We start from the raw sequence: 72,089 nt of genomic DNA on the forward strand, positions 1-72,089 counted from the left end.
CCTTGTGCACTGAAAAGTACCAGAGAATGTTTTATTATTTTGTAGAAAACTGGCTTTACCAACTTGATGTACTTTATATTCAGCATTAATAATAATAACTAAAAAAATTACTAACATCTTCGAGCACTTATTATTTCACATGCTTTTCTAAGAGCTTTGCAAGTACGAACTCGTTTTTCACAACAAATGTCTAAGTGTGTACTAGTGTTGTTCCTTTCATAGATGAAGATGCCCAGGTACAGAGAAGTTAAGTAACTTGTCTAACATCACCCACTTATAGTACTGGTGATGGTGCCACACGTTGCCACACAGTCTGCTAGGCTCTCTGCCAGTTGATAGGAGAGTGTCTCTAAATGCTCTTTTCAACTGCTCTAAGAGTAGCTGAAAAACGGATGGAAACTTTCTGAGATACTGATGGGGACTTTCTGTGCTTTGTAGTGGCAGAAAGTTTTGTTTTGTTTTGTTTTTTAAATTGTTAACTCAGGTTTTGCCTTTAATTTTTGTAAGTTTTCCAAAGTTTCTATTTTAATTTCTCTTTAAAATCATGCCTCCCCATGGCCACCAATGTACCTTAGAAGTCCTAGGAAGTAAAGCACAAAATTACAAACGTATAAGAAGGGAGTAGCTGACTCTGAAACTGGCAAGGTCTATTTTCATTCTGCGTCAGCTCCAGCAAATGCCTTTAGAATTGACGCACGCAAATTAACCTGAATCACAGAATCTCAACATTTCAGAGCTGGAAGGGACCAGTGTTCTTTCACAACTAGTCAATCAAGTGAAAAAGGCAATTTGCATCGAGAAAGAGCATAAAATTAGAAATGGAATTTTAAAAAAGCAGGTGAGATTCCCTAATATGAGTTTTGAGCTTGAGCATGGAGCCTTCAGGATGGTGAGGTGTTGGAGGGTACAGCTATGGGAATGGGGCAGCTTTCCTTCTTTCCTCCTCTATCTGCTTTTTGATTTGGCTCTGTGGCCTTGGAGTGATCATTTATTTTCTCTGAGATAGACTGTTCAAATCTGTAAAGTGAAATAAATGTAATAGATGACCTTTAAAACTCTTTGTCTCTCTATTATTTCCAATCAGTTTGTGTGTGTGTGTGTGTGTGTGTGTGTGTGTGTGTGTGTGTGTTTTGGGGATTGTTAGAAATGGAAGCGGAAATGGGAGAAGCTTTAGTTAGTTGGGAAGAAATGCTTTTTATAATCTCTTTAGCTTGAAGAAGACTCACAAAAAAAGATGCTTCCTTACGTACTACCCAGTTCAAAAACAAAGAGGGATGCAAGCTCACAGCTCATTCTTGAAATGATTCTATTTCTGAACTTCCCTGCCCACATTTGTATGACATTTCATGTTTTTGCCACTTATAGGCATATGCACTTGAAAATGATGTTCTGAGATGCTTCAGTGACTTCTAGTAGAAAAATGCAAATAAATGTAAATTTCTGTTATTATCAGCTTCATCAAAGCAAACAGGCAAAAGCAAGAACAATATTAGAGTTTGATAAGAGTGTATATTTGAATGATTTCCCCAGAGGACTGGGGAAAATCTCATTTCATTTGGTTTCCTATTGTAGAGGAGCATCAATTGTCTCAGGTGGAATTACCTGCATACACCACTTGTCAGCCCCACACTAACCCCCTACTCTCACTTTTTTATCCCATGGACAAGCTACTCTTTTGATTTCTCAATTGTAATTTCAATAAATGGTTGACTTGAATCAAGATATTCGGGCATAAACAGGTGAGAGCAGGCATGAATAACACAATCGAGCATTGGGAGAATAATAGTTTCAGAAGATAGCATTTATATCATACAAAAAAATAAAGGAGAACTCAGATTGCTAGTTCTCCAATTAGAATCAAATGAAAATAAGGAATCTTGGCACCTCCTATGGAATTTCCAGGCTGTACTACATCAGCTACCTTTGAATATAGTTTGGTATATTTTCTGACATTTTCATATATTTTCTGACAGATTTATCCTTATGTAAATCTAAATTTATTTGAGGGTAGTGGCTTTGTATTTAATTCAGTATACTCAGAAGACCAGTACATTCTTGGGTTAAAAAAAAAAAAAAAAAAAAAAAAAGCTCTTAATAAACTAGCCCTGATTGAGTGAGTGCTCATCTACAACACAGTCAAAATTAGAAGTAGTCATTTGATAGCAGGCCAGTATATGTGACCAGTCTTGTTCTAAAGATATAATTATCTAGAAAAATACATCCTTTACTTTGCCGAAATGCAAAAAATCAATCAGATGACAAAGCATGTCTTCAAAAATGCATAAAAGACCACAAGATTCTTAAGTGCCTATTACTATAGAACAAAATGCCTAAAATAGAATAAAATCTTGGACTGAATTTCAAAATGCAGTAGAATTTAGGAGCAATTGCATAACCAGATAGGAAGTTTTAGCATGAGTTTTCTAATTATTCCTGTCAACAACCTTTGGAAGTTTTGAAACAGTGTCATTCTAATGCTGATTTGCATTAGTACTGGATTAGACTCATCAAACCATTATAAAAAGATCACTGGACAGAAATGAAAAGCCTAGAATTCTGACTTCAGTTCTGTAATACACTAAGTTAAATCTCATAGGTTCCTAGCACCAAAAGGAAAATATCTGGGGGCTGAGTTTATTCCCTAGGGCAGTAGTTCTTGAGCTTAGAGGGTTTGTTAAACCTAGTTTATGGGCTCCAGTTTCAGAGTTCCTGATTCAGTAGGTCAGGTCGGGCGCAGAGGTGAGGTGAGATTTTGCATTGGTAATAGGTTCCCAGGTGATGCTAATGCTGACATGAGAATCTCACTTTGAGAACTAGCACCTTAGGGCAAAAGACAAAATGGGAACCTGCTGGCCTACAAATTCTTTCACTGACTACTTCTCTTATTCTGTTGAATCACAGATTTTTCATGGGCTTGCCCAGTTTGCAGTTAGGTTCTCTCTCAGGACTAGTTCTCTGTAGTAGGCCCCAGTGTTAACAACAACCACAAGCATGGCTTCTTTCTTCCACTCCTGATGAAGCCTCAAGTCTCTGGAGCCACCTTATGTTGCTCTCAACCTTTGTGGAATCAGTGCTCAAAGTTAACTATCAGATCTCAGCCATCAAAGACTGAGTGCTAAGCAGGTGCTTCACACCATTTATGGGGGTGGCAGGCAGCGGGGTGGTGGGGAGGGGGATTCACGGGGGAGCTCCTGTGGAAGGCTCTTTGCTCAGACCTTACTGCCTGGGGGGTGGATGGAGAGTAACAGGGCTTATTAGTTGTGTAACACATTCACTTTCAGTGCCATTTCACCAATTTGCTCTTATGGGCTTTTGAAAAGCACATTTTCTCAAGCTCTCTAGGAAGAGAACAAGAAGTTTAATGGTGTCCAGCAAAGACAAGGGTAAATCTTAGTACAGGGGAAAATAGAAAAGAAAATAATAGAAAAGAAAGGAACAATGGTTCTTGCAAGAAGAGACCTAGCTTGCCTGTTAAATAATTCAAGCTAATCATTGGACCCATAACATATATCTACAAAGACAAGGGTTTGTCAGTGAATGCCTGTGGATACTCCTCTTTGGAAATGAAATGGAATAATTAAAGATAGACCCACAGACCTGGCTCTTGGCATCCCTCTCATCCTGTTCGCCCAGTTCCCTCCCAGACATTTTCTCTTCTCTAACCACCACCTTGGGTAGTCCCATGTGGTATTTGCTAGAATCTTCACTACAGTGAAAAAACTAATAACCATGATTTATGGTGACTCCAGACTCTGTTTCCTTAATTTAGGGACTGCTGTAGCTCTGGAATTTATGTGGCTACAAGCCCAAGCCTAGCTGTCTTGCTTTCTTCCTACTAGGGCCTAAATAAAACCTCTTCTTCAGCTGAGATGCCTACTTCCCCAGACCCCAAATGTGCTGCTATATACTTTTTGACTCAATGCTTTAGTTCATGTTCTTCATCCTGTCTGAAACACTTTTTTGAACCTTTGTTTTCTTTCTATCTTTCCCTCCCTCAAGTGTCATCATTTTTGTGAAGTCATGCTTGACTGCCTCTATCCAGAGATCTAGTGCTCTTTGCTAGATACTGAAGATGTATGCCAGCAATATTTATTTGTCTGCGATGTTCTTGAGAGGATTAGACTTGCTTCCTCCTTTTTTAAAGAATCCTAAAGTGCAGTACTTTATCCCATACATCTTTTGTGGTTTTACAAAGTTTCATAGAGGCTGGGTGCAGTGGCTCATGCCTATAAACACAGCACTTTGGGAGGCCGAGGCAGGTGTATCACCTGAGGTCAAGAGTTCAAGACCAGTCTGATCAACATGGAGAAACCCCGTTTTTACTAAAAACACAAAAAATTAGTTGGGCGTGGTGGCATGCACCTGTAATCCCAGCTACTCAGGAGGGGAGGCAGGAGAACCTTTTGAACCTTGGAGGTGGAGGTAGCGTTGAGCCGAGATCACACCATTGTACTCCAGCTTGGGCAACAAGAGTGAAACTCCGTTTCAAAAAAAAAAAAAAAAAAAAGAAAAAAATGTTTCATAGAGTGTTTTTCTTTTGGTAGGTGCTTGATATACGATTACACTTAGTTGACATCTTGGAATCCATATTCCTATAATATGTCTGTCAAGGTATATGACATATATAAATGTTACAATAATAGCTACTCAACCTGACGCTATATGTTAATATTTATTATCTCCTTAATATTTATTAGGCACCGGTTATCATCCTACTCTACTCACCTACCCTCTTATCTAAACCTTAAAAGAAAGAGGTCCAGAGAAGTTATGTAAACAGCATAAAGTAACAGACCTACTAATTGGTGGAAGTGGGGTTACAACCTTGCGAATCTAACTTCAAAGACTGTTCCTTCCTACCAACTCCATTCCAGTCCTAAATTATTGGGGAAAGAGAGACATTAGAAAATATATAAGACTTGCCTAAAGTCACATTGCAAGCTACTTATTGAAGAGATACATTTAAAATGAATTAAATTAATCATTATTCTTTTATATGTTATATATAGATGATAAAAACTAGAAAATCACTCTCTCCAGCATTAGTGTTGGTTAATTCCAAAACAAAATGAGAGCCCAACATTTCTTTTGGCATTTGTAGTTTTTTCACCCGGAAACAAAGTCTATCATGTAAGACATACAAAGTGACGATAGTTTCGATCTTTTCAGTGGCTGATATAAATCTATTTTAAATGATCAAGGATTTTTATAATGCCCAATACTTTCCAGGTCTCCTTGGGAAAAATTGCCTGAAACATCCTTCCTGATGCTCTCATGGGAGCCATGGCTTCATGTTTATGCATAAGAAATTCTTACAACTGCTTCAACTAATAACATTTTAATTTAATGCATTTCATATTTCCATATTTATTGTGCTCCAATCATGTTTTATGAGGAACGTGAACATGGGAACTGATGTAACTGATATTTAGTATGTATGTACAGTGTACTTTCCTCAAGAGGTTCCCCTGCTGGCACAAATGTAAAATAAATACAAATAAATCCAACTCTTTGATAGGTCCAACCTAGCTGATCAAGTCATCCCCTTCCCTCCACTTAAAGATTTCTCTGCAGAAACAGACTGATTAGAACCAAATCTGCTTAGAAAATGGAGTTTCCTTTTTCAACCTTCCTAATCTGGCTTCTCAAAGTCTTATTATCATCCAAACAGAACCTGAAAGAGTTCAATTTCTGTTTCTCTCCAGCCAATGAAGAAACTTTGGAAAAGGAAATGAGGACAACATTGTTGTATCAGCCAATCTGTTCACCTTACAATTGGCATTAAGCAGAATCTGATATGCAAAGAGGAGGCTCAGCCTCTTGTACTGCATCCAGGTAGGGACCATTAGAGAGACTGGAAAGAGAAGATGCTCAGGCTCCAGAGACTTTCAATGACTGGAGAATGCACTAAGGTATCCCACACTAAGGTAAACTATCTGCCCAGATTTCACTTTGCCATTAACTAAGACAGTGGTAAGAAATGAATACTTCATGCCAATTAAACTGTAGTATGATGCTTTCTAGTCATTGTACATGTAATAACTTTATATACAATCTACATTGTGATTTTTTTCTCCTTCAGAATTAAAATTTATGTTTCCCATTTTCAGAATACAGACACTTTTAAAAGAAAAAAATCCACAAAATTATCTCTTCTTTCCCTTCATTGAAAATTCTTCCTTGTTATGATCCAAGGAGAAAGAAATAAACAACTTTTTCAAGTTAAAATATATTTAAAATATTTTTTTAGACATCAAAAGCAAAACATTTAGAAGTTGAAACTGTTCACTTTGGACTAAAGTAAATGTAATTTGGAAGCAAGTATAATGACCCCAATTAGCTAAAACTGATACCTGTATTAAAAATATCAGTATCAGTATCTTAAAGGTATCTGTCTTAAAGAATAAACACTTCAAAAACAATATTTTTAGTTTATCAGAATCTTCCATATTTGAGACAGAATTAGATGATCCATTTGTAGCAGGGATAAGAAGGAAAAGGATGTTCATCTTCCAGTGGTTCCTATGATGAGACAAGAATAAATTTCAGTATCTAACTCCTTTAGGAGCCTCTTGGAGATGAGTCCGTAATAAAATCTTTACAGGGGCATTTTAGAAGAGAATAGCTGTTCTTGTGGAATAGCCTGGAATGACCTAAGGAGAGTGCTAATCAAGGGTTCCATGACCTCCAAGATTTCTGTTGGTCCTGGTACTCTATTAATTTTCTTCCTTATCAGTATGCTCTTATCAATTTATATTAACTCATCAGATCTTACGATGGCATATTCTGCATATCAAACAAAAGGAAGGGAAAGGAAAACAGAAACTAATGTAAATTGTCTGCTGTGTGCCAGGAACTCTGCTATTACATCTTGTTTTATTTCCTCCAAATCTGTAGGCATCACCTTGTCATCCATATTTCATAGTTGAGGAACCTAAAGCTCTGAAAAGTTAAGTAACAAAGTTTGTAAGTGGCAGTGGTGGGACTGAAACCAAGAATGTCTGGCTCCATGCATTCTCTGCCTCAGAATACAGTACTCAGAATGATAGTAGTTCAAAGGGAGGTAAAAATTAGAGAAGGCAGAAGGAATGCCCCAGGATTTCATGGAGGGAGCAGAATTTCAGTTGGAATTGAGGAAAAATATGTTACCCTGACAAACAAGAGGTTGCAGGAGGCAATCTGATAAGGGAAAGGATGTTTGCCAATACATGCATGTGGAATGGTCTGGGGAAGTGAATAACCTAGTTTGCTTGGAGCAGAAACTCCACAAGGAAAATAAAGTAAGAGAGAATTGAGACCAGAATGTGCTCATGTCATTCATTTTTGTGGGGTTCAGAATTACATCCTTCAAAGTCACTCATGCTTTTTTTCTCAAGGGTGGTATCCGTGGAGGAAGTAAAATCTGTGCCTAGCCTGATAGGCCAACATTGAATAAGGTCAGGAAGAAGGGTGTCCTGCAGTGGTAATATTCAGCTAAAATCTAAAGAAAACCAAGAATGCAGTGTATACAAATGGGTTAACAAGGAAGGAAAGAAACTGAACTAAGATTAAAGATAACAGGTGCAGAAACCAAGTGAGCTGGGGTGGGTGGGTGGACAGCACAAGGTAACAATGGAGAGATGGGCAAGAGCTGGCTCATATTCAGTCTTGTAGGCTGTAGTAAGGAGTTTGATTTTGTATGGATTTGCAGGGAACCAACTAAAGGTTTATATGCTGGGGGAAAAATGGTCCACTCTGGATGTGTGGTGAGGGAAGGACTGAAGTTCACTTTGGTCAACTGGATTAATCCAGTCCTGGGATTAGGTGACCTCAGTATAGATGACGAAGTGGGGATGGAAAGAAACGTATGGTGTTTCAGATATATCTTGAAGGCAGATTTGTCAGCATTTGCTGATGAATTATATATTGGCAGTAAGGTAGAAGAAGACATCAAGGAAGGGCTTCTGACTTGAGTAATTCAAGATGTCATTTCATTCTTTATAAAGATGGGGTCTTGCTTTGTTGCCTGGGCTGCTCTCAAACTCTGAACCTCAAACAATCCTCCCACCTCAGGCTCCCAAAGTGCTGGAATTACAGGCATGAGCCACTGTGCATAGCCTAGGAGTTTGTTTTTTAATATAATGTGTTGGGAAGTCTGTGAGTCATTACTAGCCATTAAGATATCCTGTAGATAAATATTTCTCAGACTAAAGCTGCAAGTTTTCATAGCTGATCTTGCTCTTAGATCAATAATAAGGACACAGCATGAGTAGGATTGCCAGATAGCACGCAGGATGTCCAGTTACGTTTGAATTTAAACAATGAATACCTTTTTGTGTACAGTATATCCCAATATTGTTTGAGATATACTTTCACTAAAAAAATTACTAATTTAACTGGGTATTTCATGATATAAATCTTACTGGATGGAATACGAATTTAACTGGATATCTTATATTTTTATTGGTTAAATCTAGTAATGCTATATATAATCTTCACTACTTTATCATCTTCTATTCCCCTGTCTAACTCTGATTCCAAGTCAGTCTTCTTATCTTTCCTTCTTCTCAGAGGAATAGAAGGCTTCTGTTCTCCTTGGCAAACCTGACCCTATTAACTTTGCCACCTGCTCCAGGACCTTGTCACAGTTATTCTTTTTTCCCTTTGAGATTGTCAGAGGCATTTTACCTCTGTGTGTGTGTTTGTGTGTGTGTGTCTTTTGGCCCCTTTTGCCCTATATTGGTTGACCTGTATTTTAGATATTTCCTACTTTTGTCTTACTTTCATAGTCAAAATAATTTTATAATGCCTTATTCTCTACAACATATGAATATGTATGTTTAAAAGTCCAAATGGGAGAATGATGCAATGTATTATTTAAAAATCAAAAGACAACTGTCATATTGGGTAAAATTATTTACCATATATATGACATACAAAGGATTAAGTTACAAAATTCATACAATAAATTCTACAAGCCAATAAGACAAAAAGCAAAACAAAAGCCCAGATAAATCTACTATCAAATGGGGCAATTCACAAAACTGCAAACCCAAGTGGACAATAAACATGAAAGATAACTAATTTGATAATAATAAAAAAGGAAATTATACAAATATAAGATTTCACTCATCATTTGGCAAATATTAATTAGTTTAATATCAAATGTTGGTGAAACTGAAGGAAAATACTACCTCATACTACGCTGATAAATGTGTACAACCACTTGGAAATCAATATGTCATAAGCTAATGCATTTGAAAATAGCATACTCCTTATTCTAACAATCACTTGCAGGTACCTGTGTATCCAGCAGAAATAAATCACACATGTGCACAAGGTAGCATGCATAAACATGCTCACAGTAGCCTAAAATTCAGATGCAACTTAATATTCATCAATAGGAAAATTGTAAGATAAACAATAGAATATTGGAATAAAGAGCAGTTAAGTAAAATGAGGTAGGTTTATATCCTGATATGGACAGACATCCAAGTGGAAGATGTTTCACTCCAAGTGTTCAGTAAAAAGAAGAAACATGCAGATTAATATGTAAAGATTATATCCTTTATATAAAATAAGCCAAATCCAAAGAGAACAAAATAAACATCTGAAATAAAGTTGTGTGTTTTTGTAGATCCATATTGGATAAATATAATTAAAAATAAAAGGTTTAAGATGGATGAGAAAAAGAAACTGAAGATAAAGGGATTAATCAAAGGTCTGCAAAACAGTAACTTTTTCACTTGTTTCTGCATCTGTAATGCAGACAAAAAGCAGGCAGCTGGCATTTACCTCCAGCAAAAACAGTTGACACTTTCTCAGTGAAATTGAACAAATGCCAGGTCCCTGGTGAAACCTTCACTCTTGAATTTGAGTGAACCCTGTCGCCTGGCAGATGACTTCCTAGTTCTCTTACTGATCCACCTAAATCAAAATCTGGTGTTTGCTTACACTTCACACAGAACTCCAGGTGAGAATTCCAAATGGAAATTAGTTTTAACACAAAAGTAGTGGACTTTTATTAATGATAGTTTTTTTTAAATAATTGGTATTACCAGACATAGGAGTAAAGCAGCAGAATGAGATAGAATGGTCAAAATTAAGGAACTGAAAATTGACATCAGAAGAAATAAAGATAACTTAGACATCATAAAAGAAATTGGGGGAGGGTATAATAATGAGTAAACTCAGAAATATTTTAAAAATAACATCTATAAAACAAAAACAAAATGCTATGAAAAAGAAATAATCAAAAAACAAGAACATATTTGCAGAAAATGCAATAAAAAAATCAAAAAACAAGAACGTATTTGCAGAAAATGCAACCAAAAGTAATAAAAAAGAATATATTTGCAGAAAATCAAAAAACAAGAACATATTTACAGAAATTTTAATTATAATTAGATTTAAAATTATGTCTAAAATTTTTTAAAAAATGAAAACTGTGGAGCCGGCCTACAGAGAAAACAGTCCAGATTGGAAAATAGTGACAGAATGCTCTGGTAAAGTAGTTTCCATTAATGGGTACAAGGTTGAGTAAATCTTTTTTGTTTTTGAGGCAAAGTTTCACTCTTGTTGCCCAGGCACTGGAGTCATACAAAATATAAAAACTCAAAGGAAGAGCCAGATAGTTGATCCTTTTGTACCATCTTGAGGGTACAGAAAGAATAGGAGCTTGGAACATGGCAAGACATGTTAACAGAGGGAGAGAAGAGAAAAGGAATGGCTTGCAAAGGTGGTCTTGTTATGTACCTGCTGCACAGGTAGCAGCTCTTAGAAAGAATAGATTATAGCCTGTGGTTGAGTTAATCTTTCTTAGATGCAGACAATGGGGGAGGGGCTCAGAGAAAGCCTGGCTATTTACTTCACTAATGCAGATTTTCTCTACAGATGCAAATCTCCTCCACAAAAGGCAGCTTTCCAGGGCTATTCCTGTCTGCAGGCTCTCTGAATAGCCATATCAAAATATGTCATAGAAATATATTTTGGGATAGACAATTTTTGGTTTACTCTACAATCAAACTGAAAATAGAATAAAATATCTAGATATAATTTTTTTAAGTTTAGAATCTATATGTGAATAACTATAAAACTCTAATGAAATAAACAAAAGACCTAAATAAGTGAAGAGACATACTGTTTTTATACATTGGAAGATCCAATGATGTTAATATGTCAATTCTTCCCAACTCAATCTATAGATTTTACACAACCCCAATCAAAATCGTAGCTAGCTGTTGTGTAGGTATCAATAAACTGATTGCTATGTTTATCTGGAAAGGTAAAAGACCTATCATAGTCAACATAATAGTGAAGAAAAACATAATTAGACTTATATTACCAGATGTCAGGATTTATTTTAAGGCAATAGTAACCAAGATGTCAAAGGCATTTGAACCACAGCAACTCCATCTTGAATAGGGGCTGGGTAAAATAAGGCTAAAACCTACTAGACTGCATTCGCAGATGGTTAAGACATTCTAACTCACAGGATGAAGTAGGAGGTTGGCACAAGATACAGGTCATAAAGACCTTGCTGATAAAATAGGTTGCAATAAAGAAGTCAGTCAAAATCCAAAACCAAGATGATGACGAGAGTGACCTCTGGTCGTTCTCACTGTTATACTCCCATCAGCACTATGGCAGTTTACAAATGCCATGGCAACATCAAGAAGTTACCCTGTGTGGTCTAAAAAGGAGAGGCATGAATAATCCACCCCTTGTTTAGCATATCATAAAAAATAACCATAAAAATGGGAAACAAGCGGCCCTTGGGGCTGCTCTGTCTATGGAATAGCCATTCTTTATTTCTTTACTTTTCGAAAATAAACTTACTTTCATTATACTCTATGAACTTGCCCTGAATTCTTTCTTGCTTGAGATCCAAGAACTCTCCCTTGGGGTCTGGATTGGGACCCCTTCCCAGTAACAAAGACAGTGTGGTACTGGTAGATTAGTTACATAGATCAATGGATCAGAATAGAGAGTCCAGACATTGACCCATACAAACATAGTCAACTGATCTTTGACAAGGAGCAAAGACAATTCAATGAAGAAAAGATAGTCTTTTTAACAAATCGTTTTGGGACAACTGGATGTCTACATTATAAAACAAAACAAAACAACCTACAAGCATTACTCACATCTCTTACAGAAAACAGTGTAAGTTGTATCATAGACCAAAATATAAAATACAAAATTAGAAAACTTTTAGTAAAACATAGAAGAAAATTTGGGTAACCTCAGGTTTGGCAATCAGTTTTTAAATTGTTAAATTAAATCTAACCTAAAGCTGCCTCGTTAAATATTTTAAGTTTGGCCTAAAGTTTTCTCTGCACACAGTGAATTGTAACCTAACTGGATGGGTAAACACACTGTAACATACTCTTGTACCAATCACCAACTTTCTGCCAATCAAAGGCAGCAAACTGCTCAAACCAAGTTCAAATAAGGCAAATGCCAAGCTGTAAGCAATCAGCTATTTCTGTACCTCACTTTTGCTTTCTGTACATGACTTTCTTTTTCTGTTCACAAATCCTCTCCAACCACATGGCAGTGCTGGGGTCTCTCTGAGTCTATTCTGGCTCAGGGGGCTGTTTGATTCATGAATTAAACTCTATAAAATTGCTCAATTAAACTTTGTTATTGAATTTTTCCAAAGTTTTTCTTTTAACAGAGAGTGTCAGAATTGGAACATGAAGTAGAGCTTCCAGTAACCCCTGGGAGCATCAAGTGACCCAGAGAGGTAACCCCTGACCCCATCAGGACCCATTGCATCCATTGTTCTCGCACAGCAACTGAGGATCATGGGTAAGTTCCCTCTCAGATTCTGAAGCTTCACAAATTTGTGTTTTGTGCTATCTGAGTTTGTTTCAGCAAATTTTTTATGTGAACTGTGTTCAGAAGTCTCGACAGAAACTAGACTGGATCCAGGATCAGATTAAATCCAATAATTAATTGGATTAGATCCAGCTAGAGGCTTTAGATGTCTGACTGGCTCAGATAGAAACTGGCAGTAAATGAATAATCATGCAGAGGATGTAAATTTTGGCTTTAGGAAATTCACAGGGATTTTTGTGTTCTATCCCCTTTGTTTCTTCTTGCATGTTTAGGTAGGGAAAAATCACTGGCTAAACTGATCAAGGGAGCTCAGAGTCAAAGCCAAGATGTAGCATAAAAATGGGAACCTTGACCAGGCGCAGTGGCTCACACTTGTAATCCCATCCCAGCACTTTGGGAGGCCGAGGCAGGTGGATCACTAGGTCAGGAGTTTGAGACCAGCCTGGCCAATGGAGTGAAACCCTGTCTCTACTAAAAATACAAAATATTGGTCAGGCATGGTGGCGCATGCCTGTAATCCCAGCTACTCGGGAGGCTGAGGCAGGAGAATCACTTGAACCTGGAAGGCAGAAGTTGCAATGAGCCAAGATTGCATCATTGAACTCCAGCCCGGGGACAGTGTGAGACTCTGTCTCAAAAAATAAAAAAGGAAACTTAATTTCTGAAGAAGTGAGTACCCCACCTTCCAGCTATGCCTGTCTTTACATATATAAGTATTAAGCCCTGAAGCAACAAACTCTAACAGAAATGGCAAAATATTAATAAAGATAATTTAAAATTTCAGTGGAATGTTCCAAATGAACATTACATTTTAAAAAGTGGATTTAAAAATGAGGACTCCCAAATTAGGCTAACCAAGGAATTCCTATTGATGTGCAGAAGATTCTATAAAGATTTCAATCTTTTTATTGATTTTTTAAAAAAGACTTCATTTTAAAAAATGTTTTTTCTGAGGATTAGGTCTATATTATCCAGGATGGTCTTGAACTCCTGGCCTGAAGTGATCCTCCTAACTTAGCCTCCCAAATGGCTGGGATTATAGCATGAACCATTACATCCAGCCAATTTCTTTATATAAATATATAATATATAAATATATATAATATATATAAAGAAATATAAAGGAAGTTACCCTATGTGGTCTAAAAAGGAGAGGCATGAATAATCCACCCCTTGTTTAGCTATCATAAAAAATAACCATAAAAGTGGGAAACAAGTGGCTGCTCTGTCTATGGAGTAGCCATTCTTTATTTCTTTACTTTTCTAATAAACTTACTTTCATTATACTCTATGGACTTGCCCTGAATTCTTTCTTGCTTGTGTTGAACCCGGAAGGTAGAGGTTACAGTGAGCTGAGACTGCGCCACTGCACTCCAGCCTGGGCAACAGAGTGAGACTCGATCTCAAAAAAGATGGTTCTCTTTCTTTCTCTCTCTTGTCTGTCTTCCTTCCTTCCTTCCTTCCTTCCTTCCTTCCTTCCTTCCTTCCTTCCTTCCTTCCTTCCTCCCTCCCTCCCTCCCTCCCTCCCTCCCTCCCTTCCCTCCTTCCTTTCTTTCTTTCTTCTTTTATTTTAGGTTCAGGGGTACAGGTATAAGTTTGTTATACATGTAAATTGTATGTCACAGGGCTTTGATGTGCAGATTATTTTATCATCGATTTAATCAGCATAGTACCCCATAGGTAGGTGCTCTATCCTGCACCCTCCTCCTACTCTCCAACCTCAGGTAGGCCCTATTGTCTGTTGTTCCATTTTTGTTTCCATGTGTATTCAATAATTAGTTCCTACTTATAAGTGACAACACGAGGTATTTGGTTTTCTGTTCCTGTTAGTTTGCTTAGGATAATGGCCTCCAGCTCCACTCATGTTGCTGCAAGGGACATAATCTCATTCATTTTTATTACTGCATAGTATTCCACTGTGTATATGTACCAAATTTTCTTTATCCATTCTACTTTTGATGGGTATTAAGGTTGATTCCATGTCTTTGCTATTGTGAATAGTGCTGCAATGAACATATGATTCCATGAGTCTTTATGGTATAACAATTTATATTCCTTTGGGTATATATCCAATAATGGGATTGCTGGGTCAAATGGTAATTCAGTTTTTTTTTTTTTTTCCAAGCCAAACTGTATCCAGCTTTATTAAAGATACTTTCCATAAACAATCATGGTATTTCAGGCAGGACATGGGCAGACAATCATTAACAGTATACAACAACTTTCAAACTCCCTTCCTCAATGGACTACCAAAAATCAGAAAGCCACTATAAAACCCAATGAAGTCTTCATCTGATGCTCTGAACAGGGAAAGTTTAGACTGAGGGTTGACATTTCACATTTAGCATGTTGTTTAACAACTTTTCACAAGCCCACCCTGACTTTCAGGAAGTGAAATAAAAATGGCAGAATTTGTCTGAAGATCCACAATATAGAAATGGAACCAATGCTGTTTTGACAGGTGCCATCTCAGTGGCATCACTGGAAAGTCCAGATTGCCTGACACACTGGTAACCAATGACTAGGGGTCAAGTCCCAACAGATGTCTGGGCTTAAGGGAGTTAAGTCTATGCTGAAAGATGGAAAGGGAGAAGAGGACATAAAAACAAATTCATTTTTCCATACCACAAGGCTTTTGTGCCAAGGTGGCCATGTGTGTCAAAGTCAGGGAATCCCTCCTCCTGGGAGCCAAGAGGAAGTCTCTCAAAACTAGAAGGGAAAGGTGTTTTCCCCACATCAATCCAGCTGTGGAGACATTCTATTAGTGACATATGCCCCTTCCCCCAAAAACAATGAAGTGTTCTGTGTGCTAACAACATAGCTTTAAAAAAAAAAAAAAAGTAAAACAAAAATCTGCATTTTTATAAAACTTGATAAAAAATAGTATTTCAAACTGTACAGTCACCAGAAGTACACAGTTATCAAAAATGCACACACTTCACTTGGCATCTCCAGCCCCTTCAGCTTTCTGTGCCTGATCTGTTTTGGCATCTCCGTTTTCTGCAGGGTTATTCCCCTCCTTGCCAGCATCAGCTTTTCCCTTTTTCCCTTTGGGTACCTTCTCTCCCTTCTTTGCAGGGGCCTTTTTAGGCTTGGGCTCTGGCTTTGGAGGAGCAGGTTTAGCAGACAACCTCGCGGATCTTCTCTGTGGTTCGTCCTTCACCTTGGCTTTATCTCCTTTAGCATCCCCTTCAGCCTTTCTCTTGGGCATGGTGGCGACGGCGGCGGGACGTAGGTGCTGGACGCAGGATGCAGCGCGCGCACGGGCTTTGGTCGGTCCGGGGGTCGTTCTCGCCTCTTCTTCTTCCGGTAATTCAGTTTTAAGTCTTTAAGAAACCACCAAACAATGGCTGAACTAATTTAAATTCCCATATAACTAATTTACACTATACAGCAGCATATAAGCTTTCTTTTTCTCCACAACCTGGCCATGATTTGTTATTTTTTGACTTTTTAAAAATAGCCACTCTGACTGGTGTGATGGTATCTCATAGTGGTGTTGATTTGCATTGCTCTAATGATTCATAAAGATGAGCATTTTTTCATATGCTTATTGGACACACATATATCTTCTTTTGAAAAGTGTCTGTTCATGTCCTTTGCCCACTTTGTAATTGGGTTGTTTGGTTTTTGCTCTTTAATTTATTTAAGTTCCTTATAAATTCTGGATATTAGACCTTTGTTGGATGCATAGTTTGCAGACATTTTCTCCCATTCTGTAGGCTGTCTGTTTACTCTGTTGATAGTTTCTTTTGCAGTGCAGAACCTCTTTGGTTTAATTAGGTCCCACTTGTCAATTTTTGGTTTTGTTGCAAATTCTTTTGGTGTCTTCTTCATGAAATCTTTGCCAGGGTGTATGTCCAGAATGGTACTCCCTAGGTTATCTCCTAGGGTTTTTATAGTTTTAGGTTTTACATTTAAGTCTACAATCTATCTTGAGTTGATTGTTGTATATGGTCTAAGAAAGGAGTCCAATTTTAGTCTTCTGCCAATGGTTAGTCTGTTATCACAGTAGCATTTATTAAATAGGGAATCCTTTCCCCATTGCTTGTTTTTGTAAGATTTGTCAAAGACCAGATGGTTGTAGGTGTGCAGCATTATTTATGAGCTCTCTTGCCTGTTCCATTTGTCTATATGTCTGTTTTTGTACCAGTACCACGCTGTTTGGGTTACTGTAGCCTTGTGATGTAGTTTCAAGTCAAGTAACGTGATGCCTCCAGCTTTGCTTTTTTTGCTTAGGACTGTCTTGGCTATTTTTTTCGTTCCATATGAATTTTAAAATGTTTTTTTCCAATTCTGTAAAGAATCGGAAAGATGGCAGATAGAAGCCTCCACCAATTGTCCCTTCATAAAAACACCAATTTAACAACTATCTACACACAAAAAAAGGACATGCATAAGGGTCAAGAATCAGGACAGCCCTCATAGTACCTGGTTTTAAGTTCATATTACTGAAAGAGACACTGAAGAAATAGAGAAAACAGCTTTGAATCACCAGCATCACCTCTCCTGCATCCCCCAGCAGTGGTGGTGTGGTATGGAGAGTATTTCTGTGCACTAGTGAGAGGAAGAGCATGAAGCAAAACAAGACAAAACTCAGCTGACACCCAAGGAGGGAGCCTTTAAACCAGCCCTAGTCAGAGCAGAATCACAGATCCCAGTGGTCAGAACTTGAGCTCCCACAAGCCTCAGCGCCACAGGCTACAGTGTTCTGGGGTCACAAATAAACTTGAAAGACAGTCTAGGCCACAAGAATTGTAACTTCCCAGGTAATTCCTAGTGCTGAATTGGACCCATAGACAATGGACTAGGGAGAACATGACCTACTGAGACACCAGCTGAAACAGCCAAGGGAGTGCTGGAATCACCCCTTCTCTAATTCCAGGTTGCACAGCTTGTAGTTCTAAAAGACACCCCTTCTTTTTGCTTGAGGAGAGGAGATGAAAGAGTAGAGAGAACTTTTTCTTGTATTTTGGATACCAGCTCAGACATAGCAGGCTAGGTCCCTGGTCAGAGTCATGAGGTCCCCCTTTCCAGGCCCTTGCTTCCAAGCAACATTTCTAGACACACTGGGCCAGAAGGAAATCCACTTCCCTGTAGGGAAGGACTCAGTCCTGGCAGAATTTAACACCTACTAACTAAAGAGGCCTTGGGCCTTAAATAAACAGCAGTGATGTCCAGTTATATTAAGGAATTTAGGTGAGACATTGAGATTTGTTGGTTTCTGGTGAGACTTAGCACATTCCCAGCTGTGGTGGCTACAGTGAAAGACTCCTTCTGCCTGAGAAAAGTAGAAAGAAAAATAAAGGAGTCTTCGTCTTGCACTTCAGGTACCAGCTCAGCCACTGGGGGCAGAGCACTAGTGAGCTCTTGGGATCCTTGATTCTAGAACTTGGCTCTTGGACAGAATTTCTGGATGTGCCCCGGACCAGAGGGGAGCCCAGTGCCTTAAAGGGTGAGTCCCAGGCCAGAGAGCATTCACCACAAACTGACTTAAAAGGCCTTGAGCTTTAAGAAAACATTGATGGTAGTCTGGCAGTACTCCCCATTGATTTGAGGTGGTGGTGGCCATACGGTGAGGCTCCTCTGCCTTTAGAAAGGGTAGGAAAGAGTGTGAAAGACTGCATCTTATGGTTTCAGTGCCACCTCGGCCTTAATACAATAGAACACCAGGTGTTCTATTGTATTAGATGTAAGGTGTTTTACTCTAATCCCTGGCTCCCGAATGGCACCTCTAGATTCACCAGGGTCCTGGAGGAACTTGCCACCCTGAAGGAAAGGACACAGGCCTGGCTGGCTTAGCTACCTGCTGATCATGAGACCCCAGGGCTTTGAGAAAACATAGGTAGTAACCAGCAAGTGGTTAGAGCAGGGCTTTGTTGAGACTCAGTGCTGTGCTGGCTTTAGGTTGGACCCAGCACAGTTCTTGGACTGGTAGCCACAGAGGTGCTTGTGTCACTCCACCCCTGGTTCAGGTGGCTCAGAACAGAGAAAGAAACTTCATTGGTTTTGGAGAATGTAAGGGAAGAGAACAAGAGTCTCTGCCTAGTAATCCAGAGAATTATTACCAATTTTTGCCAAGAACTTAAAGGCGGTACCTATACGAGTCTGCAAGAACCGCAGTGTTACTGGGTCTGGGATTCCCCCTAAAGCAGATATAGCTTAGACAACAATGCCAAAGTTCTTTTAAATATCTGAAAAGCCTTCCCAAGAAGGAAGGGTACAAACAAGCCTTGACTGCAAAGACTACAATAAATACCTAGCCCTTCAATGCCCAGACACAGATGAACATCCACAAGTATCAAGATGACCGAGGAAAACATGACCTCACTAAATGAACTACATAAGGCATCAGGAATCAGTCCTGGAGAAACAGAGACATGGGACCATTTAGACAGAATTCAAAATAGCTATTTTGAAGAAACTCAAAAATATTCAAGATAACACAGAGAAAGAAATCAGAACTCTGTCAGATAAATTTAACAAAGAGATTGAAATAATTAAAAAGAAATGAGCAGAAATTCAGGAGCTGAAAATTGCAGCTGGTATACTGAACATCATAGTCTTTTAATAGTGGAAGAAAGAATTAGTGTGCTTGCAGACAGGCTATTTGGCAATCAGCAGCCCTTGGGGCTGCTCTGTTTATGGAGTAGCCATTCTTTTATTCCTTTACTTTCTTAATAAACTTGCTTTCACTTTGTACTGTGGACTTGTCCTGAATTCTTCCTTGTGTGAGATCCAAGAACCCTCTCTTGGGGTTTGGATCCAGACCCCTTTCCTGTAACGTTAGCATATCAATTATTCTCATTTAAAAACAGTTTTTAGTGTTTTCCAAAGTATTAAATAATATTAAAGTAATCTTAGTCTACTTTGAAATAACTCTATACCATTTCACATGTTGTTCACATACTGTATAACAGAATATCCCCAGTAGCTCCCTCCCATACCTTGTGAAATTGCTGTCATTTATTTTACTTATCCATATGCTAAAATCACCCATTATATTGTTACCATTATTACTTTAAACAAAAACATATTTTAAGTTACTTATCAATTTTTAAAAATTATGCCTTCATTTATTTCTTTCCTGATGCTCCTTCCTTCTTTATGTAAATCAAAGTTTCCAGCCTATACAATTTTCTTTTTTTTTGAGATGGAGTCTCGCTCTGTAGCCCAGGCTGGAGTGCAGTGGCCGGATCTCGGCTCACTGCAAGCTCCGCCACCTGGGCTTACGCCATTCTCCTGCCTCAGCCTCCTGAGTAGCTGGGAGTACAGGTGCCTGCCACCTCACCCGGCTAGGTTTTTTTTGTATTTTGTAGTAGAGATGGGGTTTCACCGTGTTAGCCAGGATGGTCTCGATCTCCTGACCTCATGATCCGCCCATCTCGGCCCCCCAAAGTGCTGGGATTAAAAGCTTGAGCCACCGCGCCCGGCCTACAATTTTCATTTCATTATCCTTTTTTACCTTTCTTCTAGGGCAGCACTGCTCGTGATGAATTCCCTCAGTTCTTGTTTTTTGGAGAAAGTCTTTAATTCTCTGTAATTTGCAGGGTAATCTAACAGGATACAGAATCCTAGGATGGTGGTTTTTCTTTGAATTCTTCTAATATTTTAGTCCACTCTCTCCTTGCTTGCATGGTTTGTGACAAGAAGTCTACTGTAATTCTCATGTTTTTTCCTTTCTATGTAAAGCATTTCATTTTCTTTGGCTTCTTTCAATATTTTTCTCTTTGTCTGGTTTTCTTCAGTTTGAATATGATATAACTTGTTGTAGTTTTCTTTGGCACTTTTCCTGGCTGGTGTTCTGTAAGCTTTCTGGATCTGTGGTTTGGTATATGTCATTTATTTTGAAAAATTCTCCTCTGCTATTACTTGAAATATTTCTTCTGCTGTGTTCTCTCTTTTCCACTGCTATTCTAATTCCACATGTCACATTAAACAAAGTATACTACATTTCTGAGATAATGTTTTAGTATTATTTTTCTCTTTGTATTTTATTTTGGGGAATTTCTATTGACGTATCTTCATGCTCACTATTTTCTTGATGTTCAACCTAGTGATAAGTATATCATAGACATTCTTCATTTTTGTTGTAGTGTTTTTGTTTTCCAGCATTTTCTATTGACACTCTCTCACAATCTAAATGTCTTTGCATAGTTTGCCCGTATTTTCTTGCTTTTACCTATTTTTTCCATTAGATCCCTTAACATATTATTCACAATTACTTTACATTTCCTGTTCTATGTCATATCTGAGCATGGTTCTGATGCTTAATTTGTGATTTTTCTTGTCTTTTGGTGTGACTTGTAATTTTCTGATTAAAGCTGGACGTGATACGTCATGTAATAAAAATTTAGATATTTTTTCTAGGCCTTTAGTATGTGGTCTTATGTTAATTTGGCTAAGAGCTGTGCTGTGTTTTATGTTTACTGTCGCTGTGGGTGCCAAACGCTTTACATTTCTCTTGTATCCTTATTTTTGTCTCCTGTGTTTTTTTGGGATTTCCTAAAAACTCATTCTCAGACGGAATTTGCATCTTGCAGCTCTTTCAGCTACTATTGTTGTAGTGGAGCCCTGTTGGTATGCTGGTAAAGTGAGAGGAAGAAGGGATATTCTATAATCATATAATTAAATCTCAGTTTTATCAGTGTGCCTGTGTTCCAAGGCTGTGTGACCTATGCTTAGATCTCTTAGCCTTTTTCTTCCCCCTTAGATGAGACAGAAAGGTCAGAGGGGGCCAGGGTGGGAGAGATGCCCTTCCCCCAGATGAGATAAGACTAGTAAGGTCATTTCCCCCGAAGAATAAGGCCTTTGCTCTGGAGAATACTCGGTGTGTTTTTCACAATGGTTACTCTTCTCTTCCCTTGATAAAGCCAGTGGAGAATCTTTCTTAGCTTTTCACAGTAAGCATCTAGTTTAGTTCCTGAAGATAAAACCCACAAAAATGCAGGGTCCTCCTAGCAGCATAGCATTCCTCCACTCCAGGATTTCTCACTTTCAAGCTAGTCTACGTTCAGCTCCAGCAGTTGATTAACATTACAAGTTGAATATCCCCACCAAGTGTGGCTACAGTGGCTTTTTCTTCAGGTAAGCAGATCTTAGCTGTGACTCGCTGGATTTGCCTATTTTTCCAGATTTGGGGCACTCTCATTTCTCTAATGCATCCAAGAAAAAATGTTGAGTTTTAGTTTGTTTAGTTTTTTCTTGTGGTATGAACAGGAGTGCTGACTTCCAAACTTGACTTGTTGAAGCTGAAACTAGAAGTCTTAGGTTTTTGTTTTTATAATTATGTTTTTATTTCTGTGATTTCTGGGTACTTTTTAAATGGATGGAATGTAATATCCTCTAGAATATTTAAGATTTGAAACAAATTATAGGAAGATCTTAAAATAAGTAAAACGTGTCTTGCCTCCTTGGGTATTAGTTCTTTCATTTGTGGAGTAAGTTGCCATTCTTTTGAGGTGTAGGTCCTCTTCAAATGTTTGGTTATATTTGCCATTCAGGATCCCTGCTCTACTTTATGTGGATGCCATTTCTGACTACAGAAGATTTTTTCTGAAATTTTTAAGAGTTTTGCTGGATATGCTACTGAAGAGGTTGTGCTCAATGCTTTGCATTTGGGGTGAAGAATCTGTTTCTCCTGATACATTGCCCTGATTCTCCTTCCAAATGATGAAATCCTTCATCAACAAATGCATGAAGAAGTGGAGGTTCCACCAGCCTTGTGCTCTAAAAAAGTTTTCAGTTAAGCATCCTGATTATTTTCCCAGAGCCCTTTTCTTTTCTCTAATTTCATCATACCTGAGACTAAACAACCTCTGAAATTATGCCTCCCTTTTAATTATCTTTTTTCAATGTGTTTTGCTCTGTGGTCTCCTTTTTCATTCAATTCATCAGTGTTCTATCTTCTAGAAAGCCTTCGACATTTTTGATTTGCTGCTTATTCACTCTAATTTTGTTGTTTTTATAAATTGCAAATGACTTTTATTACAATTTGGGATTCATTAAGGTCTTTTTCTGGAACAGTTTCTCACATTATAAACTCATATTTGTTAGGCTGATTTTCTGATTAAACTTATAACTTCAACAGATTAAAAATAGTCATCATATCTCTATCCCTATCAAGAATGACAGCTTTTACTTACAGATCTACATTAAGTTAACACATATATGAATAAATGAAGTGTATATAATAGCTATGCTTCATCTTGTTTTGGAATTACACTTATTCCGGACTTACATCTACACAACTAATGGCAATATCCTTTCCTTGGTTTGGGATTAAATGAATTGGGAGAAAAAAAGAAAAAAGAAGAAAGAAAAAAAATCTAGGGAAGGAAATAGGTTTCTATCTTCACCACCACTGCACAGAAAAGGAAGCTTCCCATTTGTCCTCTGACTTCTCCAACCTTCTGCCCCATCACACTGTTCTTATGACACTGGACTCATTGGTTATGCACTACACAGATATGGCATAACATTTCCTTCTGTTCTTTCACTGCCTTCCCTTATATGGAACTTCAATTTTCTTCCTCTGGGTATGGGGCAGCTATTTTCAGTCTAAATAGGCTGGCCACTCAGCTAGCCCCACTTAATCACCAAGCCAATGCAGAGAAGGCAAAGCATATGCACTGCATCATATATGATATTTTGTCTAATTTGTTTCCATCTTAGGTTCTATTTTAGTGATCTGGTGGAGTGACCCTCACTACCAGTCTATAATCTGTAAACTTTATATGACCCCAGTGATTTTTTCCTTCTTCTAGGTATCTATTAATGGATGGTATGAGGAAATATGTTGTTATTCTTCCTTTTAAGTAAAACCTTTCTGAAATGAACTGTGAGTATTTTTGTTTAGTTTTTTTATAAGCGTGAACTTAACTCTGCTATTCCACTAGGCATGCAAGGGAATAAGAAAAATATGGAACCCAAAGGGACTGCAGTAAGACCCCAAAGATTATAGGACACTGTGAGCAAATGGGGTGAAGAAGTTCTCTCCTGACCTACAGAAGGAATGGTCTGGTGATTAAGATAAAACACAATTCAATTTATTAGATTTGTCCATAGTCAGCAATGGTGATCTACTTGCTAGTCTTACCATTCCTGGACCCAAAGTGCTCCATGGCTTCCATGATATTCTTGACTTCCTTCACTTTGCAAAGACTACATGCTTGCCATTCAATCACTCAGTCGTGGCAGTGCAGATGAAACACGGGAAACTGTTTGTGTTGGGTCCGGCATTTGTCATGGACAAGATGCCAGGACCTGTATGCTTCAGGATCCTCATCATCAAATTTCCCCCCATAGATGGACTTGCCACCACTGCCATTATGACATGTGAAGTCACCACCCTCACACATAAACCTTGGAATAATTCTGGGAAAGCAGAAACCCTTACAACCAAATCCTTTCTCTCCAGTGCTCAGAGCATGAACATTTTTTGCGGTCTTTGGAACTTTGTCTACAAACAGCTTGAAGGAAACTTAGCCCAAGGGCTCACCAGCAATAGTGTTGTTGAAGAACACAGTGAGGTTGACCATGGCTGGTGGCAAGGGGCTCCAGGTAGTGTCGGCACCTTCAAAGCTGAAAGTTTTTTTGAATAATCCAAATTATTTGACTACTTTTATTTCTGTTTGCTGGTCTTTAAAAATTCAAGCAATCGCTGCTCAAGCCATTCAATACCTTGACGGAGCCCCAGTCATATTTGAATGAATTTTACCCATGAACCAGATATTTAGCCTATGATTAAAACATTTGCTTTAAGAAATTAAATTTCTGAAAGCATTTAAAATAAAATGGAGTGATTAGAAGCTTGGAATCATTACTCTTATTATTCCTGCTATTTTTTTTATTTAGATAAAACTTACATTAACCATAAAAGGTAGAAGACTTGGCGACAGAGTCTCAACCTCACCGCTGCTGCCACCACTGTCCTGAGACTGCTGAACCCCTGTCCATCTGCCGCCACCACCCACTCTGGACACAGAACATCCAGTCATGGATAAAAATGAGCTGGTTCAGAAGACCAAACTGGCTGAGCAGGCTGAGCGATATGATAGCATGGCAGCCTGCATGAAGTCTGTATCTGAGCAAGGAGCTGAATTATCCAATGAGGAGAAAAATCTTCTCTCAGTTGCTTATAAAAATGTTGTAGGAGCCCGTAGGCCATCTTAGATGGTCATCTCAAGTATTGAACAAAAGACGGAAGATGCTAAGGAAAAACAGCAGATGGCTCGAAAATACAGAGAGAAAATTGAGATGGAGCTAAGAGATATCTACAATGATGTACTGTCTCTTTTGGAAAAGTTCTTGATCCCCAGCGCTTCACAAGCAGAGAGCAAAGTTTTCTATTTGAAAATGAAAGGAGATTACTACCATTACTTGGCTGAGGTTGCCACTGGTGATGACAAGAAAGGGATTGTGGATCAGTCACAACAAGCATACCAAGAAGCTTTTGAAATCAGTGAAAAGGAAATGCAGCCGACACATCCTATCAGACTGGGTCGGGCCCTTAACTTCTCTTGTTCTATTATGAGATTCTGAACTCCCCAGATAAAGCCTGCTCCCTTGCAAAGATGGCTTTTGATGAAGCCATTGCTGAACCTGATACATTAAGTGAAGAGTCATACAAAGACAGCACACTAATAATGCAATTACCGAGAGACGACTTGACATTGTGGACATTGGATACCTAAGGAGACAAAGCTGAAGCAGGAGAAATGGGAAAATTAACCGGCCTCCAATTTTAGTCTGCCTCATTCTAAAATTTACACAGTAGACCACTTGTCATCCATGGTGTCCCACAAATAGTTTTTTGTTTATAATTTATGACAGGTTTGTGTTACTTCTATTTGAATTTCTGTATTTCCCATGTTGTTTTTATGTTTAATATTAGGGGAGTAGTGGTCAGGCATAGTGATTCATGCCTGTAATCCCAGCACTTTGGGAAGCCGAGGTGGGTCAATCACCTGAGGTCAGAAGTTCGAGACCAGCCTGGCCAACATGGTGAAACCCCGTCTCTACTGAAAATACAAAAATTAGCCAGGCGTGGTGGCAGGTGCCTGTAATCCCAGCTACCCAGGAGGCTGAGGCAGGAGAATCGCTTGAACCCGGGAGGCAGAGGTTGCAGTGAGCCAGGATCACACCATTGCACTCCAGTCTGGGGGACAAGAGTGAGACTTTGTCTCACATACACACACACACATATATACACACACACATATATACATACACACATATACATATATATAATATATATATTTGGGGAGTAAAGCCAGTTAACATTTAGGGAGTTATCTGTTTTCATCTTGAGGTGGCCAATATGGGGATGTGGGATTTTTATAAAGTTATAAATGTTTGGTATGGTACTTTCAGTACATTGTGGCTTCACAAGGTCCAGTGTTAAAACTGCTTCCATATCTAACCAAAGAAAATTGCCTACATATTGGCTTGTCCTGGTGGGGAATAAAAAGGATCACTGGTTCCAGTCACAGGTGTATTAATTGTGGGTACTTGAGTGTTTGGAGCACTTACAAGGCTGTGGTAGAAACAGATATCCCATGGATACCACATGTTAAACCATATATATCTGTGGAATACTCAATCTCACTGTGCACACCTTTCACTACAGCTGCAGAAGTGTTCCTTTAGATAAAGTTGTGACCCATTTTACTCTGGGTAAGTGCAGAAATGGTTCACATTTCATTATTTGTAAAGTTACCTGCTGTTAGCTTTCATTATTTTTGCTACATTCATTTTATTTGTATTTAAAATTTTAGGCAACCTAAGAACAAATGAAAAAGTAAAGATGCAGTAAAAATTAATTGCTTGATATTCATTACTTCATGTATATCAAGCACAGCAGTAAAATAAAAATCCATATATTTAGCTTTTTTTTTTTTAGGTTTTTTGCTTTTGTGATTTTTTTTTGATACTTGCCTAACATGCATGTGCTGTAAAAATAGTTAACAGGGAAATAACTGGAAATGATGGCCAGCTTGGTTTAATGTCTAACGAAATGCTCATGAACAATCCAAGCATAATTGTTAAGAACACATGTATTAAATTCATGTAAGTGGAATAGAAGTTTTATGAATGGACTTTTCAACTACTTTTTCCACAGCTTTTCATGTAACTTAGTCTTTTGGTTCTGAAACTTCTCTAAAGAAAATTGTACATTTTTTTGAAATTTATTCCTTATTCCCTCTTGGCAGTTAATGGTCTTTTCCAAGTTTAAACACAAAGTTTATGATAACATCAAAAATACTACTAATATCACTACTGTTTGCAACCATGTCTCAAGATCCCCTCTCAAAGTTTATCATAACAACAAAAATACTACTAATATCACTACTGTTTCCAACCATGTCCCATGATCCCTTCTCTTCCCACCCTGAAAAAAATTAGCTCCTATTTGTTCTGGGAGAGGGGGAGATTGATTAGGACAAAAAAAGGAGTATGTTCCAGTTCCATTTAAAATTTTGGTATATGGCATTTTCTAACTTAGGAAGCCACAATGTTCTTGGCCTATCATGATGTTGGGTAGCATTAACTATAAGTTTTTTGTTTCCAAATCACTTTTTGGTTTTTAAGAATTTCTTGATACTCTTATACCCTGCCTTCAATTTTGATCCCTTATTCTATGTGTCAGGGGCACAAGATCACCTTCCTTTTTTAGCCTTCTGTCTTGTCACCAGTCATTCCTACTTGGTGGCCATGATCTTTCTGGCTCCATTCAATGTCTAAGGCACCCTGCTTCCTTTGCTTGCATCCCACAAACTACTTCCCTCATCCTATTTACTGCAACAAATCTCTCCTTAGTTGATGAGATTGTGTTTAATCTCCTTTTAAAATCCTACTTATCCTGAATGGTCTGTCATTGTCTGCCTTTAAAATCCTTCCTCTTGACTTGAAAAGGCAAGTCTGGGGACGGAGCAAGATGGCCGAATAGGAACAGCTCCAGTCTCCAACTCCCAGCGCGAGTGACACAGAAGACCGGTGATTTCTGCATTTTCAACTGAGACTCCACCTCTGGGGACAGGGCACAGCTAAACAACAACAAAAGCAGCAGAAACCTCTGCAGACACAAACAACTCTGTCTGACAGCTTTGAAGAGAGCAGTGGATCTCCCAACACGGAGCTTGAGATCGGAGAAGGGACAGACTGCCTGTTCAAGTGGGTCCCTGACCCCTGAGTAGCCTAACTGGGAGACATCCCCCACTAGGGGCAGTCTGACACCCCACACCTCACAGGGTGGAGTACACCCCTGAGAGGAAGCTTCCAAAGCAAGAATCAGACAGGTACACTCGCTGTTCAGCAATATTCTATCTTCTGCAGCCTCTGCTGCTGATACCCAGGCGAACAGGGTCTGGAGTGGACCTCAAGCAATCTCCAACAGACCTACAGCTGAGGGTCCTGACTGTCAGAAGGAAAACTATCAAAGAGGAAGGACACCTAGACCAAAACCCCATCAGTACGTCACCATCATCAAAGACCAGAGGCAGATAAAACCACAAAGATGGGGAAAAAACAGGGCAGAAAAGCTGGAAATTCAAAAAATAAGAGCGCATCTCTCCCGGCAAAGGAGCGCAGCTCATCGCCAGCAACGGATCAAAGCTGGACGGAGAATGACTTTGACGAGATGAGAGAAGAAGGCTTCAGTCCATCAAACTTCTCAGAGCTAAAGGAGGAATTACGTACCCAGTGCAAAGAAACTAAAAATCTTGAAAAAAAAGTGGAAGAATTGATAGCTAGAGTAATTAATGCAGAGAAGGTCATAAATGAAATGAAAGAGATGAAAACCATGACACGAGAAATACATGACAAATGCACAAGCTTCAGTAACCGACTCGATCAACTGGAAGAAAGAGTATCAGCGATTGAGGATCAAATGAATGAAATGAAGCGAGAAGAGAAACCAAAAGAAAAAAGAAGAAAAAGAAATGAACAAAGCCTGCAAGAAGTATGGGATTATGTAAAAAGACCAAATCTACGTCTGATTGGGGTGCCTGAAAGTGAGGGGGAAAATGGAACCAAGTTGGAAAACACTCTTCAGGATATCATCCAGGAGAACTTCCCCAACCTAGTAGGGCAGGCCAACATTCAAATCCAGGAAATACAGAGAACACCACAAAGATACTCCTCGAGAAGAGCAACTCCAAGACATATAATTGCCAGATTCACCAAAGTTGAAATGAAGGAAAAATCTTAAGGGCAGCCAGAGAGAAAGGTCGGGTTACCCACAAAGGGAAGCCCATCAGACTAACAGCAGATCTCTCGGCAGAAACTCTCCAAGCCAGAAGAGAGTGGGGGCCAATATTCAACATTCTTAAAGAAAAGAATTTTAAACCCAGAATTTCATATCCAGCCAAACTAAGTTTCATAAGTGAAGGAGAAATAAAATCCTTTACAGATAAGCAAATGCTTAGAGATTTTGTCACCACTAGGCTTGCCTTACAAGAGACCCTGAAGGAAGCACTAAACATGGAAAGGAACAACTGGTACCAGCCATTGCAAAAATATGCCATAATGTAAAGACCATCAAGGCTAGGAAGAAACTGCATCAACTAACCAGCAAAATAACCAGTTAATATCATAATGGCAGGATCAAGTTCACACATAACAATCTTAACCTTAAATGTAAATGGACTAAATGCTCCAATTAAAAGACACAGACTGGCAAACTGGATAAAGAGTCAAGACCCATCAGTCTGCTGTATTCAGGAGACCCATCTCACATGCAGAGTCATACATAGGCTCAAAATAAAGCGATGGAGGAAGATTTATCAAGCAAATGGAGAACAAAAAAAAGCAGGGGTTGCAATACTAGTCTCTGATAAAATAGACTTTAAACCATCAAAGATCAAAAGAGACAAAGAAGGCCATTACATAATGGTAAAGGGATCAATTCAACAGGAAGAGATAACTATCCTAAATATGTATGCACCCAATACAGGAGCACCCAGATTCATAAAGCAAGTCCTTAGAGACTTACAAAGAGACTTAGACTCCCATACAATAATAATGGGAGACTTCAACACTCCACTGTCAACATTAGACAGATCAACGAGACAGAAAGTTAACAAGGATATCCAGGAATTGAACTCATCTCTGCAGCAAGCAGACCTAATAGACATCTTTAGAACTCTCCACCCCAAATCAACAGAATATACATTCTTCTCAGCACCACATCGTACTTACTCCAAAATCGACCACGTAATTGGAAGTAAAGCACTCCTCAGCAAATGTACAAGAACAGAAATTATAACAAACTGTCTCTCAGACCACAGTGCAATCAAACTAGAACTCAGGACTAAGGAAATCAATCAAAACCGCTCAACTACATGGAAACTGAACAACCTGCTCCTGAATGACTACTGGGTACATAACGAAATGAAGGCAGAAATAAAGATGTTCTTTGAAACCAATGAGAACAAAGATACAACATACCAGAATCTCTGGGACACATTTAAAGCAGTGTGTAGAGGGAAATTTATAGCACTAAATGCCCACAAGAGAAAGCAAGAAAGATCTAAAATTGACACTCTAACATCGCAATTAAAAGAACTAGAGAAGCAAGAGCAAACACATTCGAAAGCTAGCAGAAGACAAGAAATAACTAAGATCAGAGCAGAACTGAAGGAGATAGAGACACAAAAAACCCTCCAAAAAATCAATGAATTCAGGAGTTGGTTTTTTGAAAAGATCAACAAAATTGACAGACCACTAGCAAGACTAATAAAGAAGAAAAGAGAGAAGAATCAAATCGACACAATTAAAAATGATAAAGGGGATATCACCACCGACCCCACAGAAATACAAACTACCATCAGAGAACACTATAAACACCTCTACGCAAATAAACTGGAAAATCTAGAAGAAATGGATAATTTCCTGGACACTTACACTCTTCCAAGACTAAACCAGGAAGAAGTTGAATCCCTGAATAGACCAATAGCAGGCTCTGAAACTGAGGCAATAATTAATAGCCTACCAACCAAAAAAGTCCAGGACCAGATGGATTCACAGCTGAATTCTACCAGAGGTACAAGGAGGAGTTGGTACCATTCCTTCTGAAACTATTCCAATCAATAGAAAAAGAGGGAATCCTCCCTAACTCATTTTATGAGGCCAACATCATCCTGATACCAAAGCCTGGCAGAGACACAACAAAAAAAGAGAATTTTAGACCAATATCCCCGATGAACATCGATGCAAAAATCCTCAATAAAATACTGGCAAACTGGATTCAGCAGCACATCAAAAAGCTTATCCACCATGATCAAGTGGGCTTCATCCCTGGGATGCAAGGCTGGTTCAACATTCGCAAATCAATAAACATAATCCAGCATATAAACAGAACCAAAGACAAGAACCACATGATTATCTCAATTGATGCAGAAAAGGCTTTTGACAAAATTCAACAGCCCTTCATGCTAAAAACGCTCAATAAATTCGGTATTGATGGAACGTACCTCAAAATAATAAGAGCTATTTATGACAAACCCACAGCCAATATCATACTGAATGGGCAAAAACTGGAAAAATTCCCTTTGAAAACTGGCACAAGACAAGGATGCCCTCTCTCACCACTCCTATTCAACATAGTGTTGGAAGTTCTGGCTAGGGCAATCAGGCAAGAGAAAGAAATCAAGGGTATTCAGTTAGGAAAAGAAGAAGTCAAATTGTCCCTGTTTGCAGATGACATGACTGTATATTTAGAAAACCCCATTGTCTCAGCCCAAAATCTCCTTAAGCCGATAAGCAACTTCAGCAAAGTCTGAGGATATAAAATTAATGTGGAAAAATCACAAGCATTCTTATACACCAGTAACAGACAAACAGAGAGCCAAATCAGGAATGAACTTCCATTCACAATTGCTTCAAAGAGAATCAAATACCTAGGAATCCAACTTACAAGGGATGTAAAGGACCTCTTCAAGGAGAACTACAAACCACTGCTCAGTGAAATAAAAGAGGACACAAACAAATGGAAGAACATACCATGCTCATGGATAGGAAGAATCAATATCGTGAAAATGGCCATACTGCCCAAGGTAATTTATAGATTCAATGCCATCCCCATCAAGCTACCAATGAGTTTCTTCACAGAATTGGAAAAAACTGCTTTAAAGTTCATATGGAACCAAAAAAGAGCCTGCATCTCCAAGACAATCCTAAGTCAAAAAAACAAAGCTGGAGGGATCACGCTACCTGACTTCAAACTATACTACAAGGCCACAGTAACCAAAACAGCATGGTACTGGTACCAAAGCAGAGATATAGACCAATGGAACAGAACAGAGTCCTCAGAAATAATACCACACATCTACAGTCATCTGATCTTTGACAAACCTGAGAGAAACAAGAAATGGGGAAAGGATTCTCTATTTCATAAATGGTGCTGGGAAAATTGGCTAGCCATAAGTAGAAAGCTGAAACTGGATCTTTCCTTACTCCTTATCCGAAAATTAATTCAAGATGGATTAGAGACTTGAATGTTAGGCCTAATACCATAAAAATCCTAGAGGAAAACCTAGGTAGTACCATTCAGGACATAGGCATGGGAAAAGACTTCATGTGTAAAACACCAAAAGCAACGGCAGCAAAAGCCAAAATTGACAAATGGGATCTCATTAAACTAAAGAGCTTTTGCACAGCAAAAGAAACTACCATCAGAGTGAACAGGCAACCTACAGAATGGGAGAAAATTTTTGCAATCTACTCATCTGACAAAGGGCTAATATCCAGAACCTGCAAAGAACTCAAACAAATTTACAAGAAAAAAACAAACAACCCCATCAAAAAGTGGGCAAAGGATATGAACAGACATTTCTCAAAAGGAGACATTCATACAGCCAACAGACACATGAAAAAATGCTCATCATCACTGGCCATCAGAGAAATGCAAATCAAAACCACAATGAGATACCATCTCACACCAGTTAGAATGGTGATCATTAAAAAGTCAGGAAACAACAGGTGCTGGAGAGGATGTGGAGAAATAGGAACACTTTTACACTGTTGGTGGGATTGTAAACTAGTTCAACCATTATGGAAAACAGCATGGCGATTCCTCAAGGATCTAGAACTAGATGTACCATATGACCCAGCCATCCCATTACTGGGTATATACCCAAAGGATTATAAATCATGCTGCTATAAAGACACATGCACACGTATGTTTATTGCAGCACTATTCACAATAGCAAAGACTTGGAATCAACCCAAATGTCCATCAGTGACAGACTGGATTAAGAAAATGTGGCACATATACACCATGGAATACTATGCAGCCATCAAAAAGGATGAGTTTGTGTCCTTTGTAGGGACATGGATGCAGCTGGAAACCATCATTCTTAGCAAACTATCACAAGAACAGAAAACCAAACACTGCATGTTCTCACTCATAGGTGGGAACTGAACAATGAGATCACTTGGACTCGGGAAGGGGAACATCACACACCGGGGCCTATCATGAGGAGGGGGGAGGGGGGAGGGATTGCATTGGGAGTTATACCTGATGTAAATGACGAGTTGATGGGTGCTGACGAGTTGATGGGTGCAGCACACCAACATGGCACAAGTATACATATGTAACAAATCTGCACGTTATGCACATGTACCCTAGAACTTAAAGTATAATAATAATAATAAATTACTTTAAAAAAGATCCATCCTCTTTCTCTTCCTCTATTCTCTAAATAATGTTGAGACTAAGTTATACCCAAAGCTCACTTTACAAAATATTTCCTCAGTACTTTGCAGAAAACATCAGACAAAAATGCCATTTTAAGAGTTGTGTTTTTCTTTTAGGATGTAAGCTCCTCAAGAGCAGGGAAAATGTTTTCTCTATGTTCTATTGTGCCTAGTACACTGTAAATGCTCAATAAATATTGATGATGGGAGGTAGTGAGTCTTGATGATAAGGGCGAGAAACTGAAATCCCAAACACTGTTTTGTTGCTTATTTTATTGTGACTGCAGATTAAATTGGGGACTATTGGCCCTTTTGGATAATTGTCCCAAATATTACATTCAAATAAAAGTGCAATGGAGAAAAAAAATAGAAGACTTGGAATTAAAAGATTAAAATGTACTTTTGGCCCTGCTAAATCACTTTAGGAAAGTTGAATAATATCCCTTAGTCTATTTTTTAAATCTATAAATGGTTGCATTAACTGTATGTTTCCTAAAGTCTACATTAGTTCTAAAATTATTTTTTCTCTTGCATGAAGTTATTATGCTCCACATATTTAAGGGATTACAGGTTTAAGATAATATAAATGTATATTGTGAAATGCTGGCCATTTATTAAAATGTGTGTAATGAAATCTGTTGTTATACTGGGGGCAGGGAGCAAGAAGGGGGTGGATATCTTACTCAGTGATAGCAGTGACATTGAATTAAACAACAAGTTTTCCATTTTGTTACTTGATCAATTCAAGAAAATATCTTAAAGGCATATGAAAAGGTCACTGCAAATCTCACATTTCTGCTATTCTATTATGAAGAACCCACTGAAAATATTTTGAAATAGCCACTTTGCCTGTGGAAAGTTTACAGAGCAAATTGACAATATGTCTTCACTGGCAAAGGCAACCCATGAACCTGCAACAAGCCAATTTATCGCTTTTCGTTTATTTTGTTTTAGATAGATGTAGCTTGAAGTGTTTTTATTTTTAGTGTGAATAATAAAACTGAGGGTGATAGGAATCTATTTGGCTCTAAGCTACCACCACTGGAATTACCAGGACTTTAAAATTCTCTCTTGCAATGGGAGATTGCTGGGCCCTTACACAATCTTCTTGGGAGCCGTTACAATAGGCCAATTAGAGCTGCTTATCGGTTTCCACTGTGACACCTCCTGGCCTTATTCCTTCCTGCGCCTCAAGCCCCTAGCACAATGGTTATGTCCTGTCTTCAAATGCTAGTCATGCTGGACCCTGGGGCCTTGATGGCTATAGTTCCCTATGCTACTCAATAGGAGAAGAAAGGGACATTTTTCTATCATTGCTGTAATTATTAATGACTTTCCTATGAGTTAGATTTACTGTTTTGTTTTTTTCATCTTTGATGAACTGGGATCAACAGCTCATTGCATGTAGATCAGAAAACAATTGATTGTTATAACTAACTGTATCTGTCCCACTAACAATCAGCTTTAGAGCTTGCTTCAAGTACTTTGCCAATCACTTTTCTGGATAAGTCTCTTTTGTCTCTTTATTTGTTTAGAGTCATGATTCCTATGTACCGGGTACTTCTTCCTCAGACTTAACATTTTCCACAGAGGTCCTTTATAGTTGCTTCCAAACAACCTGAATAGTGCTTGCTAGTGCCAGATTTTTGGAAATAGATATGCATATTAGCCACCATCCCACTCCACCTTGACCTCAGGAATCATGTTCCTAGTAAGCCAGAACATTCCAAGTGCAGCATGAGCTTGTTATCAATCAAGGATCCTTGTTATCAAACAAGGATCAAGAAAATTGATTCACTCTAATGATTTTTAAAAATGATATATTGACAAATTATAGTTGTATATATTTATGGAGTAAAAAGCTATGTAATGATATTTGAATGCAATGTGGAATGTTTAAATCAAGCTAATTAACCTATTCATCACCTCAAATATGTGGCATTTTTGTGATAAGAAACATTTGTGGCTTACTCTCTTAGCTATATTGAAATATGCAGTACTCAGTGATTAACTACATTCGCCACACTGTGCAATAGATCTCAAAACACAAACAAACCACAACAACAAAAACCAAAACCAAACTCATTCTTCCTATCTAAGGCTTTGCACCCTTTGTTATCGTGTCGCCATTCCTCCACCATCCAGTCTCAGGTAAACACCTCTTCCCTATTTGTTTCTATGAGTTCAATTGTTTTAGACTCCACACGTCAGTGAGGACATTCGGTATTTGTCTTTATGTGTTTAGCTTATTTCACTTAGCATGATGTCCTCCAATTCCATCTATGTTGTCATAAATGACTCTAGTGATTTTTCACCTTCCTGTACTTTTGGAAAACTCTATAAAATATTTCTTTCCAGTTCCTTACTTTTCCCCCTTATCATTTCCTAGAGTTAAATACAACCTTCCTTTTGTTACTCTCCACACCTAAGACCCAATTCAGAAGTCTAATTTCTATATTGTGATGACGATAAAAGTATTGATAAGTAGATGAATAGATAAATAGATATGTGTGTATTTGATATAGGATACATATATTTGACATGTATCTTGCTATATAGCAAGAATGTTCTAGGGATCTACAGATAAATGGAATCTTAAGATTTGCCCTATTTGCATAGTGTGACAGGTACAACTCTTAAGCCTATAGCCCCCTCTACTGGGAGGATTTTCCCAGATTTATTATATGCATCTTAAGCAGGTGGTCTTTGTAAACCTTCTTTGAGTACTCTTGATCATGCCCTAATTAACTTAAAATCCCACCACTGTTCTGATTTATAGGATGCTACATGGATCCAAGCTTTTAAAGTGCCTGAAGTCTGTTTCTCAATAAACTTCATTTTCACTCACTCTGAAGATTTGGTGATGGGTTCGAAGTCTGTGTTCACCATAAACAGACCTTTTTTTTAACCTTTCTTTCCCTCTTGAACATCAGTGCTCATGAGGTTTCTTAGGGATAGCATCTTATTAATTGACTATTGGACATAATGTATTAGGTGTCTGTCATGTACACCATAAGAAGAATATCTGTAGATACAGAGAAAGATGTGAGGTACCTTGTTTGGTATGTTTCCATACTTGACTTTTGCATATGGTTAAAAAAAAAATGTAACACATAGGGTAGATGACTTTTATAATTTGTGTTCTGAAACTACTTAATAGCCCCAAATAATACCTTTTTCTTGAAAAGAGGACATGAAGTTCCCCAAGCATACTCCCAGACCCTTAAGTCAACACAAGCTGACCCAGACTAAGTATTGAGAATGCTGTTCTTCTCTGAGGCTCTGACTTGTTACAGGAATATGGGTTCTGCCAACTCTCCTAGGAGGGAGAACTAAAATTCTGTCCATCATCCTCATAGGTATGAGGTTCCCAAGAATGAGAGCAGTGCTATTCTGGGAGGCCTTTGGGTTGCAGTGGAAGGAGCCCTGGGTGAGTTATGAGTGAGTTGGGGAATACTATCTTTTAAGAAGCACTATTTACTTCCCTTTTGGGGGTAGAATAGTAGAAATGACAAATGCAAATTTTTTAAATGATAAGTTTTAGGTTCCTTGGATCACATTAAACTAAAAATTTCAAAATTGTAGACTATCTGTACCTATCCAAACGCATACTTGTGCAATGAGTACTTTAAAATTAAGTAGACAAAAAGGTACATGCAGAAATAGAAATTGCAACAGTCACATGATGTGAATTATGTCTTTTAAATACTCATTAGCAAAAATGATCTCAATCATCATTATCAATCATCATCATTATAGTTGACATTTATTGGTCATTCATCATGTTTAACTCTTCTCTGTTTCTTTGCAGGCAATAGCCAAGTTGGAAATAAGTTTGGGGAATTAGAGGTCTAATAAAGAAAAAACCCACTGCTCTGGTATTGGGGAATAAATTTTGTTTGTGTCATTAAGTTGATGATAGTACACAAGAAAATAAAATCTCCCAATAAAAACATGGAGCTTTGATGGGCACGGTGGCTCATGCCTGTAATCCCAGCACTTTGGGAGGCCAAGGCAGGCAGATAGCCTGAGGTCAGGAGTTCGAGATCAGCCTGGACAACATGGTGAAACCCCATCTCTACTAAAAATACAAAAATTAGCCAAGCGTGATGGCAGGCACCTGTAATCCCAGCTACTGAGAGGCTGAGGCAGGAGAATTGCTTGAACCTGTGAGGCAGAGGTTGCAGTGAGCTGAGATCACATCATTGCACTCCAGCCTGGGTGATGAGAGCGAGATTTTGCCTCAAAAACAAAACAAAACAAACAAACAAACAAAACATGGATCTTGAGGTAGCTTTCAGCTCAGCTCAGCTCAGCTTTGTGGGCTGTGTAGATAGTATTGTTTGAAGTCTCTAGAAATAGGCTGGAAAAGATAATGTATAGAACAAAAGACAGAGTTTTAAGATAAACTTTTCCTTTCCTTCCCACCTCCCTCCCTTGCTCCCTTCCCTCCTTTCTTCCTTTCTTTCTTTCCTCCATTCCTCTCTTTGTTTTCTTTTTTTTTTCTTTTTATTTCTAAGACACAGCTATTTAAAAATCTGTAGACCTTCTCTATGATCTTTGGTTGGTCCTTGTTTGGTTCTAGGATGGGCACCTCTTTAAACTCTATAGCATTAATCTGTTTGCTCTTGAATTGTTATGAACCAGGAGTCATATCTGAAAGCAAAAAGCCTTTTCGTTAATAACCCTTAAGAAATGCAGTATATACAAAGAGACCAAGAATAAACTATTGTGAAGCTGGCCGTGTAGGCAGCATCAAACAGATGGCATAAACATCTCTTTAGCAGCGGGAAATTCGTGTTATATACTGAATCAGGGCAGAGGTGTTTCAATCATTATCTTTTTCTAACTCTTTTTTAAATTAGGTTTTCTTAAGTTATGGCCACTTCCTTGGGACCATCTAGGAAAGGCATACATTGCATAGTGCCAGGACCAAAATACCAAAGCAGGTCCCACCTCACCCCTAAGCCTGAGGCTCTTTATATAGGGTACTAGCTCTCTCTGGCACACTGTCTCTTTTGCCTATTAAAGTCAACTTTCAGGAAGAGTTCCAAAGGTAACTGTCATGAATGTGACAGTGACAGAAAGCTGAAAGTTAATCTTTCTAACATCACTTTTATTTGCCTTTTAACAGAACAACATTTTAAGCAAAGGAATTGAAACTTTTATTCTGGAATTTCAAGTCTTTTTGGAGAGTTTGTAGGGGATGTATATGGATAGGGCATGAATTCCTTTTGAACCCCCTTTCTTACCCTTCCTCCTTTCCTACTGAATTCATATTATATAGACATCTATCAACAAAGCAAACAAATAATTTGAATCCTGTTTCAGCCATTTGCTACAAAGATGCTCTTGGGCAAAGTATTGGACCTGTCTCTGAATTTTCTTCATTTGCAAAATATGTAAGGACTAAATTAAGTAATATATAAGGTGTTATATCTGTCCCCTAATATTAATTCTTCATCACACATGATAAACATTTGTTTTCCAGAGATGAATTGAGTGGTTCTTCTCTTTACTCCACAGTGAAAATTAAACCGTGCCAAACCATTTGTTTATTCTCTCACTTCCATGCACCAAAAGTTTGCAGCCTCTCTTGCATTAAATTTTGCAAGAAATGCAAAATGATTAACATTTGGAATATTAAGCATGACTTTAAGTAGTAATAGCAGAAAAAGAAGGTCCTTATAATTCAAAGATTATTATTAAATTGTTGTATTTAAACTATAACTTTAACATATCATTTGGAAGGCTATTGCTAAGGTGGTTTGATAGGAGTAAAAAACTAGTTGAAAAGTCGGATGGAGGGATAAGGGAACCAGATGGAGGGATAAGGGAATAAAATAAGAAAATGACAAATACAGCAAAAGAGAGCTGAGGACCTTATGAGACGGTGAGGAGTGAGGACACAGCTGACCTACATGTGACATGCCAAAATCATGTTTGAGCTTCTAGGTGGCAGGGAGCAGGCGGGGATGCTATGCATGGTGTTGAAGATAAGGACTTTCCCAGCTGAAGAGACTATGAGGAAAACGAAAGGATAGACATCCTTTTTATACTTGTTTAGACTGTTCCAAAGGCTGGTCTTCCAGGCGTTTCTGTCTCAATATATGCAAAAGCAAAACAAAGTGGCAGAGATAGTTACACATTTCAGTCTGGAAGTGCATTCCTGTCAGAACACCTAATTGCTTTGATCCAGTATTCTTCTTCTTCTTCTATTTTTTCCCCAGAGAATCTAAGCAGATCACAATGATGAAGACTCTCCTTTGAGAAAGCCAGAAGGCAGGCATATCTGCACGCTTGCTCTTTCAGTCGACCTTTGTTACAGATGATTTGGCATTTTCCCTACTTCCAAACCCCAAATTAAGTCTAGGCCTCTCATCAGTTTATTTTCAAAATCATGTCATCTTATTTTTCTTGCATGAAATATACAGATGGGTTTTTGTGATAAGGCACTCATTTCTAGTTTCTTTACTCTTCTCCTTCTTGCATATAGTTGAGGGCATGTTAAAAAATTATCAGCAATTTGTATTGTATATAATTCAGTCACTTGAATTTGTATTCTCTAATCTTTGGCATACAAAAGAAAAGATAACATGAAACAAGTTCTTTTATCATGGCAGGGTTTGCTTGGCATGGAATATACATTTAGTCTAATTGCTCATTCAGTAGGGAGTTGCTGGAGTAGGTTGGGATGGGGGATAGACTGCAATGTTACTGTGTACTTTGCTCTAAGTGAAAATCAGAAAAGGGGATAATTAATTTTCTTAGGGTTGTGTTATCAATTACTGTGTTCTCTTTTGCTTTTTAGATAATAGCCATGGTGTTTGTGCCAAATTATTTCAAGAGACTATGTGGCATGTGTAATGAACAGTAGCTAGGAATGGAAAGGATCGACATAGTGCATGAGGCTCTTTATGGAGACGAGAACTGCAATCTTTATTGTAAGAGACTTCCATTTTCAGGCACAGGAAGTTTCCTCAAGAAGACTGAACCCATCTAATGTGCACTGGGTGGAGGAAATATGGTTTAAAGAAGTGTCCTAGGTAAATATACAAACAGATGCATGAGTCTCAGAGGTATAGATCTGACTACTGATTAGGATCAGATCATTGGTTGGGGTCTTATCTTCAGCATAAAGTGAACAATTGAGATTTTGCTGGGCTAGGTTCTCCTTCATACAAAAATTATCATCTTGGAGCCAGAATTTGGATTTGGGAATTGACAAAGGTCAATTATATATTTTGTGCCTTGTGCCTGCAAGGAACAACTAGCCATTTTCTAGAATCATGGGTAGTCGTAAGAAGTTAGAAGCAAAATTATACGGTCTTGATCATGACCTTACTTTGTATTTTCTCAAAATTTCCTAGCTACAGTTTCAACAACATACATTTATATTTGTTTGGCAATGGCTCCTACTACTTCCTCCAGGATTCCAGGGAGTTTGAGAGTAGATGCTTTCATCTTCCTAGTGTTTGGCTCATGTTAAGGACATATTAAATGCTTATAAAATGAGTGAACACATAAATGACTTCTAGCCCATAAAGCTTTTAAAAATTACAGAAAAGGTCAGATGGCTTTTGTAGAGTCAGCCAAGATCTCCTGACTCGCTGACTGATTTTTCTTTCAATAAACACATATTTGGTACCAGGAATAATGAGAGGGTAGATTAACACATGGTGATCTCTTTGCTAAATACAGGGCACATTGGAAAGGGGTTATAGAGTAAATACAATGAAGAACAAGCATGCTTTCTGCTTTTAAGCAACAATAATCCAGTGAACTACACAAGGAGATAAACAAAGAGTTAATAAATGTACAAATTATTCTAACAGAAGTGTGTCTATGGTTCTCTATGAGTGGAGATGAGTCAGTCTGGGAGGTTCAGAAAGGTGCTAAGAGGAGGTAAAAATACGAGCTTTAGCCTTGACCTTCAAAGGGAAGCTAACTTGGCAGAAATGGGGATTTGGGGTAAGGAAACGAAATGGACAGACAGAGAGGCACAAAAGATCCAGTGTTCAGTTCTATGCCTTACACCATACCAAATGAATTGAATGAATGAATATCTGCTTTGCATAGCACATTAACTTCCCAATGATCCTCTGCTGCATATGCACAGACATTAGAGAATTCTTTTCAGGGTGTTTCCCTATTATAGCCATTTGGGAGTGTGAGAAATTACATTCAACAACCCGGAAAACTACCCCCAGAGCTTTCATTAACATCTGTGTATCATCTCCCTGTGCTGGTAAATATCTCTATTCGTATCTGCAGTCACTCTGCCCAAGTTTTAATGCTGGCAAAGAAAACTCAAGCACTCGTCAGAAAATAAAATATTTACCCAGCACACTACCACAAACAAAGTTATTGGAATGGTGCACCATTTCAATAACCATTGAGCACATGAATTTAATGAGATAAAGGATGTATTTTATCCAGAACATAAAGATGTACTGATGGTGACCAGAGGAAATGTGGGGAGCCACTTCTCTGGCTATGGTCTCCCCATTAGGAAGGGAAGAGCATCACAGTAAAATGGGTATGAGCTGGGGGGGGGGGCATTTGATCACTCTTTTTTCTTCCTTTCTATGCATCAGCTGTGTCTACTTTAAGATAATCTGGCAAAAACCTTATTACTATGTACTGGACCCCAAAGGAGACCTGGAGGGTGATCCAGAAAAAAAAGGAGCTCTGAGCTCTATGTGCTTTTTCAACATATACAATCTACCGTCTGCTACCTCTGAAGCCAGAGTGGACATTGAAGCAGAATACGATGATTTTTAAGTCTATTTTGTGCTTTAATTCAGAGAAGGAAAAGGCTACAACAACTCTATATTCACATTATTACTGTGATTCTGAGTTCTCTGGCTTGGTGGGAATTTGAGGCTCTCTATGAACAGGGTCCTGGCCATTCCAGCATCTGCTCTTGTCTTTGAATCTCTATTTGCATTTTCCCAATTAAGTCACAGAGCTTTACATTTTTATGCTTTTGTGTATGCTGTTCTCTCCTCAAAGTCTCCTATGCATCCTGCAAAACCCATCTCCAAACCTAAATCCTAGAGACGCAGAAGAAACTGAATCCCTCTACCACCCTTATGGAGTATTGTTGCTACTGATATGCATGGTACATGAGGACAGGGAAAGTGTTTGCCTTGTGAGTTACCCCAACTTCTGCACTCAGAACAGCTCTTTTCATAGAATAAATGCTCAACGAATATTTGTTGAATTAATAAGTAATCAATGCTGGAATTTATTCAAAACCTGGAGATTTTAAGCTTGCTTTTGTGAATAAACTCCCTTACCTTTGTTGGCCTGGCTTAGATCATATTCAGAAGGATGAATGTTTGGTGGAGTTCTCCACACACTCCCTGATTTATTCTCGGCTCCTTGATTTATTAAGCTTGCACTGACTCAGACGGCTGAGCTCTCCCCACCCTCCACCACATACATATTGCTAAGTCCCAGGAGAACTGCATTACACATATCACCTGCCTCCCACTCCCCTCCCCGCACGCTTGGTTTTTAGTAATATTAGCGAGAAGAAATGTTGCTGCCTTCAAAATGGTGAGTGAAAGTGCCAAACCAGTGTATGATATGCAGAGGTCTTCCACCTGCCACATAAACAACGAGAACAAACAATAGAAGTAAAAGGTACAGGCCGGGCGCGGTGGCTCAAGCCTGTAATCCCAGCACTTTGGGAGGCCGAGACGGGCGGATCACGAGGTCAGGAGATCGAGACCATCCTGGCTAACACGGTGAAACTCCGTCTCTACTGAAAAATACAAAAAAAACCTAGCCGGGCAAGGTGGCAGGCGCCTGTAGTCCCAGCTACTCGGGAGGCTGAGGCAGGAGAATGGCGTGAACCCAGGAGGCGGAGCTTGCAGTGAGCCGAGATCCGGTCACTGCACTCCAGCCTGGGCCACAGCACAAGACTCCGTCTCAAAAAAAAAAAAAAAAAAAAAAAAAAAAAAAAAGAAGTAAAAGGTACATCTCCCCCAGAACAAGTGCTCACTGAGTCTGTATCCTGCAAAGGACAGCAAGGCAACTGACTGCATGGGACCCACCATATGCCTGTGTGATCCAGCTCAGCAGAGGGAAGAAGGGAAGGAGGGAGGCCTGGGGCTGTAGGAGAAGATTTCTGGAGAAGGAACATGGGACAGAGTTAGTCTTAAAAAGAAAAGAAAGCCTCAGATGCATAAAGAAAGTGTGATGTTCTCCAGGTAGGGGCTAAGTCTGTGAGTATGCTCTGCAGACAGATAGGCCGACAGGCACAGTTTGTCCCTAGGAGATGGGTGGGGCACACGGTCCCTGCTGCAGAGCCATAAGAGACAAAGTTAGAGGGAGAGACCAGAAGTGGTAGGCCTTGAATGCTGGAGTAAACAGTTTGGGCTTCACCCAACACAAGTTAGACACCATTTTCATTTGTTCTCTTAAGCCCCTGTGCTTTAAGACGGAATCTCAGTTGTGCTGACAAACATTTCAAGCTAGCGCCTCAGAGAATATATTCTCAGTTGCTTTTCCTCCAAGTCTGAGTCCTTTGCAGCATTCCTCCCCAGTGGTCCCAGGAGGCGAGTATCCTCACACATTTAGGGACACATACCAGTAGCTGCTCTAGGTGATATTCTCTCTTTATTAGGAAAGCCAGTTTCCAGTGCTGAGTACCTAGAGGCACCCTGTGGTTTTCCTGTATGTCTTTTTCTGTCAAGCTCAGAGATGACCATGGCAGTTCTGGCCTGGATCCTGAGTAGAGTGACTATATTTTAAGTTCCATTTTGGTGCAAGGAGACGAGGAGACAGATTTTTTTTTTTTTTCATTCTGAAGTTATTGCTAGGAAAACATCACCGGCTCTGCTGAAGCCAGGGATGTTTTCTAAAACTCTGAAATTCTGAGCTGATGCCAGTGTCCACAGAATCCCTGTATGCTAATTTATGGCAGAGCTGGAAATTGCAAATTTTGAAATGCATTTTCAAATCTGTGGTGTTGGGTGAAACGTTATTAAGTGCATATTAGTTCCTCAGTAGATCTCACTAATGGTTTAACTATCAGAAAATTTCACCGTATGTGTAATATTATCAAAATGAATCAATACCTTAACCTCGAGGCTGATTCCTCAATTACTGTAACTATCAGTTGCTAATTTGAATGCTTTTTACACTCTGCTCCCCCTTTACACTGTCCACACTGCCCATAGTGAAGGCAACCGAGAGCACAAATAAATTGAGCATGAACAATTAGACTATTCAGCTTTGGGTGATCTAAAGAGAGACGTGAAATACCATTACATGGCGTAGTGATTTTGAATCTCTGGGCTGAGGCATGACTCCAGCTTACTGAATCTCTTAGTCCTGCCAGGAGTAGAAGATCAGATTTTTAAAGACCTGAAGCAATTCTAAAGCATCTGATGTTTTCAAATGGTAATGAAGAGTTTAGCCAAGATGCTTTACATAGCATCTAACAGAGCTATTATCAGCTATGATGTTACTCAGTGGGGCTGCCATTTGAAACTGCTTTTTTAGGGCAGAGAAGATCTAGCTTTGAGTGGTGATTGAAGGACGGAGGACGCTAAGCTTCTACCGCCGCTGGGAGAGGTCTAATTTTATATTCTAGTGTAGGCACATGGCTCTAGCCGGAGGACCTCGTGCGATTAAACATGGTTGGGGAAGAGACAAGACCACTCTACTTTGCCTTCTTTTTCGCTTTAGCCTGAAGCCAGTTTGCTGCCCTTGGGGAGGAGATAAAATCTGAGTGACAAAATAACTGAACTCCAGAAAACAAAGAAATATATCTGGCAGTTTTCAGTGATCCCCCAAAGCAAAACAAATCAGGGATACCTCACTGACTAATAACCAAAGGTGTCAATGGCTTTTACTCACCCACTATCACTAAGTCCACATGTTCCGTCAAGTCACAAAGCAACTGGGTGCTTGCAATATAACCCAGGCTGGGGAAAAGGAAATTTCATCAAATATAATTAACCTACTTTAGATAAAGACTAGTGTTTTTGGTTTTGCTCTTCTCATGAGATTCCTAAGGTAATGGAAACCTAGGGAAATAACAGTGTTTGCTGGGCCCAGGTTAGTGGCATAAATCTAAATGCTAACCAAAGTTGGGCAGGTAAGTGGATTAGTAGAGAGTAGGATTTGTCAAACTCTAATATTCATATGAATCACCTGGGATCTTATTAAAACTCAGATTGCTGGGCCTTTTCCCTGGATATTCTGATTGAATTGTTTGGAGTGGGGCCAGTGAATTTGCATTTCTTTTTTTCTTTTTTTTTTTTGACGGGGGGCAGGGGGATGGAGCCTCCCTTTGTTGCCAGGATGGAGTGCAGTGGCATGATCTCAGCTCATTGCAACCTCCGCCTTCCAGGTTCAAGCGATTCTCCTGACTCAGCCTCACAAGTAGTTGGAACTACAGGGGCGTGCCACCACACCCGGCTAATTTTTGTATTTTTAATAGAGACGGGGTTTCACCATGTTGGCCAGGATGGTCTCGATCTCCTTACCTCGTGATCCACCTGCCTCGGCCTCCCAATGTGCTAGGATTACAGGCGTGAGCCATGGTGCCCAGCCCTGAATTTGCATTTCTAATAAACTTCAAGGGGATGCTGACCTGCGGCTCTGTGAGCGACACTGTGAGTAACACAGGAAGGTGAACAGGGCTAAGAGGATGCTACATTGAAGGGTCTGCTTCACTAAAATGAATTGGAGGTGACTTAATTTCAGCCAATTTCTATGCAAGAATAGAGGCCTACTATTGTTGTAAATCATCTGAATTTTGGTGAAATTTTTAGTTGCAAGAATCCAATTTGCTATGTTTGCTTAAAATTCTGAGACCCATGTGTCAGATAAATGTGGTCAGTAGGCCACCAGTTTAAGACAGCAGGCCTTGTTATGATTACTGCAAGAGGAGAGTAGGCATTATTTAAGGGAGTGTTGTGAAATGTAAATTATAAAATAATAAAAAGCAAAATTCTCAAAGTGTGGAGAAAAAATGTAAACTCTCACCATCTGATTCCTATACTTTGATCTCTTCTAAGTGGCTTTTTCAAAATCTCAGGTGAGACAAAATGCACAGGATTCTATTCTAAAGAACAAACACGGCCATTCATACAATATGTGAACAAGGAAATTGTACATTAGACATTTCCTGTGTGTATCTTAATTAATTACCCTGAACTGAGACCTGTGCTTATTATGGGCATGAATGCCTCTATGGGGGATGTTGGCAAATAATGTTTTGTTTTGTTTATTTCTGTCGACAGCAAGGCCAATTAGTACATCTGTGCTGTATCAGGAAAATGTGAGCTGAAATGAGAGTGACATTCAGAAAAGATTTCTTTTCAAGCTCTATGTCTTTAGGAAGCCTCCGTGCAGTGACCTTATACTTGGAATTCAGCTTTCAGCTGGTATATCCAGCATTAAAGGTGACAGGGAAAATAAAAGTCTTCCTTCCAAAGATTGTGTGTGCCTTTGGCAAAGGTTATAGATGTGATGTCTTCGAACATCCTTCTTCATGATGGCTCTGTCGCTGGAAATGGGCAGAGAAGAGAAAAAATCTGCAGCAAGCTAAAGCTGTTTTCAAAGTAATGATTGTCAAATCCTGTATCTCTTGAATGCAGAAAAGTTTGGGTTTCATATTTACATCTAAATATCTAGTTTATCATTTTGTTTCTTTCCTCTTCTATCTTGTCATATTTATGTAGATATAGGATTTAAAAAAAAAAAAAAACCCGTGTGAAAAAAAGAGCAAAATATCCCAGCCTCACCATAACATTTTTTTGAGATTAGAAGCAACTCATTCACTTACGCTGGTCTTGGACTTTTTCCCCAACCCACCTTGTTTTTCGGCCAGGGATAACAGAAGGCAGGAGCATAACATGTGCCCTTTCAGTCCACTGTCACTGCCTGAAGGGATCCAGATGTTTCTAAACATGGCTGATTACAGGTCATTGTCATTATTTTCAGCAATTATTCATTCACTGCCCAGGGTAGTCTGGGAACTGGAGACAGAGACAAGAACTGACAAAAATGCACTTTCAGATTTACAGTCCTTCAGATTGATTTGTTATGTACCAACACTCTTCTCTCTGATTCCTCAGGCCAATTTAAGCTTTTGGCATATTCACAATGCTCCTATCTACCCGTTAGAACCCTACTGAGGGCAGACAAGGTGGCTCATACCTATAATCTCGGTGCTTTGAGAGGTCAAAGGGAGAATTGCTTGATCCCAGAAGTCCAAAACCAGCCCGGGTGACATAATGAGACACCATCTCTACAAAAATCAAATTAGCTAGGTGTATGCACCTATAGTCCTAACTACTTGGCAGACTGAGGCAGGAAGATTGCTTGAGACCAGGAGTTGGGGGTTACAGTGAGCTATGATTGTGCCAGTGTACCCCAGCTTTGGCAATAGAGCAAAATCCTGTCGAAAGAAAGAAAGAAAGAACTTTACTGACCAACTCAAATTATATCTATTCTTTGAAGATTTTCATGGCTACCTAGGCTAATGTTCTTGTATTATATTTGTAATATAATATTTCCTGTATTGTATTTCTTGTAATATATTTCAGTCATTCAGTGGAACACACATTAGAGTGAGACCACTGTGGGTTCCATTCCTGACACTCCTGCTACTAATGACTTGTATGCTGTTGGACAAGCTTCGCCACATTTACCAGCACATTTCTGATGTTCTGTTGTCAATTTGGAATCATTACCAGCCCCTTTTACATTGTCCTCTGTATAGAAGGGGGAAAGTCCGTAACAATAATACCCAGAAACATTTTTCCTTTATGGTCCTAAGATCGATTCCATTATGTTTGTGAGATTTAAACATTGGATGAGAAGGAGAGCATTTCTTCTCTGGTGGTTGTTGCAGGCAGAAACACGGGCAGACAAGAATGTCATAACTATGACCTAGGGTGTCTGGAGAAGTACCCACACAGGTGACACAGACAGTGGAAATCCCTGGCAGCTCTTCCCTGTGATTGTTGATGTGTGCGTCTTCCTCTGGATGAACGCCTTTAATTCCTGCTTTAGTGCCACAGGTGATGAGATCCTGTGCACAGGTTTCTTGATTTTGGAACTCCACTAGAAGCTTCTCTGATTTTCAGCTCCCTTATCCAGGAAGAGATCCCAACAATTGTGCAAACCTCTAGTTCCTGTATAAAAAGAGGTTTACTCGGACTAGTTGGAGAGTCTTTAGTCTTCTTGACCAAACCCTGAAGGATACAAAGTCTCAATCCCTCATTACCAAAACAGAGATTAAAAACATGCTCACCCAATAAGGTTATTGTGGCATGATATCTACTGCTCAATAAATCCTAAATGCCTTCTTGATTTAGTAGTGCAAAGCACCTGGGCCAACACTCTAGCACTTGGCTCACAGACTTCGTTAATTAATGCAGTGCCCAGCCCCGTTCTAGTTGTATCATGGCACTGAATATGTATGTACTGATAGAGTGGTTCTTGGGTCAGGGCTGGCTAATTTCTAGCATATCTGCTACAATGTTTCATGGCATAGGTGTAGAGCCCTTGGGGGAGTCTGCCAACCACTCACTTGTAAAGTATCTTGATAAGGCTACAATTTGGGATTAATTCTTCCCAAATAACAACTAGTAATACATGTTCCCTAAAATCAGCAGCAGTGATATTTCACTGTCTTCTCGCCTTTTTTCTAAAATAAAATGTGGGTTATTACTGTAGATTTAAGCTGTGTACAGGTGAAAGCAGTAGGTCTCAAGATCAGTTTCGATGTGGTGGTGACCTTCTGGATGCCTGCAGGCATCATTTCATCATTCTATTCATTAGTCAATAAGGAGAACAATAGGAATAAATTTTGTTACTTTTTATTTCTATATAGAGTTAAGTGCAGTGATTCTTTTGCACTCTCCATAAATGTAACAGCTGTGATTTGTACTGACATTTTTAAAAGCATCTGCATTTAGGGGTTATTGATGGGACACACTAACCCCTAGGTGATGCGAATTCTAGAAGCCAAACAAGACAAGTATGGGATACCAAGAAAGACACTATCCTTTTGGAAGAAGACTTTTTGGCTTGTTTGCCCCTTTAAGCTGGGGTAGTCCCGCTGGATTAAGCTCTCTGAAGGAGAGCTATACTTTATTTCCTGATGCAGGTGTCTGGTTTAACCTTCATGCACTTTCCCCACAGACACATCCCCTCTGGTCAGCAACATTCTATTTCTGCTAAAACTGAGTCTCTGGAGTCATACTGACTTGGCTCAAACACTGTCTTTACCAGTTAGCAGCTGTGTGACATTAGGCAAATTAACAGAACCTCTCTGTGCCTGGGTTATTTTCTTCAATAAAGAGAATGTGAGAATAATAATAGCAACTGAGTCAGAGAAATTGAGAAGAATAGAAAAGATACATATGTAAAGTCTTTAACATCATCGTTTACATAAAAAGCTTTCAAAAAATGTTAGCTTCTATTATTAGGGTAGGCAATACCTATATAAAATTGCTTACATTTTGGGAGAAATGCTTACCATATTCTAGTAACTTTGCTAATCATGTAGAAAGATAAAATGTGAGTAAGATGTAGTTTCTCTCTTGTCTCAGGAAGCTCACATCCAGTGGGGAGATGTGACCCACATGTAAAAACTCAAAATACAAGGAAACAAACAAGCAAAGAAACAGTGTGCTTTAAATTTTAGAAGGGAGGCAGAAATTTGAGTGGGTGTTAGGGACAGGTGCAGAAAAGTCAAAGGAGGACCTCTGAGTAGACTGGAAGTTCCCAATAGAGTCAAGTCTCTGAGTTAACACAAGGTACAGTAGCAGATAGTGGAGAAAGAGGCTGCCAAATGTACAAGTCTTAATGGGGAAAAGGGTAAGAAAAGCATAACTTAACTCAAGAAGTAATATGCATAGGAAATAACTGTTAGTTTTTACTATGGTTAACTGGAGAGATTGAGCATCATGCTGCTTTGAAATAAAGTGCTAAGAACAATAAAATTAAAAGGACCTTACTACTATAGTTGTCATTCTTTGCAACTTAACAGTCAAGCTAAACAGCTTAATAGATTTGAGCTCTTGGAGCGGAGCAAGATGGCCGAATAGGAACAGCTCCAGTCTCCAACTCCCAGCGCGAGCGACACAGAAGACCGGGGATTTCTGCATTTTCAACTGAGGTACTGGGTTCATCTCACTGGGGAGTGCCGGACAATCGGTGCTGGTCAGCTGCTGCAGCCCGACCAGCGAGAGCTGAAGCAGGGCGAGGCATCGCCTCACCTGGGAAGCGCAAGTGGGAAGGGAATCCCTTTTCCTAGCCAGGGGAACTGAGACACACAACACCTGGAAAATCGGGTAATTCCCACCCCAATACTGCACTTTAAGCAAACAGGCACACCAGGAGATCATATCCCACACCTGGCCGGGAGGGTCCCACGCCCACGGAGCCTCCCTTATTGCTAGCACAGCAGTCTGTGATCTACCAGCAAGGCAGCAGCGAGGCTGGGGGAGGGGCGCCTGCCATTGCTGAGGCTTAAGCAGGTAAACAAAGCTGCTGGGAAGCTCGAACTGGGTGGAGCTCACAGCAGCTCAAGGAAACCTGCCTGTCTCTGTAGACTCCACCTCTGGGGACAGGGCACAGTAAACAATAACAAAAGCAGCAGAAACCTCTGCAGACGCAAACGACTCTGTCTGACAGCTTTGAAGAGAGCAGTGGATCTCCCAACACGGAGGTTGAGATCTGAGAAGGGACAGACTCCCTGCTCAAGTGGGTCCCTGACCCCTGAGTAGCCTAACTGGGAGACATCCCCCACTAGGGGCAGTCTGACACCCCACACCTCACAGGGTGGAGTACACCCCTGAGAGGAAGCTTCCAAAAAAAGAATCAGACAGGTACACTCGCTGTTCAGCAATATTCTATCTTCTGCAGCCTCTGCTGCTGATACCCAGGCAAACAGGGTCTGGAGTGGACCTCAAGCAATCTCCAACAGACCTACAGCCGAGGGTCCTGACTGTTAAAAGGAAAACTATCAAACAGGAAGGACACCTACACCAAAACCCCATCAGTACGTCACCATCATCAAAGACCAGAGGCAGATAAAACCACAAAGATGGGGAAAAAGCAGGGCAGAAAAGCTGGAAATTCAAAAAATAAGAGCGCATCTCCCCCGGCAAAGGAGTGCAGCTCATCGCCAGCAATGGATCAAAGCTGGACGGAGAATGACTTTGACGAGATGAGAGAAGAAGGCTTCAGTCCATCAAATTTCTCAGAGCTAAAGGAGGAATTACGTACCCAGCGCAAAGAAACTAAAAATCTTGAAAAAAAAGTGGAAGAACTGATGGCTAGAGTAATTAATGCAGAGAAGGTCAAAAACGAAATGAAAGAGATGAAAACCATGACACGAGAAATACATGACAAATGCACAAGCTTCAGTAACCGACTCGATCAACTGGAAGAAAGAGTATCAGCGATTGAGGATCAAATGAATGAAATGAAGCGAGAAGAGAAACCAAAAGAAAAAAGAAGAAAAAGAAATGAACAAAGCCTGCAAGAAGTATGGGATTATGTAAAAAGACCAAATCTACGTCTGATTGGAGTGCCTGAAAGTGAGGGGGAAAATGGAACCAAGTTGGAAAACACTCTTCAGGATATCATCCAGGAGAACTTCCCCAACCTAGTAGGGCAGGCCAACATTCAAATCCAGGAAATACAGAGAACACCACAAAGATACTCCTTGAGAAGAGCAACTCCAAGACACATAATTGCCAGATTCACCAAAGTTGAAATGAAGGAAAAAATCTTAAGGGCAGCCAGAGAGAAAGGTCAGGTTACCCACAAAGGGAAGCCCATCAGACTAACAGCAGATCTCTCGGCAGAAACTCTCCAAGCCAGAAGAGAGTGGGGGCCAATATTCAACATTCTTAAAGAAAAGAATTTTCAACCCAGAATTTCATATCCAGCCAAACTAAGTTTCATAAGTGAAGGAGAAATAAAATCCTTTACAGATAAGCAAATGCTTAGAGATTTTGTCACCACTAGGCCTGCCTTACAAGAGACCCTGAAGGAAGCACTCAACATGGAAAGGAACAACCGGTACCAGCCATTGCAAAAACATGCCAAAATGTAAAGACCATCGAGGCTAGGAAGAAACTGCATCAACTAACGAGCAAAATAACCAGTTAATATCATAATGGCAGGATCAAGTTCACACATAACAATCTTAACCTTAAATGTAAATGGACTAAATGCTCCAATTAAAAGACACAGACTGGCAAACTGGATAAAGAGTCAAGACCCATCGGTCTGCTGTATTCAGGAGACCCATCTCAGACACGGAGACATACATAGGCTCAAAATAAAGGGATGGAGGAAGATTTACCAAGCAAATGGAGAACAAAAAAAAGCAGGGTTTGCAATACTAGTCTCTGATAAAACAGACTTTAAACCATCAAAGATCAAAAGAGACAAAGAAGGCCATTACATAATGGTAAAGGGATCAATTCAACAGGAAGAGCTAACTATCCTAAATATATATGCACCCAATACAGGAGCACCCAGATTCATAAAGCAAATCCTTAGAGACTTACAGAGAGACTTAGACTCCCATACAATAATAATGGGAGACTTCAACACTCCACTGTCAACATTAGACAGATCAACGAGACAGAAAGTTAACAAGGATATCCAGGAATTGAACTCATCTCTGCACCAAGTGGACCTAATAGACATCTACAGAACTCTCCACCTCAAATCAACAGAATATACATTCTTCTCAGCACCACATCGTACTTACTCCAAAATCGACCACGTAATTGGAAGTAAAGCACTCCTCAGCAAATGTACAAGAACAGAAATTATAACAAACTGTCTCTCAGACCACAGTGCAATCAAACTAGAACTCAGGACTAAGAAACTCAATCAAAACCGCTCAACTACATGGAAACTGAACAACCTGCTCCTGAATGACTACTGGGTACATAACGAAATGAAGGCAGAAATAAAGATGTTCTTGGAAACCAATGAGAACAAAGATACAACATACCAGAATCTCTGGGACACATTTAAAGCAGTGTGTAGAGGGAAATTTATAGCACTAAATGCCCACAAGAGAAAGCAGGAAAGATCTAAAATTGACACTCTAACATCGCAATTAAAAGAACTAGAGAAGCAAGAGCAAACACATTCGAAAGCTAGCAGAAGGCAAGAAATAACTAAGATCAGAGCAGAACTGAAGGAGATAGAGACACAAAAAACCCTCCAAAAAATCAATGAATCCAGGAGTTGGTTTTTTGAAAAGATCAACAAAATTGACAGACCACTAGCAAGACTAATAAAGAAGAAAAGAGAGAAGAATCAAATCGACGCAATTAAAAATGATAAAGGGGATATCACCACCGACCCCACAGAAATACAAACTACCATCAGAGAATACTATAAACACCTCTACGCAAATAAACTGGAAAATCTAGAAGAAATGGATAATTTCCTGGACACTTACACTCTTCCAAGACTAAACCAGGAAGAAGTTGAATCCCTGAATAGACCAATAGCAGGCTCTGAAATTGAGGCAATAATTAATAGCCTACCAACCAAAAAAAGTCCAGGACCAGATGGATTCACAGCTGAATTCTACCAGAGGTACAAGGAGGAGTTGGTACCATTCCTTCTGAAACTATTCCAATCAATAGAAAAAGAGGGAATCCTCCCTAACTCATTTTATGAGGCCAACATCATCCTGATACCAAAGCCTGGCAGAGACACAACAAAAAAAGAGAATTTTAGACCAATATCCCTGATGAACATTGATGCAAAAATCCTCAATAAAATACTGGCAAACCGGATTCAGGAACACATCAAAAAGCTTATCCACCATGATCAAGTGGGCTTCATCCCTGGGATGCAAGGCTGGTTCAACATTCACAAATCAATAAACATAATCCAGCATATAAACAGAACCAAAGACAAGAACCACATGATTATCTCAATAGATGCAGAAAAGGCTTTTGACAAAATTCAACAGCCCTTCATGCTAAAAACGCTCAAGAAATTCGGTATTGATGGAACATACCTCAAAATAATAACAGCTATTTATGACAAACCCACAGCCAATATCATACTGAATGGGCAAAAACTGGAAAAATTCCCTTTGAAAACTGGCACAAGACAGGGATGCCCTCTCTCACCACTCCTATTCAACACAGTGTTGGAAGTTCTGGCTAGGGCAATCAGGCAAGAGAAAGAAATCAAGGGTATTCAGTTAGGAAAAGAAGAAGTCAAATTGTCCCTGTTTGCAGATGACATGATTGTATATTTAGAAAACCCCATTGTCTCAGCCCAAAATCTCCTTAAGCTGATAAGCAACTTCAGCAAAGTCTCAGGATACAAAATTAATGTGCAAAAATCACAAGCATTCTTATACACCAGTAACAGACAAACAGAGAGCCAAATCAGGAATGAACTTCCATTCACAATTGCTTCAAAGAGAATAAAATACCTAGGAATCCAACTGACAAGGGATGTAAAGGACCTCTTCAAGGAGAACTACAAACCACTGCTCAGTGAAATCAAAGAGGACACAAACAAATGGAAGAACATACCATGCTCATGGATAGGAAGAATCAATATCGTGAAAATGGCCATACTGCCCAAGGTAATTTATAGATTCAATGCCATCCCCATCAAGCTACCAATGAGTTTCTTCACAGAATTGGAAAAAACTGCTTTAAAGTTCATATGGAACCAAAAATGAGCCTGCATCTCCAAGATAATCCTAAGTCAAAAGAACAAAGCTGGAGGCATCACGCTACCTGACTTCAAACTATACTACAAGGCTACAGTAACCCAAACAGCATGGTACTGGTACCAAAACAGAGATATAGACCAATGGAACAGAACAGAGTCCTCAGAAATAATACCGCACATCTACAGCCATCTGATCTTTGACAAACCTGAGAGAAACAAGAAATGGGGAAAGGATTCCCTATTTAATAAATGGTGCTGGGAAAATTGGCTAGCCATAAGTAGAAGGCTGAAACTGGATCCTTTCCTTACTCCTTATACGAAAATTAATTCAAGATGGATTAGAGACTTAAATGTTAGACCTAATACCATAAAAACCCTAGAGGAAAACCTAGGTAGTACCATTCAGGACATAGGCATGGGCAAAGACTTCATGTCTAAAACACCAAAAGCAACGGCAGCAAAAGCCAAAATTGACAAATGGGATCTCATTAAACTAAAGAGCTTCTGCACAGCAAAAGAAACTACCATCAGAGTGAACAGGCAACCTACAGACTGGGAGAAAATTTTTGCAATCTACTCATCTGCAAAGGGCTAATATCCAGAACCTACAAAGAACTCAAACAAATTTACAAGAAAAAAACAAACAACCCCATGAAAAAGTGGGCAAAGGATATGAACAGACATTTCTCAAAAGAAGACATTCATACAGCCAACAGACACATGAAAAAATGCTCATCATCACTGGCCATCAGAGAAATGCAAATCAAAACCACAATGAGATACCATCTCACACCAGTTAGAATGGCGATCATTAAAAAGTCAGGAAACAACAGATGCTGGAGAGGATGTGGAGAAATAGGAACACTTTTACGCTGTTGGTGGGATTGTAAACTAGTTCAACCATTATGGAAAACAGTATGGCGATTCCTCAAGGATCTAGAACTAGATGTACCATATGACCCAGCCATCCCATTACTGGGTATATACCCAAAGGATTATAAATCATGCTGCTATAAAGACACATGCATACGTATGTTTATTGCGGCACTATTCACAATAGCAAAGACTTGGAATCAACCCAAATGTCCATCAGTGACAGATTGGATTAAGAAAATGTGGCACATATACACCATGGAATACTATGCAGCCATCAAAAAGGATGAGTTTGTGTCCTTTGTAGGGACATGGATGCAGCTGGAAACCATCATTCTTAGCAAACTATCACAAGAAGAGAAAACCAAACACCGCATGTTCTCACTCATAGGTGGGAATTGAACAATGAGATCACTTGGACTCAGGAAGGGGAACATCACACACCCGGGCCTATCATGGGAAGGGGGGAGGGGGGAGGGAATGCATTGGGAGTTATACCTGATGTAAATGACGAGTTGATGGGTGCTGACGAGTTGATGGGTGCAGCACACCAACATGGCACAAGTATACATATGTAACAAACCTGCACGTTATGCACATGTACCCTAGAACTTAAAGTATAATAATAATTAATAAATTAAAAAAAATAGATTTGAGCTCTTGTTCCCTCTTCCTTCTCTCCAACGGACAATTATTTCCCTCCTTGTTCTGGAATAGGCCCCATATGAAGAAGAAAATACTACAGGGGACGTGTATGAATAAAATAATGAATAATCAGGGGGTGAGTGCAAACCCTCAATGACCAGAGATCTAGCAGAAAGGTAATAGGGAAAAGAGACAATGATAAATGCCCTGTGTGTATGTGTACATAAAATCAGCCCTGGTAAAAAAACCTCACTATACATAAATTGCGTGGTTTACAACTTGAGTATGCTAATTGAAAAAGCATAGGTCCAAATAATTAGGATTTCAGAGCTCTTCATTCATCTAAAATACAGTGGGCATCAGTTATGTATCACCATAGTGCTTGGCACCAAATGAATATTGAATGAAGTTTTTTTAGGTCTCCATTTTTGTCATGGAGTCTAACTGCTTTGTGCATTATCTCATTGAAGTTCTCACACCTATCCTATGAAGTAGGCACTATATCTGTCTCTGTTTTACAGATGAGGAAATAAAAATGTTGAGGAGAGTAAATAGCTTGCTTAACAGTACACAGCTATTAAGTGACAGAGCAAATATTTGAGTCCAGACAATTGAAACCAGAGCTCAAGATATTACCGTGGTGTTCCATATATGGCCTCCTATGATCTCTGTACTTTCGGGACCAACAGCTGTGGATGAGACAGACATGCAGAATACGTTGTGTGCATTTAATAAATGCCACAATAGAGGTATATAGAAGGGTCTGTCTGAGAACACAAGAAGAAAATAGTAAATTTCTGAGTAAGGTAAGAAAGGCTTCCCTGAAGCAGTAACACTATAACTGAAGCGTAGGGCTGGATAGTTCTTGACAGCTGTGGGTGTCAGGCAGGAGTATGATGCTAGGAAATTAGAGAAAACATTAAGAGGATGTGTTCATGCATCCTTGGAAGCAGGCTCAGTCAACATCTATCAAAACGTAAATGGGCCATGCCTTACAAAAAAAAAAAAAAAATGCACAAAAATGCTTATCTGAAATATTGTTTTTAAGTAGGGAAAATAAGTTATCTAAATGTTCAACAACATAATATATACAAAGTAATTCTATTTCATCATTAAAAATGAAGATGAATGCCCACCTACAACAGACCACTTAGTAGCAAGGATGGGTAAAGATAATCTCATATATAAAAGATTGAATGCAAATACGCTATTGGCATAAAGAAAAGCCTGGAAGGATTTCCCTAAAATGTGAAGAGCTGTCACTTCCAGGTAGTTAAATTGGGGGTGTTTTAGTTTTCCCTTTCACTTTTTTGGATGGCTTGCCTTTTGACAATGACATGAATCCCAAAACATTCAGGTATATTGTGACACTATTCACAACAGCAAAGACTTGGAATCAACCCAAATGTCCATCAGTGACAGACTGGATTAAGAAAATGTGGCACATATACACCATGGAATACTATGCAGCCATAAAAAAGGATGAGTTCGTGTCCTTTGTAGGGACATGGATACAGCTGGAAACCATCATTCTCAGCAAACTATTGCAAGAACAGAAAACCAAATACCGCATGTTCTCACTCATAAGTGGGAGTTGAACAATGAGATCACTTGGACACAGGAAGGGGAACATCACACTGGGTCCTATTGTGGGAGGGGGGAGTGGGGAGGGATAGCATTAGGAGATATACCTAATGTAAATGACGAGTTAATGGGTGCAGCACACCAACATGGCACATGTATACATATGTAACAAACCTGCACGTTGTGCACATGTACCCTAGAACTTAAAGTATAATAAAAAAGAAAAAGAAAAAGAAAAGAAAAGGAAAAAAAAAAAACCCAAAGGAAAACAATAAGCTTGGGAGACCAGCAACATAAATATTAAGCAAATGAATTACAGAATAGGTCTGTTGGGGTGAGGCACAGACAGAGGTAAAAGCAAATGGAAAAAAGTAACAAGGTGCCTAATATGTCTCTTTCTGTACATATAACTGATGATTTTAGTGATGACGTAACTTAAGGAAGTAGAAAGGTTCAAAGTTAAGAAAGATTATCTGTTTAGGACATTACCAAACTGCCATCCCATACACTTTTAATTCTTTTACTCAGTGCTACCCTCTGTGTGCCTCCTCTCACAGAGGGCTATAGATGTGCAGATATATTGATCCTCTTAGCCTTTGGGCAACATGTAGGGCTTTGGAGAGCAGAGCCCCTGGGCCAGGAACCACTGGCCTTGGATTGTCTCTTCTGTTGACTCCAACAAGCCATTACAATATTTTGTTCTATGTGAGTTGTAAGGTGAACAATGATTGGGACCACTGACTAAAGAGACCATTTTATGTACCCCATTGCTTTGTGAAAAGTGTAACCGGAACCCAGAGAAGTTTAAAGACTTTCCCAAAGTTATGTAGCTCATTAGTTAAATAGGCCAGTTACTTATCCAAGTAGAAATAAGAATATTTACAAACAAAACAAAACAAAACAAAACATACACACAAAAAGAAAACTTTGAATCCCAATCAAAATGGAAGATCACGCAACAAAAGAACTGAACTCCAGGAATGATATAAGCATGACTTGTTTTATTGCACTTCATGGAAAATGCATTTTTTTTACAAATTGATGGTGTGTGGCAATCCTGCATCTTGCAATTCTTTTTTTTTTTTTTTTTTTAATGGAGTCTTGCTCCTGTCACCCAGGCTAGAGTGCAATGGCATGATCTCGACTCACTGCAACCTCTGCCTCCTGGGTTCAAGCAATTCTCCTGCCTCAGCCTCCCGAGTAGCTGGGATTACAGGCGCAAGCCACCACGCCCGTATCATTTTTGTATTTTTAGTAGAGAATGGGTTTTGCTGTGGTGGCCAGGCTGGTCTTGAACTCCTGACCTCAGGTGATCTGCCCACCTCGGCCTTCCAAAATGCTGGGATTGCAGGTGTGAGCCACCATGCCTGGCCTGCATCTTGCAATTCTACTGGTGCTACATTCTACTAGTGCTGCATTCCACTAGTGCAATTCTACTAGTGCTACATTCTACCAGCATGTGCCCACTTTGTGTCTATGTGTCATATATTGGTAATTCTCACAATATTTCAAACATTTTTCATAATGATTATATCTGTTACAGTGATCTGTGATCAGTGATCTTTTATGTTACTATCATAATTATTTTGGGGCACCACAAACCTCACGCATGTAAGACGGCAAATTTAATTAATCAACGTTGTGTGTGTTCTGACTGCTCCATTGACCAGCTGTGTCCTGTCTCTCTCCCTCTCTTTGGGCCATCTTATTCTCTGAGACACAACTATATTGAAATTAGGCCAATTAATAACCCTTCAAATGGCCTCTAGGTGTTCAAGTGAAGGAAAAGCCACATATCTCTCACTTTAAATCAAAAGTTAGACATGATTAAGCTTAGTGAGCAAGGCATGTCAAAAGCCAAAGCAGGCTGATAGCTAGGCCTTTTGCACCACACAGTTTGCCAAGTTCTGAATGCAAAGGAAAAGTTCTTGGAGGAATTTAAAAATGGTACTCCAGTGAACACACAATAGTAAGAAGCAAAACAGCTTTATAGGTGCTACGGAGAAAGTTGTAGTGGTCTGGCTGGAAGATCGAACCAGCCAGAACATTTCCTTAAGCTACAGCACAATTTGGAGCAAGTGGTGCTAACTCTCTTCAATTCTATGAAGGCTGAGAGAGATGAGAAAGCAACACAAGAAAAGTTTGAAGCTAGCAGAGGTTGGTTCATCAATTTAAGGAAAGATGTCTTCTCTATACACAACATAAAAGTGCAAGGTGAAGCAACAAGAGCTGAGGGAGAAACTACAGCATATTATCCAGATCTAAGATAATTGATGAAAGTGACTGCACAAAACAATAGATTTTCAATGTAGATGAAAAAGCATTCTATTAAAAAATAAATAAATAAAAGATGCCATCTAGGATTTCATAGCTAGAAAGGAGAAGTCAAGGCCGGGCTTCAAAGCTTCAAAGGACAGGCTGATGATCTTGGTTGGGGTCAACGCAACTGGTGATTTTTAACTTGAAGCCAACATTCATTTACCATTGCAAAAATTCTAGGGCCCTTAAGAATTATGACACATTTATTCTGCCTGTGCTCCTGAAAAGAAGCAACTAAGTCTGCATGATAGCATATCTGTCTACAGCATGCTTTACTGAATATTTTAAAGCCATTGTTGAGAACTACTGCTCAGGAAGAAGACTCCTTTCAAAATATTACTGTTCATTGACAACATACCCAGTCACCCAAGAGCTCTGATGGAGATATACAAGAAAATTAATGTTGCTTTTATGCCTGATAACACAACATCCATTCTGCAGCCCATGAACCAAGGAGCAATTTCAACTTTCAAGTCTTATTATTGAAGAAGTACGTTTCATAAAGTTATAACTGACATACATAATGATTCCTCCAACGGATCTGGGCAAAGTAAACTGAAAACTTTTTGGAAAGGATTCAATATTCTAGATGCTATTAAGGACATTTGTGATTCACGGGAAAAGGTCAACATATTGACATTAATAAGAGTTTGAAAGAGGTTGATTCCAGCCTTCATGTATCACTTGGAGGGCTTTAAGACTTCAGTGAAGAAAGTAACTGCAGATGTGGTGGAAACAGCAAGAGAACTAGGATTAAAAGTGGAAGCTGAAGATGTGACTGAATTGTTGCAATCTCATGAGAAAATTTGAACAGATGAGAGTTGCTTTTATGGAAGTGCAAAGAAAATATTTTCTTGAGATGGAATCCACTCCTGGTAAAGATCCTGTGAACATTGTTGAAATGACAAAGGATTTAGCATATTACATAAATTGGGTGAGAGGAGGGTAAGGAATGAAATACCACCCTATTGGGTAGAATGTACACTCTTTGGGTGATGTGTACACTAAAAGCCCAGATTTCACCATTATGCAATATAGTTATTTAATGTAACCACACTTGCACCCCTAAATCCATAAAAATAAAAAATAATTTCAAACATTAATAAATAAATAAGAAGTGCATCAAGAAAAGAATATTACATAAATTTAGTTGATAAAGCAGTGACAGGTTTTAAGAGAATTGGCTTTAATTTTGAAAGAATTTCTACTGTGGGTGAAATGATATCAAACATGTACAAATAAATCTTTGGTAAAAGGAAGAGTCAATTGGTAAACTTTATTGTCATATTTTAAGAAATCGCTACAGCCACCTAAAACTTTAGCACCATCCTACTCAGTCAGCAGTGATCAACACTGAGGCAAGACCCTCTACCAGCAAAAAGATTTTACAACTCATTGAAGGCTCAGATGATTGTGAGCATTTTTTAGCAATAAAGTATTTTTGAAGTATGTACAGTTTATAGATATAATGCTACTGCACACTTAGACTTACAGTATAGCACAAATATAACTCTTATATTTACTAGGAAAATAAAATAATGTGCAACTTTCTTTATCGAAATTTTTGCTTTATTGCAGTAATCTGGAACTGAATCCACAGTGTCTCCAAAGTATGCCTACATTTTGACAAAGTAAGTCACCTGACTTTCAAGGGCTCTGCTCATTTGAGTATCTGACATTGAATTAGGAATAAAATTATCAGCCCGTATCAAGTAAATAGTTGGGAATTCAAAATGTTAGCATAGTTCACACAATATGGTACTTTTTGCTTGTTTTCATCTAGTCTTGTTTTAACAGTCTGTCTGTAAAAAAACATTAGTCTTTATGGTGTTGTCTTCTGCTGGAAAGTTCAGTTCCACTATTGATTAGTTATGATACTTATGCTCATGCTTGTCTCAAGACAGTGCTGAGGTGTTACTTTCATGATAACCTTACTCGGGGCATAGCTGTCAGTCACTGATGTGGATTAGATGGCTCAGAGCTGAGGCAATTTGGGAGATGAAGAGCTCACTCTGAGCGGCTGCTGGTGCGTCTGACTGAGGCTAACCCTCATTTTCTACTCTGTGATATATTCATCCTCCACATCTTAGGCCTCTCAAATCCAGGCTCTTCAAAATCTTTATTAAAGTTGAACTCAACATTGGCCCTATATCTCCTTCTTCATCCCACGATTTATGTGTCTTCTCATTCCTATATCCTGGACCGCTGGGCTGTGTGTTTGCCTAGTGTTCCTTTGACTAGGCAGGTGAAGAAATAGGTAAATGGCTCTCACGGCAGGCTAACTAATAGCCCTTAAGATGTTCACATCTGAATCCCTGGAGGCTGTGAATGTTCCCTTCTATCACAAAAGGAACATGCAGATGTGATTAAACGACAGATCTTCAGAGGGAGGGATTTTTCTGGATTGTCTGGGTGGGCCGAAATGTCATCACATGTCTTCATAAGAGGGAGGCAGAAAAAGATTGGGTTACAGAAAAGGAAGCAGAAGGTAAAATGATGGAACAAAGAGGTTGGAGCGATACAAGGAAGAGGCCATGGCCGAAAAAATGCAGGCAGCCTTCAGAAGTGAGACAAAATAAGAAAGCAGGTTCTCCCCAGACCCCCAACCCCAAAGAAACCAGCCCTGCCAATATTTTTGCTTTACCCAGTGAACTCGATTTCAGACTTCTGGCCTCCAGAACTGTTAGAGAATAAATGTAGGTTCTTTTAACCACCAGGTGTGTGGTCCTTTTTACAGCAGCCATGGGAAACTAAGGTAATTCATTTGTGGAATTGTCCCTCCTGTTTCACCTCCACAAAGTTCCAAGCTACCAGAAAAGTTAATTGATGGTTTATTTCCATCTGCTATTGATATCACATCTTTATTTTTCTCTACTTTATCATCTTCTGTTTTGCATATGAGGAAGTTCAGCTTTAGAAATTCAATGTAATTTTCTCAAGGGAGTATCATTAGAAAGTGATAGAGTATCTGGTGGAATCCCTCTCTCCAGGCTTCCAAAGTCGATGCTCTTTCTAATACACTGAGCCCTTTCCCTGAATTTTAGCTTTCCTTTCTCCCTGTGTGATGAACAGAAAGCAGGGTGTCCCTCTCCTTTAGAGTGTATATTTTATTGAATAAAATTTCAATATAGCCACGACTCTAATAATAATGGGCTGTTAACTTACAAATGTTTGGAGACTTCAAACCTTTTTGTATCCCACTCCCTTTCAATTCTTGTGGATGAAAACAGAATCAAAGAGACAGAAAAATCATCTTAAAAATTATTTCACTATGGGACTCTAAGGTCCCTGGGAAATGGATGACTAAAAGAATCTTTCCCAAGGTTTGGGTCAGTGCCATATTTTTTATCATTTTATGTGGGCACGTTCCTATTGTTTACATTGACTTGCTTTTCTCTTTCTAGGCTTTCTGTTTCCATTTTAGGTACAAAAATCCTTCTGATTCTTCCTCTTTCATGTCCAGTCCTAAAGTAAAGTTGCTATAAATCTATTATTGGTATCAATGATGATGATGATAAGTGACATTTATTAAATGCTTCCCATGTGCTAGATCCAGTGCTAAGTATTCTAGCATGAACACTTTTCACACTTATAACAACTCTATGACTTAGGTACTTTTATTCCTGTTCAGGATTCTAAAACAAGTAAGTTACTTGCTTAAGGTCCCAATGCTAGCAAATGGTAGAACCAACAGTTAATCAAAATCTATCTCATGGGTGTGATGGCCCATGCCTGTAATCCCAGCTACTCAGGAGGCTGAGGCGGGAGGAGGATCACCTGAGCTCAGGAGTTCAAGCCTGCAGTGAATTATGATGACATCACTGCACTTCAACCTGGGTGACAGAGCAAGACTCTAAACATAAAGTATCTCATGTTAAAACTCATGCCTTTCTTTGCTTTCTTTAAGAACTGCTCTCCTTCTCATCCATCTCTAGGAAATTTTGCTTCCCTGCCATTCTGTTGCTGCATAACACTCATGTGGCTCTGTGGCTCTCTAGAAACTCTACTGTAATTTCCTATCTGGCCCACTCTTTTGGGCAGAGTCAGACACTTTCAAACCATCTCAACATTTTTTTCCTCATTCTTTCTGTCCCTAAGTCCACTAGCACTTCTGTTTTTTTCAGAGCAGCTGGCCTACAGCAGCCATTCAAAAGAATAAAAACCTGATCACCCTCAATCCCATCCATGTGAGAACCTTGCCTGAGAAACTATGAAGAGTCCGATTTGACCACAATAGAAAGTAGAGTCACCTAACAGCAGTAGAAATTCAGAGTGGGTTTCACACAAACTGAGTAGTGACTGATAACACTACCATCTATTTTTTAATGTTTGCTTCACTTTGTAAAATCTCTCTAAGCATTTCACTACCTGGCCTACTTTTTTAACAGGGTAACCCACTCCCTTCCTCAGTCTCCACCAAAAGTTAGGACTCACTGGATTAAACAATATATTGTTAAAAACAGTGACTTGATGAACAATGCTTAGAAACTGCATTCAATTCCTCTTAGAAAACTGGCCCAGTCTCACTGCTTCCCAGAAGCATGTTATGAAAAAAATGCAAAAGAACTTTAGTGAGGACTTTCTGATAAAGGGTAAGGTCACGGCCCAGACTGACTTGTTCACTAAGGGCAACCCCATTGTCCGCTCTAACACATAACGATGTTCTTTTAATTGAGCCCCGTATTCTCTATCAAGGAGAGTGGGTGAAAAGTGAGAAACAAAATGTTTCCATTCTGTTCCATCAGCTATTACCTCTGTAATGGCACTCATAATGGTGGCATTAGAAAGAATGGGGAAAAAAATCATCATTACTCTTGGAACCATGAGAAATGGAGATTCAAAAGGTTATTGTTGGTAATAAGTTCACATGATAACACGTGTAATGATTGTGGGCTTAGATTGGATGCTTTTGGCTTAGTGATTGATGGTTTTCCAGTAGGAGTCATGTGCCAGCTGCATAGAAGTGGAACCTCTGACCAGACAGTGGAACTAGGGGCTTTGTTCATATAAGGTCCCTAATACGGGGACTTGCAGCAATGTCTCACTGGAAATAATAATTTCTTCTCAAATCTGCTCTGAAAATTCCAGTTAGAGATCAGTTTCTGTGCTTACAAGAATCTCAGAGGACAGGGAAGAAAGACAAGGCCGGATGAAGACAAGGTGTACAAATGAACTCTGTCTAGCTCGAATGAGCACGCTGCCCAAAAGCTATTTCAGGAATCTGAAAGCAACCGCTCTCTGGATTGTTCTGTTAACACTCAGACTACAGCTGATGCATTATGTTTCTGCTAAAACCTGAGTTTACCAAGCCAGGAGCTTAAACATAACAAAACAACAACCAAACCCCCCTCCCCCACCAAAAAAAAAAAAAGAAAGAAAAAAACCATTGCCATTCTTACCCTGGAGAGGAGGGGATTTTAAATGGCAGCCACTGCTAAGCCAAAAGCATACATTCCAAAGTCTCCAATTTATGTATGAAATTGTTATTGCCTGTCTACGGCATTTAAGGTATAATTCCCTTTACCCTGAATTCTGAAGGGAGTGAGGAAAGTAGGGAAATGTGAAATCCCTCTAATGTTTTCTTACCTTTTTATTTAAAACAAAAGTGTCATTATTAACTGCAGCTTTTCCATCATTACTTTCCTCTAGAGTTAAATGACAATAATGTTTATGGCTTCTACCATTAAGGAGTAGTAGCAAAAACTTTAGTTGAAAAGTCAAGAACCCAGGTCTGATTTTTAGTTCTACTTCCAATATTCAGTTACTCAGACCCCAAACCCTTTGTGCCTGTTTCTCTTGTATTTCTCATTTCTTCCATCAGGAAATTGAAATATTTCTTACCATCTTTATCATTATTCTGTGAAAGTTCGTGTTGCTATCATCTTTACACACAGCCACCAAAATACTCTTTCTTTTTTGTTCTGCTGTATAGTATTGCATTATGTGAATGTAGTTTTTTTTTAATTTTAGAAAGACAGGGTCTCACTCTGTTGTCCAGGCTGGAGTGCAGTGGTGTGATCATAGCTCACTGAAGCCTCAAACTCTTGGGCTCAAGTTACCCTCTCCCCTCAGCCTCCCAAGTAGCTAGGTCTATAGGTGTGTGCCACCATGCTTGGCTAATTTTTTTTTGTTTGTTTGTAAAAATGGAGTCTCACTATCTTGCCCAGGTTGTCTTGAACTCCTGAGCTCAAGCAATCGCCCACCTCTACCTCCCAAAGTGCTGAAATTACAAGCGTGAGTCACTGCCCCTGGCTAGAATGCTCTTTCTAAAACAAAAATAAAATTAGATTATTCTCCTGCTTCAAACCTCACTTTGAACATTCTCCAAAACTCTTACCACATCCTAAAGGACACAGTCCCTGACTCACTCACCCAATTTTTCTGCCACTGTTTCCCTTCTTCACTGGGCTCCAGCCACACTGGCTCCCTTGCTCATCAACAGACGTGTTTCTGCCTGGAGCCTCCCTGTGCTGGGAACTCCAATGGACACCCTTCTTGGGCTCCTCACAAGGCTTGCACTGAAACATGGTCTCCTCAGAGAGGCTTTTCTCACCACCCTCTCCAGCTGGGCTGCCCCTAACACCCTCCATTATTGAAAATAACTCTACATTATTTTCAATGACTCATATCTACCTGACACTACCTTTTATTTTACTTGTTATTGCTGTTCTTCCCCAGGAGGATGACAGTCCTATCCAAGGATGGCTTTGGCTTGTTGTTTTGATTGCTCTTGTTTACCACACATTCACTGTGCCTAGCGCTTCCTGGCACAGAGCAGGCACTGCCTGCATAAAGGATCTGTGTCACTTCACTTCATTTGGTTTAGTTCCTTTTTTTTTTATTTCCTTCTTTCTTTATTTCTCTTTATTTCTTCCTTTCTTTCCTTTATTTTCTTTTGCTATCTTTTATCTTCTCTTGCTTGCTTGCTTTCTCTGTCTCTCTCTCTTTCTCTTTCCTTCCCTCCCTTCCTTCCTTCCCTCCTTCTTCTTCCTCTTTCTTTTCTTTTCTCTTTCTCTTTGTTTCTTTTCTTTCTTTCTTTCTTTTCTTTCTTTCTTTCTATCTTTCTTTCTCTCTCTCTTTCTTCTTTCTTTCTTTCTTTCTTTCTTTCTTTCTTTCTTTCTTTCTTTCTTTCTCTCTCTCTTTCTCTCTTTCCCTACCTTCCCTCCTTCTCTCCTTCCTTCCTTCCTTCCTTCCTTCCTTCCTTCCTTCCTTCCTTCCTTCCTTCCTTCCTTCCTTCCTTTCTTTCCTTCCTCTTTCTTTCTTTTACAATTAAGGTCTTAGATTTTAGGTTTTGTCAAGTGCCTTTTTGATTTGATGCTCTGGAATTCTACAGCCTTCATATTGTTCACTACTCCACCTGTGATGCACAGATAATAAGACAGTAGCAGATACAGATAATTAAAAAGAAAACTTCCAAGAGATGGATATGAGTAATGGCTTAGTGCACATCCCACCATGCTTCTTTCTGTATGTGTGTGTGTTGGGATCCAGCATTCCCCAGAGATGAAGTATGGATGGAAGAGTCGGAATGCTTGATTTTCAGTCCCCACTTTGGCATTTCATATGAGTGACTGTGGGTGAGCTACTTACCTTCTTTGTGCCTCTGTTTCTTTACCTGGAAAATGGAAGATAGTAATCCTTCTGATCTCATTAGGTTATTTCGAGAAGAAGTGAGTTAATACATGTAAAGGACTTAGAACACGGCCAGGTGTGGTGGCTCATGTCTGTAATCCCAGCACTTTGGGAGGCCAAGGCGGGCAAATCACGAGGTCAGGAGATCGAGACCATCCTGGATCACACGGTGAAACCCCGTCTCTACTAAAAATACAAAAAATTAGCTAGGCATGGTGGCGGGTACCTGTCGTCCCAGCTACTCGGGAGGCTTAGGCAGGAGAATGGCGTGAACTTGGGAGGCGGAGCTTGTAGTGAGCTGAGATTGCGCCACTGCACTCCAGCCTGGGTGATAGAGTTCTCAAAAATAAAATAAATAAAATAAAAAATAAAAGAATTTAGAACACAGAGTAGCACCTTACAAGGACTAAAAATGTTAGCACTGTTTTTGTTCATGTTGATGTGTGTAGGCTGTTCTGGCCACCTTGAACCTTGCCTGCTCCTGCTTGTCCTTTGGCCTCCTCTTGTGACCCTCTCTCCCCAAAGCCTTGATGATCTCATCTGTGTGCAGACTTGTTCCATCTAGTTCACAGTAGTGGGTTGATTGTCATGAAACATTCACTGGGATTAACCAATCAATTGCCAATATTGATCAAATTCCTACGTGGTCTAAACACCTCTGGGGACATCCAAAGAATTGCAAATGCTGATTACTTTCCTCCAGGTCCTTATATACTAGTTGGGAATATGGAGCACACACAAAAAGATAACAATACCAGAGGGTGGATCAAGTGCAAATGTCTTGGCACAATTAGTAAATATCAGAGGAAACCTGAGGAGGACAGGGGCTTTGTGGTCAAGCTCCTTGGCTTGATCAAGACTTCTATGGCTCTACACAATCCATACCCACTTACTTCTTCCATCTCATCTCTCTCCATTCTTCTCCCTTGCAACCTCTTTTCATGCCACAACTCAGCTATACCAAACTTTGTCCTGTCCCTTAAATGCTCCATAACTCTGTATTATCTTCAAGTCTTTGGATGCTCTTTCTTTTGCACAGAACATTATCCATCAATCTCTTTGATATCCAGCTATCCAATTCTACTTTCAGAAATCAGTTTAGATAACACTTTTTCCAGGGAACCTCCCCTGGAGCTTGGGTTTGGAGTCCTTCTATCTACTGCTTTAGCACACTTTCATTTTCTAACTACCTGCTTTCTCACTTCCTCCTCTCACAGACTTGCATGTGAGAAGTTTGCTGAACTTGCAGCTCCCTTCTGTATGCCCAGCCCATGGCACCATGCCTTTCATAAAATGTGGGTTAAACACAAATCTATTGAATAAATGATTGATTTGGCTACTGTTTTGGAAGAATTGTTAATCTTCATTCAGAACTATTTATTAAGAGACACAATAAAGAAATTCTTCCAGAGAAAAAGGAAGCCATTTCATATCTGGCAAAGCATTGATTACAAGACAGTCTCAGTGCTCAGGACTGACATTTGAGTCTCTATTCTTTAATTTTTCATCTCTAGTAATCTCTTGATCTGAGCCTTCCACAGCTGCACAATATCCCAGCCATTCTGGAAAGAGTACTCACTTTCCCATGGAACTAATTATGGATTAGTCAGGCCCTCTGGGGCACCATGTTTTCATGCCTCTGGGTATATAGAGATAACCTACTTGTTTCTTTTTTCCAGAGCTACTTGAAAAACTGCAATTTGTCCTCCTTTGTACAATTTCTCACTCCACCATGTTCTCTGAACCATGTCCTTCTAGATCTGGATGTCTGCCTGAAGACTAGGTTGAATTTGCCACATCTTTATTTGGCCTTAATCTCCGATTATTGAATCAAACTCAGACACTGTCACCTCTGCATTATTCTGACTCACATTATAGCTAATTTTCTCAAAAATTCCCCCCACCTGGCTTCCAGAGTGCTGTGTCTTGCTGTAGTAATTTCTAACTTTTTGGGGGGAAAAATCATAACTAAAAAATATAACTTGTGTTCTGCTTCCTCTGTGTCCCCCAAATCATAGAGGACAAACCAGACACACAGAGGTCTCTCAAACCATGTGTGTGTGTGTGTGTGTGTGTGTGTGTTTAAGCACAAGGGCAGAGAATGTGGCAAGATATGTCCTAGCTGGTTTGGGCTGCTATAACAAATTACAGTAGATTAGGTGGTTTAAACCAGCTGTCACCAACCTTTTTGTAACCAGGGACTGGTTCCATGGAAGACAATTTTTCCACAGATGGAGGTGGGGATAGGGAGATGGTTTGGGATGAAACTATTTCACTTCAGATCACCAGGCATTAGATTCTTATAAGGAGCATGCAACCTACATTCCTTGCATGTGCAGTTCACAATAGGGTTCTATGAAAATCTAATGCCATCACTGATCTAACAGGAGGTAGAACTCAGGCAATAATGCTGGATTGCCTGCTGCTCACCTTGTACTATGTGGCCCAGTTCCTAACAGGCCATGGACTGGTACTGTATGTGACCCAGAGAATGGGGAACCCCTGGTTTCAACACCAAACATTTGTGTTTTACAGTTCTAGAGACTGGGAAATCCAGCACTAAGATGCCAGCATGTCTGGTGAAGGCTCACTTCCTTATTTGCAGATGGCTGTCTTCTTGTTGTGTCATTACATAGCAGAATGGTGTGTGTGTGTGTGTGTGTGTGTGTGTGTGTGTGTGAGAGAGAGAGAGAGAGAGAGAGAGAGAGAGAGAGAGAGAGAGATCCTGTGTCTCCTCTTTTTATAAGGGTGTGAATTCCATTCATGTGGGCCTGAACCTCATGGCATAATCTAACCCTAATTACCTCCCAAAGGCCCCATCCCCAAATATCATCACACTGGGGGTTAGGATTTCAACATAGGAATCTGAGGAATGCAAACATTGAGTCCATAATAGATGACAATCATAAATAAAGTTTCAAGCCACTGTACTATCCAGCAGTTCAATGTTCTTTGAGTCCAAATAATGCATAATACTGGGGTAACTTTGCCAGCTGTTAAGAATTCTACTCTCTCTGGAAATGTTTCAAGAGAAAAAAGATGTTCTCTTTTTTCCAGTTTTTGCAGCCAGGGCTCAATTTTGTCTGGCAGGTACATTTTTGATAAGGAACTGTTCAGTTTTTAAGCCAGCGCTTCCTCTCCACATGCCAATTACTGCCAACTCTTGTGTGGACATATGTGAGAGCCATGGTTGATGCTGATACACATAGACACCTCACAGAGGCCTCCAGTCCTGCACATGGCAAATGATTACTAGGCTGAGATTGACTCCAGAGACAAAGATGATTCTGTTTACTCTAAAGGCTTTTTAAATGGTGTTAAGGGAGCTATAGATTGTTGATGGAAAAAGCATATTCATTAATATTTAATTTTCTTGAGCTGTAGCTCCTTATTAAGAACTCCCTTATAGCAAACATGCTGTGTTGTTTGGAGATAGCCAAGGATTCTTAGACTGATGACCTTTGCACATTAAGGGTTTCTGGTGCTGTGACATTATTACAAATCCATGATATTCAACTCAACTGCATTTTCTTTACCTGAGGTCTCTCAATTATCCATGGCCCTTATTTTTGAGGCTTTAACTCTGCTGCTTCAATCCTGACATCTGAAAAAGACTGCATCCCCTGGTTTTCTAGTTCCTTAAAATATATTTAGGCCAGGCGTGGTGGCTCACGCCTGTAATCCCAGCACTTCGGGAAGCTGAGACGGGCGGATCACGGGGTCAGAAGATCAAGACCATCCTGGCTAACACGGTGAAACCCCATCTCTACTAAAAATACAAAATATTAGCCGGGTGCAGT

The 72,089-nt window shown here is 39.4% G+C and overlaps 1 protein-coding gene and 1 pseudogene across 1 annotated transcript; one reads left to right on the forward strand and one right to left on the reverse strand.

Annotated features, from left to right (window-relative positions):
• Positions 1 to 15,515: 15,515 nt before the first annotated feature.
• On the reverse strand, positions 15,516 to 16,129 carry LOC693464 (non-histone chromosomal protein HMG-17). Its single transcript, XM_001082035.5, has one exon. The coding sequence runs from the start codon at positions 16,031 to 16,033 to the stop codon at positions 15,761 to 15,763; it is 273 nt and encodes a 90-aa protein (XP_001082035.1). The 5' UTR covers positions 16,034 to 16,129; the 3' UTR covers positions 15,516 to 15,760.
• An 8,660-nt stretch (positions 16,130 to 24,789) lies between these two features.
• LOC693708 (14-3-3 protein zeta/delta pseudogene) lies at positions 24,790 to 25,571 on the forward strand (annotated as a pseudogene).
• The last annotated feature ends 46,518 nt before the right edge of the window (positions 25,572 to 72,089 follow it).

Source organism: Macaca mulatta, chromosome 9 (assembly GCF_049350105.2).
Source record: "Macaca mulatta isolate MMU2019108-1 chromosome 9, T2T-MMU8v2.0, whole genome shotgun sequence".
Lineage (NCBI taxonomy): Eukaryota > Metazoa > Chordata > Mammalia > Primates > Cercopithecidae > Macaca > Macaca mulatta.

What these genes read in the sequence shown, in the direction of transcription:
- LOC693464 (XM_001082035.5), bottom strand. Translation starts at nt 16,033, where the DNA reads ATGCCCAAGAGAAAGGCTGAAGGGGATGCTAAAGGAGATAAAGCCAAG.